This window comes from Dipodomys spectabilis, unplaced genomic scaffold (assembly GCF_019054845.1).
Source record: "Dipodomys spectabilis isolate Male_0828 unplaced genomic scaffold, ASM1905484v1 ptg000323l, whole genome shotgun sequence".
Classification (NCBI taxonomy): domain Eukaryota; kingdom Metazoa; phylum Chordata; class Mammalia; order Rodentia; family Heteromyidae; genus Dipodomys; species Dipodomys spectabilis.
In genome coordinates, this window is record NW_024871000.1 from 29831 (window position 1) to 101919 (window position 72089).

At 43.0% G+C, this 72089-nt stretch overlaps 1 non-coding gene and 2 pseudogenes across 1 annotated transcript; 2 read left to right on the plus strand and 1 right to left on the minus strand.

Moving 5' to 3' along the window:
- Positions 1-8008: 8008 nt before the first annotated feature.
- On the minus strand, positions 8009-8172 carry LOC122128126. The gene has a single exon (XR_006151373.1). It is a non-coding gene; the product is annotated as a U1 spliceosomal RNA (small nuclear RNA).
- A 15771-nt stretch (positions 8173-23943) lies between these two features.
- On the plus strand, positions 23944-31283 carry LOC122128108 (annotated as a pseudogene).
- A 1740-nt stretch (positions 31284-33023) lies between these two features.
- On the plus strand, positions 33024-46706 carry LOC122128103 (annotated as a pseudogene).
- Positions 46707-72089: the final 25383 nt, after the last annotated feature.

A 72089-nucleotide genomic window follows, 5' to 3' on the forward strand; every position in this document is an offset into this window, starting at 1 on the left:
CCTTTCTTTTCATTTATTTACTTTATTCTTGTTTGTACTGGTCCCAAAGCTTGATCTCAAGATGTAGGTGCTGTCCCAGAAATCAGTCTCATTTCTGCCATTGGTGCCACAGCTCAACCTCCAGCTGTTTTTTTTTTTTTTTCTTTTCTTTATTTTTTTGGTGGTTCATTGGAGATAAGAGTCTCATGCAAAGCACTGAATACCTCAGGAAGCTGAAATCTGAGGATCACAGTTTGGAAGCCAGCCTGCAAAGGAAATTCCATGATTCTCTTTATCTCCAGTTAGCTGGTAGTGATCCCACCAAAAAGCTGAGATTGATAGAACTCCAGCCTTGAATAAAGTAGAACAAATTCAACTCCCATGACCTGCACACACAGAAAAATGACCAATGGATTTCCCTGCTTGGGCTTGCCTTTTAAATGGTATTTTCTGATTTAGTCTCCTATGTAGTTAATATAACAGTGTAAGCCACCAGTGATTGATTAATTTAAAACTCTGTCACTGGCTATTACTTTTCTTCTACACTTCTTTATTTCTTTTGTGGTGGTCCTTAGGCTTTAACTTGGGGCTTTGGTGTTTGTCTTTTTATGTCTTCTATATAACTTGTTTCAGTTTTGTTCTAATGTTTCATTTGTTTATGTTGCTTTTTATACCTTACATAAGTAATTTTTTTTTCTCACAAAAGTAACTTTTAGCTAGGTCCTGGTGGCTCATGCCTGTTATCTTACTCAGGAGGCTGACATCGAGGATCACAGTTTGAAGCCAGCACAAACAGAAAAATCTTGGAAATTCTTATCTCAACTACACTACCAAATGTACTAGAAGTGAAGATATGACTGAAGTAGTAAATTGCTAGACTTGAGCAAAAAACTCAGAGCCCAGGTCTCAAGTTCAAACCCTTGGACTGGCACAAAAAGAAAACTTTCATTAGCTTATATTATACTAGGATTACTGGTGTGAGACACCAGTTGGTTTTAAGAACCAACTTTTGTAGCAGCTGCCACTTTTGATGTTTTCCCTAGGAACTTTTATGTTGTTTTTTTTCCATGCCTTATATTTACATTCCATTAAATGTGGGAGCCTGCCATTTTGGGTGCTTTGGTGGTGGGGTCTTCCTGCAGCTTCACAATAAACTTCTATGATGTCACAACCTCTTTTTCCATCACAACCGATAGGTGTCAGCCACTGATCTCACCCTTATGTGGACTTAGATACACAAGGAGGAAAAAAATTATTAGAAGAAATGACTATTAACAAGACCACAGCTTGATGAGTTTTCCTGACTGAATTCTGAGATTACATGAGCAGAGCAGGCTCACCTCTACACAAGGCTACTGAGCACTAAGGCTCATCTCTACACAAGGCTACTAAGCACTAAGGACCAGGCACTGTTGTAGGCAACTGGAGAAACATGTGAATACAGTTATGAGTGGCCTTCTCCATGCAAATTTCATGCTGAAGGAGAAAACCAGAAATCCCAATGATAATATCAATGAATCAGAAGGATGGTGATCTGGGGAGACAGCTTCACATTGAGGATGGGAGGAAGAGACATATGATCTAACAGCAGGGGACTTCATCCATGCAATTACTGCTTTTCCAGACTGGCACCAATCTCAATCCCAGATCTCATCCTTCTGAGTAGCCAATTATAGGTATGAAGCTCCTGCAGTGGGCTCTTTGATATCAATATCTACAACCAATGTGTGCTAAGTTTCTTGGAAGTTTCTTGAGAGGAAGGTTCAAAATTAAGCATATTATGTATCCTAAACATTCATTTCATTATCTTCTAATTATTTGAATATGAGCTGTATTCCTCACTTTTGGAAAAATCAAGACAATTTTTTTCATTGTTCAAATCCTGGGGAGGGAAGGAAAATCACAGCTTCTTTGCCAAACTAGCAAGTAATAGTCATTTCAACTTACCAGTTTTTCCAAATAGTATGTCTTGTCCTTGATGGATTTTTCATCTTCAACAATGTTAGATGGATGAAATTATAAATGGGAGAAAAGCAACCACATAGTAGCAAGTTTATCACAATGACATATAATCTGTCCACTTTCTACCCAATGAAAACATTTGCCACAAGAATTAAAAAACTTGAATAAAAACTTGGAGATTCTTACTCTTTATACAAAGTTGTTTTTTTTTTGTTTTTTTTTGTTTTTTTTGTCAGTCGTGGGGCTTGAACTCTGGGCCGAGGGGCAGTCCCTTAGCTATTCAGCTCAAGGAAAGCACTCTAGCACTCAAGCCACAGCACTACTTCTAGTTTTCTGGTGGTTATTTGTAGATAAGCTTCATGGTGTTTCCTGCCCAGGCTGGCTTTGAACTGCAATCTTCAGGTCCCAGCCTCCTGAGTAGATAGGAATACAGACATGATCCACCAGCACCTAGCCAAACTTGTATTTTCTTCAGTTTTGCTGGCTTGAATGATTACCAAGGAAAAAATAGAACCTAAAATTGTTAGTTTGTGCTAAAATTTGCAATAGTTTTACCACGAAGAATAGTGAAATATTTAGAATTACATATTTTGAGAAAATGTAGCTTATTAGCTTTTATTGTTCTAAAATAATAGAATCTATCTCCTTTTTTGTAGACACTGTACTCTGAGTTCAGAACTTGTACTTGTTGACAGACACTCTATTCTGTGAGCCACATCTTTCTCATTTTTAAATCAATCATCATTTAAATAATTTGAAGCTCACAAGGCATCTTTTGTTAAGATTAAATAAAATAAGCCTAAACTCCTGCCTTTTGAGTAACAGAAGAAATCTTAATATCTAGAATATATAGACAAAAAATGAAACACCCTAAGAACAAATTATTTAATCAATAAATAGGCAAGTGAATTGACTAGATAGTTCCCCAAAACTGATGTAGGTGTCTAAGGAATAAATGAAAATATTCAACACCTTTAGTAATCAAGGAAATGCAAATCAAATCTATGTTGAAGTTCATGTCTGCCTAATCAGAATGCCTATTAAAAAAGAAAACAGAAATACTTGCAAGGAGGTGGGGAACGATATCCTACACAATGATGGCAATTAAGTGAATCATTGCAGCCCCAACAGAAATCAGTGTGGAAGTTCCACACAAGAAATCATACATATACACCTGAAGAAATGTAAGTCAGCCTTATCTGCACACACATTTTTTACAGCATGATTCAAAATAATCACATTCCAGAATTGGCCACCACAGGCAGAAAAGTGTGTAAAACTGTTATCTCCAATTAACAATTAAAAAATCTGGGAGTAGAACTGTGTACCAAGTTGCAGAGTACCAGCCTTGATGGAAGGAAGCCAATCAAGAGATTAATGTCCTAGGTTCAAGCCTCAGGACAGGCAAACACACACACACACACGCAAACACACACACACACACACACACACACACACACACACACACACACACAATGATTCCTATATTTTTTAGCCAAGTTTCTTATTCCCCTAAGATTCATACATCTATGACAGATCTAAATATAATGGGAAAGATATATTTATAATGATAAACTTCTACTGAAGAACCCAATTTTTTTCTTGTTTTGTTTTGTTTTTGTGGCCTTTGGACTTGAACTCATGGCCTGAGTGCTGTCCGTGTGCATTTTCCCTCAAGGTTGGTGCTCTACCACTTAGATACAGTGCCACTTCCGGGTTTGTGGTAGTTTGTTGGAGATAAAGAGTCTCAAGACTCTGTCCTCCACACACTGATTTCTAACTGCAATTCTCAGATTTCACATTCCTGAATTGGTAGAATTAGAGGCCTGATCCACCAATGCTGGGCTAGAACCTGAGTATTTTCACCATTTCTCATTGGAAGATTTCAATTCTTTTTCCTCCAGAACACTTGCCAAGCACAGTTCTCTCTGGATGGTAATCAAGCAAATACAGAGGCACTAGTAGCTCACACCTGTAAATCCTAGCTACTGAAAAGTCTGAGATATGAGGATAGTGGTTCAAGGCCAGCCCAGACAGGAAAATCTGTGAGACTTTTAGTCCCAATTAACCACAAAAATAATGCCATATGTTGAGTTGTGGCTCAAGAAGTAGAGCTCTACCTTGATCAAATACCTCAGGGATAGACCTCAGGCCCTGAGTTCAAGGCCCAAGACCAGTGCACATTCAAACACACACAATTTAATAACATGGTTCTCAAACCTAGCAAGGTGCCATCCTAATCCATTAATGTCATGCTTTGTTATGAGAACTGGAAAAGTCTAACGTCTGGCGTGGGCTGGTAAACAGCATCTGAATATAGTAACTAGCTCACAGCCAGTCAGACCAACCCAGACCAGAAACAGGATTGAGGTGGTGCAGGCACATGGCCCCTACTCCCCTATTTACCCAGACTAATCAGGAGTGAGGTGACACAGGCAAGCAGCCCCCACTCACCCAGACTGGAAGACAGAGTGAGGTGACAAGGGCACCAAGCCCAGACTTATCCAGCAGTAGTGAGGTGATGCAAGGACATGGCCCCTACCCACCCAGACCAGATGAGGTGACACAGGCACCATGGCCCTTACTCCCCCACTCTTGCAGACCAGAAGCAGGAGTGAGGTGACACAGGCACGTGGCCCCCACTCACCTAGAGTGGAAGCAGGAGTGAGGTGAAACAGGCATGCAGCCCACACTCACCCAGACCAGAAGTAGGAGCGAGCTGGTGCAGGCACACGGCTCCTACCCACCCAGACCAGAAGCAGGAGTGAGGTGACACAGACATGCGGCCCCTACTTATCTAGCCAGGAAGCAGAAGTGAGGTGATGGTCGCATGCCACACCAGAGGCATGATCCTAGCATTCCATGGCAGCTCTCTTCTCTCCCAGCCTTTGTGAAGGGCTGCTAGGTTCCATGATGCACTCCGGAGGTCAAGGGGCTGGAGCCAAGGTTGCTGCTGCCCTCCCCCAACTGTTACTGCACCTGCTGCAGCTATGGAGCAAATTTAATAAGTTCTAATTCACAGACCATATACTATGAACTATTAGTATCTTCAGGTACCATATTCCACTTGCTAGTCACTTAATTTTATAGTTGCCAATGTCTTAAGTGTTCACTGACTTGTAAATATGCTGGAATGGAAATCCTAATATCACTGATGTCTTTTAATTTCTAAGAATGATGATTTTGAAATGACCCTTTCTGAAGAGAAGAGGAGGGGACATAGACCCAACTGTTCGAGAGTGCCTTTGGGTGACACTCTATTGGCCCAAGAATGAGTCGACACAGCTGGTGTCCAGTTGTTTTGTGTTAGTCTTTGGGTCATGTTTTCTGTTTGGCCTTGGAGTCTTAGGCTTCTCTTCGTAGACACAGAAGATGGGAAAGTAATTGCCAAGGCTTATATAGTCAGGAGCCATTTACTTCCTGCCCTTCTGAAATGGCATCTCACTACATAGCCAAGATGGCCTTGAACTTATTTTGCTTCTGCTTCAGCCTCCCAAGTGATGGAATTACAGGCTTACCATACCATGCCCAGCTATCTCTCATGGACCATTTGAAATAGAAAAATCATGACATGTGCGCTATATCTACTAAGAGACTTGTGCAAAGACCAAATAATTTACAACCCAGTTGTTAAGAATATAGACTCATATTCAACTGAATTACAAATTCAATTTTGGTTTCTTACCTGCTTTTGGTTAAATAGGTAGACACTATATCACTGAGCTTTATTCACTTGTACAGAAATGTGGATGGTGCCAGGGACAGGTAGCTCATGCCTATAATCTTACTCAAGAGGCTGAGATGTAAGGATTGTGTTTTGAATCCAGCCCAGGCAGAAAAGTCACCATTAGAATAGGAGGACAAGAGCCAAACTGATGAGCCAGATACTCTTCTGAAAAATGGTTTAATATGGAAGATTGTTTCCCACGTGTCAGTTTGTCCTTCTGCTTGTAGATAGAAAATTTATAAGGCTCAGAAAAGGATTCAAGCTCTCTGTTAAACCATACTGTAGCCATTTTCATTTTTATTAAAGGAATAATCAATTTAGACATTGGTAGCTCATGCCTATAATCCTTGCTGTTTAGGAGGCTGAGATCTGAGGAACATGATTTCAGGCCAGCCCAAGCAGAAAGTCCATGAGACTTGTCTCCAATTAAGCAGTGATAAACCCAGAAGAAGAGGTATGCCTTAATAGAGTACTATTCCTAAGGAAAAAGCTTTATTTAAGCTGCCCTAAAACTTCTGGTGATATGTTGGGACATTGCCATGTACAATGCTGCTGGACCCTGCCTTCCTTTGGTGTGTTTGCCTAGAGCCTGGCTTTCACTCCTGTGGATATAGGCTGTTTAGCCCACAACCTTGGGGGTGGCATGATCCGTGTATGGAATATACTGCCCAGACAAACAACTATGATGTAAGCAATGATTGACAAGGTGTTAGTCCAAAGTTACAATGGTAAGGATGTATTCTGTTTAGCTTTTTTCTTTAGTTAATTGATTTATAAAGTTTATCTGCTTATTTAATGTACTCTAGGAAATCAAAAGTTAATATTTGGGATTTTTGGTACAATTTGCAACTAGGCAAGTAAGAGCACCCATTGCCCCCAAATTCAACATTTAAAATTATTAAAACTTTGTTCAGATATTTTAGTCATCAGAAATTTGAGCCAGGGATGGGAGCTCACACTTGTAATGCTAGCTGCTGGGTCTTGACAGATACAGAGAGGATTATGATTTGATGCTAGCCCAGGAAAAACATTCAAAATATTGGATCTCAATTAATATTGAACCCAATGCATTGTGCTTCTTATTTCATCTACTCAGAAAGGGTAAAAAGAAGGATTATGGTCCATGCTGGCCTGGTCATAGACATAAAACCCTACCACAAAAATAGCTAAAGCCGAGCCGGGCGCAGGTGGCTCATGCCTGTAATCTTAGCTACGCAGGAGGCTGAAATCTGAAGATCACAGATCAAAGCCAGCCCAGGCAGCCCAGTGAGACTCATATCTCCAATAAACCACTAGAAAACCAGAAGTGGCACTGTGGCTCAAACAGTAGAGCCCTCACCTTGAGCTGAAGAACTCAGGGACAACACCCAGGCACAGAGTTCAAGTAACATAACCAACAAAAGAAAAATGAGGGCTGGGAAGGTGGTCAGTGGTAAAGCGTTTGCCTTGCATGCATGAGGCCCTGAGTTTAAGTTCTAGGATAGAAAGGGGGAAAGGATGTGAAGGAATAGAAGGAAGAAAAGAAGGAAGGGAGGAGTTATTCTGTATCTTGTACTTGCCTAGCTATTTCATTAAGGTGGCTTCTCATTCCTTTTTTTTTTTTTTTTTTTTTGGTCGGTTGTGGGGCTTGAACTCAGGTCCTGGATCCTGTCCCTGATCTTTTGTGCTCAAGGGTAGTGCTCTACCGCGTTGAGTTACATTGTCACTTACGGTTTTCAGTGATTAATTGGAAGTAAGAATCTCATAGAGTTTCCTTCCTAGGCTGGTGTTGAACCTTGATCCTCAGATCTCAGCCTTCTAACTATCTAGAATTACAGGTATGAGCCATTGGCTCTGGTCACTCATTTGTTTTCTTTCTTTTTATTTGTAAATCATGGGACTTGAACTCTGGGTGCTGTCCCTGAGCTCTTCAGCCTAAGTGAAGTGCTCTACCACTTGAGCCAGAGCCCACTTCTGGTCTTCTGGTGGTTAATTGAGGATAAGAATCTCATGAGCTTTCCTACATGGGTTGGCTTTGAACTGCAATCCTCAGATCTCAGCCTCTTGAGTAGTTAGGATTACATGTGTAAGCCACCTGCACCCAACTTCCTCATTTATTTTCTCATGGTGAGTTCAAGCTGATTTCTCTACTCCTTGTAGTTCCTAGCGACTACAAAGTAGGCCTAGAGGTACCTCATCCTTTACAGTACTCCTTAGGACCAAGTGACTGCTGAGTGCAGGAAAGCAGATGAGGCCAATATAAAATACAATACTATCTATCTATCTATCTATCTATCTATCTATCTATCTATCTATCTATCTATCTATCTATCTATCTATCTATCTATCTATCTATCCATCCAGTGGAGAGAACTAACACAGTCCCCCACTACCACAAATTATGCAGTCGAATTTCCCACATTTGGGGAAATCTCAGGGGTCAGCAAATCTGGAGTGCAATAGATAAGCCTGGCCCTGGGAAAACCACCTTCGTGATCATAGTATCTCCCCTGCCAGGTAAGTAACAAGGCTGACTTGGTATTTAAAAAACTAACAAACATGTGAGAGTAGTTCACATTTGTAATCCTAGCTACTCAGAATGCTGAAATCTGAGGATTAAGCTTTAAATACTAGATAAATTTTGCTGAATTTTTATTAAAGCTCCTTTGGTGTTTTTAATTGAAGGTTTTATTTATTTTCTTATTTTACTGTTTCTTACTGTGACTACCAAAAAGCTGAGTGACTTCCATGGCTTGTATTCCTGGATTACTTTGGAGGTGCTCTAAGACTTCATCAGAGGCCAGACTTGTTCTACTCAGTTGAGTAGCTAGCCACAACGCTGTAAGTGACAATACTTACAGTAAGCAAAATTACATAAAATTAAAAATTCAGACACACAGTTACACTAGCCATATTTCAAATAAAAATAGAATTCAAGTTTCAGTGAATGTTAGTAAAGTTTTAATGCATTCATTTTATCTGTGTCCCCTGTCACACTGCCACAGAAGAATGGAATAGTTACGGCATATCATGTGACTCCCAAGGCCTGGATGTACTTACTCTGTTCCTTTACAGAAAATGTTTGCCTGACCATGTACCCTAGTGAATATCATTATGCAGAGCTACCCTCTTTTCTATATGCTGTTATTTCTCCCTATCCTTTTCTCCCTCCCTCTCTCTTCCCTCACCCAATCCCTCCCTCTCCTTGTTTTAGGGATCAAAACTCATGCATGGTAAGCTGCTAAGCTGAATCCCAGCCCTGTGTATGATTTTGTGTTTGGTGAGGGGGTACTTTTTCAGGGCTTGAACTTTGGCCCTGGACACTATCTCAACTTTCTTCCTCCCTTCCTTCCTTCTTTCCTTCCTTCCTTCCTTCCTTCCTTCCTTCCTTCCTTCCTTCCTTCCTTCCTTCCTTCCTTCCTTCCTTCCTACCCTCCTTCCTTCCTTCCTACTCTCCTTCCTTCCTTCCTTCCTTCCTTCCTTCCTTCCTTCCTTCCTTCCTTCCTTCCTTCCTTCCTTCCTTCCTTCCTTTCTCTCTTTCATTTTGTCAGTCATGGGGCCTGAACTCTGAAATCTGAGCCTGGTCACTGTCCCTCAGCTCTTTAGATGAAGGATACTGCTTTACCATTTGAGCCACAGCACCACTTCTGGCTTTTTCCGACTTATGTGGTGATGAGTAATGGAACTCAGGGCCTTATGCATGCAAGACAATCACTCTACCCCTAAGCAACCTTCCCAGCCCTCATTTTATTTTAAAAATAAAATTCAAAACATGCCTTTTATGAATCCTCATTCAATTTATTGAAACATAGTATATATTCTTTAAGCTGTTTTTAAAATATTTTTAGTGTAAAAATATTGTACAGAAGGTTTACAGTTACATGAGTAAAGTAGTTGGCACATTTCCTAGCGAGCATTGTCACCTCCTCCTTTCTTTTTCCCCAAACATCCCTTCCCTCCCCACCTTCCCAACACCTCCCATCCCCGACAAATGTTGTAAAGTTTGTTTTCAACATAGTGTTTTGTACATCTCATTGTTACAATGGGTTAAACTGTATCCTTATTTAAGCATCTTGTTATGTACATATAAGATGCAGGTCACCAGAAACAAATACAGTGAAAACAGAGTAATACCCTGGAGGAAGAACATACCAGAGAAACAAAAAAATTCACATAGTACATTATAAATATATTAAAAACAATAGCAAGGAAGGAAAAAGCACTTGAGTTACTGTCTTGAGGTTTATTTCACTTAACATCATCTTATATGGTCATATGTACATAGCTTTTGATTTTTTCTTCTTGTCCTAGACATATACTAGTTATTGAAAAAAAGGGAAAGTATAAGACCTACGTTTTGGGGGGGCCTGGCCTACTTCACTTAAGATAATTTTTTCCAAGTCTTTCTATTTCCTAACAAGTGGGGTGATGTAATTCTAATGGAGGCATAGAATTCCATTGTGTATGTGTGTGTGTGTGTGTGTGTGTGTGTGTGTGTGTGTGTGTATACATGTATATGTATATATACATATATATGTCACATTTTCTTGATCCATTTATCTACTGAGGGACATTTGGGTTGGTTCCATATCCTAGCTATGGTAAATAATGCTGCAATAAACAGTTGTGCTGGTAGCTTTAATATAGCCTTGTTTGTGATCATTTGGGTAAATGCTCAAAAGTGGGATTGCTGGGTCATAGGGAAGCTCTATGTGGAGTCTTTTGAAGAATATCCATACTGCTTTCCAAAGTGGATGAACTCCCACCAACAATGCAGTAAGGTTCCTTTTTGACCACATCCCCTCCATCATCTGTTATTATTAGAGTTCTTGATTATAGCCATTCTAACTGGGGTGAGGTGGAATCTCAACATTGTCTTGATTTTCATTTCTTTTATGGCTAGAGAAGTTGAGGGTTTCTTCATGTGTCTATTGGTCATTCCTATTTCCTCTTCAGAGACCTTTCTCTTTAAGTCTTTAGCCTACTTATTTATGGGGCAGTTGTTTCTTTGAGGATTTGTTTTTGAGGAATTTAATTTTTTGAGTTCTGAATATATTTTAGATATGAGACCCTTGTCCATTGTATGGCTAGTGAAGATCTTCTCCCAATACTTGGGCTTTCTATTGATCTTGCTAGCTATGTCCTTTGCCATGTAGAAGCTCTGCAGTTTCATGCAATCCCATTTGTCCAACCTTTCTATGATTTGATGTGTTTCTGGGTCTTTCTTAAGAAACTTTCAGCATGTGCCAAGGAGACCTAGAGGTTCTCCTCTTCCTTCCTGTAATGTTTTCAGGGTATCTGCTTTGACTCCAAGGTCTTTGATCCATTTGGAGTTGATTCTGTTGCAGGGTGCTATATAAGGATCTAGTTTTAGTTTTCTACTGGTGTGAAACATAGTATATGTTTTATAAGTCTTTGTCCATCTCTCTAGAGCCCTCCACAAGTTTATATGTATTTGTAGCTTGAGAAGGGAAATAAGATTTAAATCAGGACAGTAGGAGGCTATGGTTTATAAGGCTCATTTGAGACCCTTTTGGAAGGAATGTTGACTTTTTCCATCTGATGTCCTACAGATGACAACCTTGGTACAGGTATTGAGTAGACTGTCATAGGATAGGAAGCTTGTATTGATTTCTCCTGACTTTCCCCTGGGGACAAAGAAGGTGAAGTAGCCATGAGCATGAATCTGTAGAGGGATTGCAATTTATTTGTATTGACTGTGTATTTCTAGTTACTGTTCCCACAAGCCAGTGGGTAAAAGTTTTTTTTTCCTTTCCTACTTTAGCTGTAACTAGTTAATTTTCATTTTTTAAATTTTATTTTATTGTAAAGAGTCTATAGAGGGGTTAGAGTTACGTAAATAAGGCAATGAGTACATTTCTGGTCAAGCATTGTTACCCCTTCCCTTGTTTTTCTTCCACTATCCCTTACCTCCCTCACCTCCTGCACTCCTCCTCTCCCCACCCGAAACTGTAAAGTTCATTTCCAACATACGGTCTTATGGATATCATTGTTGCAACGGGTCATCCTGTGTCCTTGTTTTAGCATTTTGTTATTTCCCTTCCCCTCCCCAAATTAGAAAAATGTATATACAAGATGCAGGGTATCAAAATCAAGTACAGTGACAAAAGGGGATATACCACAGGGGGAAGAATATACAAATGAAACCAAACACTTACATAATAAACCTAAAACAACAACAACAAATGAACCCCAAGATATAGTGATTTGTTTTTATAAGACATTTAGTCTAAAACTCCCTAGACATCTTAAGTTTGGACTATTTCTTTTTTTTTTCTGGCAGTCCTGTGGTTTGAACTTAGGGCACTCTACGGCTTAAGCCCCAAAGCACCACTTCGAGTAGTATATCTTATATAAAGTGTCATAACTTTCCAGCCTAGGCAGGTTTCAAATAATGATCCTTAGTTCTCAGCTTCCTGAGTATCTAGGAGTACAAGTATGAGCCACCAGCACCTGGCTTGAATAATCCCATAGTTTTAACTACAGTTGTTTTCATATCCCCTACCAACAATGCTTTCTCATACTTTTTGAAGTTATCTCTAAATAGCTTAGGAAGGAGTTTAAGCATTGCTTAATCATTTTTTCACTTTCATTAGTATATACTAGTTGCACACACTGAGAGGTTTGATGGAGTTACTTCCACACACGCATATGATATACTTGCTCACATTCATCCTGACTTCCCAGTGCCCAGCCCTTGAATTCAAGGCCCAGAACTACTGTGCACATGCAAACATTCACGGAGACATACAAACACACACACACACACACACACACACACACACACACACACACACACACACACACACACACAGCAGAACAATTAGCAAAGGTTATACTGTGGATCAGGAACTGCAAGGAAACATGGGAAGGTAGATTGTCTTTTCCCAGTTTCTCTGTCTTCCTCCATTCTCTGCTTTTCCTCAGAACAACTCAAGCCCTCCACACCTCACTTCTGTCTGTTTTGAACACCCTGAGCTTGGCTTCCAGAATGCCATTCATAGGGAGCTGCCCTTGCCTGGATAGATGATCCTCAAAGTAAGCAGAGGGTCTCAGGTTATATGTTATTTTTCCATTTGGAGTGTGAATGAAGGCCCTGAGACCATAAGCAGCCTCTTGAAGTATATGAACAGCTGTATTGAACTACAAGACTCACATCAGAAAACAAGCAGAGGAAATGGGATGCAGAATACACAATCTGAACCAATAGATCTATAGGTGACTGAGAGTCAATTTCCACATTAATGGCATGAATACAAGGGTGAGTCCATTTGAAGAGAGGTCTCCAACAATTTCATGGGACCCCATGGACAAGCCTGGCAGGAAGACACGTGTGTGTGTGTGTGTGTGTGTGTGTGTGTGTGTGTGTGTGTGTGTGTGTGCCTGAAGGCTGGGCTGGGGCTCAGGCTGAGGCTGAGTGCAGCCTGCCCTTATGCCTTTTTTTGCTGCTCTACCACTTCATCCACAGCTCCACTTCTGACTTTTTTGGTAATTGATTGGAGATGAAATTCTGATGGACTTCCTTACCATGGCAGGCTTCAACTGTGATCTTCAAATCCCAGCCTCATGAATAGCTAGTATTAAAGAAGTGAGGCACTGGAACCTGTCAGGAAGCCTCTTAAATAACAGAGCTATTTTTAGGGAGACAAGAAACACCTCAGTCCAAAAGATGGTGTTGAGTTTTCATGTTTTAAAAGAAAAAAATGCACTCAAGAGTAAAGTGTGAAGTAATATTGAAGGAAAGAAGACAGGAAACTTTCATAAATCTGGCATTGTGAAAGCCCATCGGACATGAGTCTTTCATATAGGAATCAAAATAATATCTATGTGGCAACATTGAGACTCACCCATGTGGTCACGTGAACTGGTTGAAGACCTATTCTCACACTGACATACCTTCAAAAGTCTGGGATTCTGCTCTGTGGAAGATGTTTCCCAGTCACACTTGTAAGTCTCTTAGTTCTGTTTTTCACACTTCTCATCCCTCATTTTTAGTATTCACCAAGTATCTTTTCCATTGCTGCTCCAGAAGATGCTTTCAATGTCACTGTAAAGATTCATCTAATAAGAGAAACATGTTCGAAGAACTTTAATACTTATATTAATAATATCATTACTAATAAAGAGTATTATTCAAGAACTACTTTAAGATAAATAAAACATGATTTGGAGCAGTTATGTATATTCCTAGGCCATTACAAATCTGTAGTTACTGCAATCTTACAATACAAATGTTCTTAAGAAAGAAAAAGTGTTGATAATATAAGCAACCCAGTAGTTGTTGAATGAGATAAATACAGTGAGGACTTCTGTTGAGCTAGTACACACTGGTTCTTGCTCTGAAAGCATCACCTATCTGTTCTGAGAACCAGTCAGGCTTAAGTAGGACACATGCTTCCGGATGACAGACCTGCCTGGCATTCACTGCCTAAGTCCATTCAGGCCCACAGCCCATAGGCAATATAGAACAACCTTCAGAACAGTCATCCTGACTTTAAAGCTCAAGCCTCTAATCCTAGCTCATCAGCAGACTGATGTCTGAGGATTGTGGTTCAAAGTCACCCTGGGCAGCAAAGCCACAGTGGGAGGGATAAACTGAGAGCAAGGGAAGGGGTGTAATTGTCCCCAAAAAATGTATTCATTACCTGACAACTGTTTAATTTAATTGACTTAACTGTTACCCCTCTGAACATCATATTCCTAATAATATTTTTTTAAGAAAAGGAAAGATGAGGCTGGGAAGGTGGCTCAATGGTAGAGTGCTTGCCTTGCATTCATGAGGCCCTGAATTCAATTCCTTAGTACCATATAAGTAGAAAGAAAGCTGGAAGGCACACTGTGGCTCAAGTGGTAGAGCACTAGCCTTGATCTGAAGAGATGAGGGACAGTTCCCAAGCCCAGAATTCAGGCCCATAACTGACAAAAAAATAAAGAAAAGGAAATAAAAAAGGAAGAGTATTGCTTCCAGGCTCAGTGCCAAGCCTGTAATCCTAGCTATTCATGAGGCTGAGGATCAGTGATTGAAGCCAACTTGGGTAGGAAAGCCTATACGACTTTTATCTCCAATTATGTACAAAAAAAATCTCGAAGTAGAGTTGTGGCTCCAGTGGTAAAGCAGTAGTCTTGAGGGAAAAAACATAAACTACAGGGATAGTATCCATTTCCTGATTGCAAGCCCCAGAAAGGCACAGAATAAAAGAAGGAAAGACACTATGAACTTGGTTTATCTGTACCTGAGATGTCTTTGTTAGAAACGATTATGGACTGAAACTCTGAACAGGGCATACTGGGTCTGGCATTTTTTCTGCACAAACTATGTGCACAACCATCTTAACTCCTTCGCTTTTCTATAGTTGCAGGTTGCATTATCTTCTCACCATGGAAGAGGTCCAGTATTTACTTTCCCTAGGGTACCTGCTTCCTTGTCTTCTGCTCTTTACTCATGGACAGCAGTATTTTAACTGAGAATGCAAGGAGGAGGATTGGCAATGCCTTGAAAAAGGGAATTTGCTAGAAGTGGGTGAGACAGTGGTGATAATGCCCAGGACCAGGTGAGCATTTTGGTGATGATTGGGCATGGTGTGTCATTCTTTATCAATATGCTGAGGGGCCATGGACATGAAGAGGAGGCCTCAATGCCTCCTGGGGTCATTCAGACTACACAGATATAAGCCAGCTAATCTTCCTCTCACTTTCCCAGCATGGACTTATGGGCCTTGCCTGGAAGGGGACTCATGCCCAAGTATGGACAGCTACCACACAACATCCAGTTGTGTCCTCTACATTGTTACTACATTGAGAGCAGTGCAGCACAAATCACATGGAACATGTCTAAATCATTAAAGGGATGGGAAAGTGGTTCTATGTTATATGGACCAAGACAGACAGAGAACACCATATAAGTTCCCTTTCAGAGTCCCCACTTCTGTTCAATGGCCAAGAGAACATACAGGAAAACCTCCAGAAGGAGGAGCTATGTTCCTAACCTGGACCCTTCACTGCATGATTTCCCAAAGCTTATGGATACAATGAAACTAAATCTCTCCAAGATGAGACACAAAGTCTCTCAGAGACCATTGCCCACATCTGTGAGGAGAGCATAGGAGGTAAAATGGACTGTCAGGGGAGGGGAATAGCCACAGAGCGTCTCCGTGACATCTCTGGCATCCAGTATTCAGATAATTAGGGAAAGTTTATGAAAGCTTATTTGGTGTGGATAGTGAATCATTGCAGCAGGTGGCACAGAGGATGGGAAAGCAAGTTGAAGAGTACATGGGTCCCATCAAGAGAGCTGGACATTATGTTGGATATGTTACATGATAGCCTTTGCTAATGCCAGGTCTTAGACAAGTGTTATACTACAGCGACTCTGCTGTCTACTACCACAAATGCATGGAAGAGAGATAGAAACTTGCAGGGAGCCGGGACAAACGCCATTACAAGATGGCGCCCGCTTCCTTTCAGCCTAGAAGTAAACAACTCCATATTAGGCAAGTGCTTGGCGGGGCTGCGAGTCCCCAGCTGTGCGCATGCGTCATCATTATGAATCCTGAGCCAATCCCGTGGCACCTGGTGACGGTGGAAGGCGGACAGCCAATCCTGAAGCGACCCGTGTTCCAAACCCTATATAAGCAGCTGCATTTCCTTGCTCGCGCTCAAGCTCTCCCTTCAACTAAAAGGCTCTCCAATAAAGTGTGATCTGAGAAGACTCCTGGTGTGGTGGTCGTTCTTCCTCACTGGCCGAGAAGGCGTTCGCCGCAGAAACTTGATACAGTTGCTGACATCACCAAGATCATCCTAAGGAAGAACTTCATAGACATTATCATCTGATTGTGTGTGGAGTCTGGGGTGGGGGGAGGTGTATGTGTGGACACTAGGGATTCAACTTCTGAGCCTTTTTTGCTCAAGGCTTGTACTATAGCTCTTAAGCCACAGCTCCACTTTCAGCTTTTTTGATATTTTATTGGAGTCTCACAAGTATTTACTTACAAGATAAACTTTAATTATGAGGTGATATGATTTTAAGGATGATATACTACTATGCAAATGCAATAAATAAAAATGGGAGGTAAAAAGACACTCTAAGGACTATATAGGAAGTTTTATGAAAGCCATGAAAGTATATCTAAAAAAAAGTGTTATTAGTGACTTAAACAGCAGTGCTAAATTTTTTGTCCTGGATAAATGAATGCAGTCAGTTATTTCTGTTTAAATGTATAAGGTTATTTTTCTCTTTTTACTGTTTGTAATCCATACTATTAATATTAATAGGTGTAGGAGACTCAAGCTGAGCTGTTGAACCTGGAAAAGGTTTGAGAGGTTGGAACACCACCTCAATAGTACTCAGAAAGCTGAGAGCTGACCATGGAAAGTTTAAAACACAGCTCTGTGAAGTAAGCCATGCCCAAAGAAATATAGGTCCCATGGTTTCCCTTATTTGAAACAACTAGTATATGTCTGAGACAAACAGAAACTGTCAGACAAGTTGATGTTAGGTGAAATGAATCCCAAGATAAGGATTCAAATGTTGTTTTTTTTTCTTTCTTGAGATTGTTTCCAACATATTTATTTATTTATTTATTTATTTATGGATCTGGTCGTGGGGCCTGAACTCTGGGCCTGGGCGCTTTCCCTCAGCTCTTCAGCTCAAGGCTAGCGCTCTACCACTTGAGCCACAGCACCACTTCCGGCTTTTTTTCTTTTTGCTTACGTGCTGCTGAGGAATCGAACCCAGGGCCTCATGCATGCAAGGCAAGCGCTCTACCACTGAGCCACCTTCCCAGCCCCTCCAACATATTTATAAAATGATTTCTTTGTTGCTTTGTATGTACCTCCCCCATGGTATTAGCCCTGCTTTCACTGTATTTGATGTTGGTATAATTTGTGGAAAGGAAGGGAAGAAAAACAAATTGTTTAAATAGGGATACTGGTGGATCCATTGCAACAATGAGATGTACAACACGTTATGTCGAAAAGCGAACTTTACAACTTTGGAGGGGGGGTAGGAAGAGCGGGAGGGAGGGGTGGGGGGAGGAATGGAGGGAGGGATGGGAGATGGGAAGGGATAGGAAGGGAAAACAAAGGAGGAGGCAACAATGCTTGATAAGAAATGTACTCATTATCTTGCCCATGCAATTGTAACTCCTCTGTATGGTATTTTCACAATAAAAAAATCAAAAAATAAATAAATATATAAATAGGGTTACAGGTGACCCCATTACAACAATGAAATGTATAAGATGTTATGTTGAAAAACAAACTTTACAACTTCGGTGGGGGGTAGGGGAAGGGAAGGGGGGTTGAGAGGGGAAGGGATGGTAAGGGGAAACAAAGGAGGAGGCAAGAATGCTTGATAAGAAATGTACTCACTATCTTGCCAATGTAATTGTAACTCCTCTGTATGGTATTTTCACAATTAAAAAAAAAAAAAGCATACCTCTGGAGAGGGTTAAGCTATTGCCCCCTTCCATAGTGCTTTAAAGGCCTTGAAGCCTGGGAGGTAAAAGAATTGACAATTTAACCTAGGAAGCTAGATAAAATAGACCAAATGTCTGGATTTTCTCTAGGTTGCATTCTCCTTTCTCAAAACAAAAAGGGAACCAGTGTTTCTCACTCATTGTGGTGGCTCTGATTGCAATATAGAAGCTTCATTTTTGCATGTATCCATGGTAACCTTCCCAGTGTGAATTCAAATAAATATGATTGCTTGTGTGACCTGGGGCCCAGGAGCCAGTAAGCCTTGGGACCCTGGGTCCTCATTGATTTTTTTTTCTTTTTCTCTATACCTGTCTATTTTCTAATTTTCTTCAGCTTGGTATCCTATTGCACTGCCTTGGGTTGCAATTAGCAACAAATATGAATATTCTTGAGTTGTAAAACATAAAAGACTTACAAACTTTCTTATCCCAGATGGCTTCAAACCACAATCCTCAGATTTAAGCCTTCTGAGTAGGATTACAGGCATAAGCCACTGGCAACCAGCATGCATCTGAAGACTTGATGTCAGTGAGATCTTTCTTGGGGAATGTCTGCACATCTCAGTCCTCCTCAGCTCTGTTCCTTCCTGTTGCCCAAACAGAGTCAAACACTTTCACTCCTTTATGTTCAAAATCCTTGAGGTTAGTGAACTGACTTGCCTGCCATGTACCTCCTTTGTATAAATACAATAATGGATTTTACTCTTTACCATCGATTAACTAAATTAATTGGGATCCACACAGAGGTGACATGTCCTTTTCTGGATTGCACACCGTACACCTATGTTTTACTTTATCTAATAAAGTTAACATAACTTGTTTGAGGTTTCTTAGTTCCCATATTTCTTCCTTCTCATCCCTCTTTCCCTTGCACAGAGGGAAGAACCATTTGGAATTGTGAAGAATGAGTTTTTAGTCATTTTCTGAAAAGCTTTGCCATTGGATCCTGATTTCCAAGTCCTGAGTAACTGGCCTGTAAAGCCTTGTTCTTTAATCTCTCCTCAGCTGACACAAATGACCATATATGTCTAAAAAAGGCTTTGGGAAATGAGTTCAGGTTATCAGTTAGGAATCCTTATTACCTGGTCACTGCACATAAGTTGTTTTTGTTTTTTTTCGTTTTGTTTTGTTTGAATAGTGTACAATTAGTACCAGAATTAGACTTCCAAGTATTTTTTTTTTAATTCAAAGCTAGCAGGCTCTCTTATTTGAACCACAGATCAACTTCAGCCCCACTCTCTTTATCTTTTGGTAGTAAATAGGACAGAATTGTCTCACAGGAAGCCAAGGGCACTACACAGTATCCTCAAATCTGAGGACTGTGGTTCACAGCCAGCCTGGGCAGGAAAGTCAATGAGCCTCCTATTCCCAACTAATCAGCAAAAAGAAGTGGAACTGTGGCTGAAGTGGTAGAGCAGCAACCTTGAACATAAAAAAAGCTAAGAAAAAGCTAAGAAAAAAAAGTTTTAAAAAATGTAAGTGAAAAATAGATCTAGCACTAAGACAACCACAAAATAAATTTTTTTAAAAAGTGCAAGAGAGCAGAAAGAGTCTTAAAAATGATAAAAATTAACAAGAAACTGGTGGCTCACATTTGAAATTCTAGCTACTCAAAACACTGAAATCGAGCGTTACTATTCCAAGGCAGCCAGGACAGGAAAGCCCATTTTGTGTGTGTGTGTGTGTGTGTGTGTGTAAAAAGCCCATTGTGTGTGTGTGTGTGTGTGTGTGTGTGTGTGACTGTGTGTGTGTTCCTTTCTGGGATATGATCTACAAGTTTTTACTTGACCATTTCCAATGTTTTGGAGGTTAATTTGAGATAAGAGTCTCATGAACTTTCCTTGTGCCCTGACAATGAATCGCAATCAGTATAAGTCAGGACCTTGTGGGAGTGTCTATATTTACCTCCTACTAACCACCAAAACCAAAAAATGAACCAAATTGCAAATGTTACTAAAGTTTTAGAGCATTCTATCTTTCAGCAAGATTGGTGAGGCCCTAAAAACAAGACAGAGAACCAACAAATAAATAAATGTATGTGAAAAAGAAAAGAGCCAATTAGTTTTTTATAATATAGACTCATATCTTTAATCCAAGCTGAAATGTAAAGATCACAGTTCGAATCCAGCCTGGGCAGGAAAGTCCAACTAACTTCTTTTTGAGTGTTCTAGACATGGGCTTGAACTTGAGGGTTTTTACTCAAGTTTAAAAATACTACTTCCTGTATCATGTGCTTAATTGGAGATGAGACTGATGGACTTTCTAGCCCAGGCTGGCTTTAAACTGTAATCCTTAGATTTTAGGATACTGTGTAGTGCCTTGGTTCCCATGGGACTCTTATCTACTATTAACCACTAAAAGAAAAATAGAGGCGGAAGTTGAGCTGAGGCTCAAGTAGTAGATAGAGCCTGCTAGCTTTGAAATGAAAAACAAAATACCCAAAACAAAACAAAACAACCCTCAGCGACAGTCACTAGGCCTTGAATTCAAGCCTCCCCCCCCCAAAAAAAAGACCTCAAGAGTTGAGTTTTTGTTCCTGCTAGCTTTGAGCAAAAAACAAAAGGCCAAAAATCTCATGGACAGTGAAGTAGTGTGGCCTAAATGTAGAGCCTGCTAGTTTTGATCTAAAAAAAACAAGCCAGGTGCCTCTGGCTCATGCCTGTAATCCTTGCTACTCAGGAAGCTTAGATCTGAGAATCACATTTGGAAGCCAGCCTCGGCTAAAAAGTCCCCTGGTAACCAATATACAAGGACACGTGCACCTCCATGTTTATTGCAGCACTGTTCAAATAGCTAGGATATGGAAACAACCCAGATGCCCCACCACAGATGAATGGATCCAAAAATTGTGGTATCTATACACAATGGAATATTATGCAGCCATTAGAAATGACAAAATAATGGCATTTGCAGGGAAATGGATGGAGCTAGAAGGAATCATGTTGAGCGAGGTAAGCCAAGAGCAAAGAGACAAACGGTACATGGTCTCCCTGATAAGTGGATGCTAAATCCAAAATGTTAGGTGATACGACAAAACTAACAGGACTTAAGAAACAAAGAACTCCCACTCATCTGGTTGAACCACTACTAAATATCCCCATGCTGCTGATCACATGTATGGTGTATAACATGTGAACACCGTTATATGTTATAGACTGTGATAGACAATTTGCTCCAGGAAAGTTAGAATGAACTTGTGACTTTAAATGAGCATCATTATTCCACAATACTGTGAAATTCCGGAAATTATGTAATCACTTAATCACAATAAAAAAAAAAAAGAACCTCGGGGAAGGTAGGGAACGAAGGGATGGTAGGGGGAAAACAATGGAGGGGGTAACATGTTCAAGAGGAAGTGTACTCATTACCTCACTCATGTAACTGTAACCCTCTGTATAGTATCTTTACAATAAAAAAAAGTCCCCTGGTGACTGTTTTTTTCCAACTAAGTAGAAGTGGCACTGTGTCTGAAAATAGTAGTGTGCCTGTTGTGTCCCTGACGGACAGTTCCTAGGCATTGAGTTCAAGCCCCACAACTGACAATATCAATAAATTAATTAATTAAATACTGAGCATAAATGAGTAGGCCCTAATAATAAAGGACATGAACTTTGAAAAAGGGGGAAGGGACAATCAAATAAATGAAAAGGTAGAAAAGGAGCATATTAAGGTTTTCTAAATCAAAACTGTAATTCTACCTGCTCAGATTACTGAAAACTGAGGACTGTGGTTCAAAGCCAGCCCAGGCAGGAAAGTACAGGAGACATATTTTACTGTGTTCAGTATGGGGGCTTGAACTTGCTATGTTTTGCTCATGGCTACAGGTCTACTTCTTCCAACCTCTTGGTGTTTATTAGAGATAATTGTCTCATTGACTTTCTTGCACAAGACTGGCATTGAAACATGATTCTCAGATTTCAGTCCTTTCTGTAATGCTCTTGACTTTCTATTGATATTCTAATCTCTTATTAACCACAAAAAATGCAAAAGTTGAGCTATGGCTCAAGTAGTGAAACCAGCTACTATTAAGGTAAAAATAAATAAACCTCAAGGAAAGTCATCATGACTTAATTTCAAGACATAAGAACCACCACTCAATTAAAAAAAAATAGAACCTCAGTCACTGTGACCTGAGTTTAAGCCCTAGAAAAAGAGCTGCAAAAAAGAAAAACAGCCTGTAGTTTACCTGTGGTCAAAGTTGTAGGGCATGGTAGTTTCAAGGGAAACAAAAAAAACAGCATAAGAGCTAGCGCCTAATAACAAATGCCAAAAAGAAAGAAAGAAATAATAAATAACTGAAAAGGTGAAAGAAGAGGTAATTAAAGATTTGTAAATGTTGACTCACACTTATAATTCTGAATCTTAAGGAATCGGAAATCTGTAGATCATGGTTCAAAGCCATACTGGACAGGAAAGTCCATGAAACTTGCTTCAGTGTGTTCAGTCGAGGGACTTAAAATTGAAGTGTTTTGCTCAAGGCTACAGCTCTACTATCTTCCACCTATTAGGTTGACTGGAGATAAGAGTCTCATTGACTTTCCTGCCCAGGCTGACTTTGAACTCTGATCCTCAGATTTCAAGCCTCTCTGTACTGCCCTGGACTACCCATGGGATTCTTGCCTCATATTAATCACTTAAAAAAGGCAGAAGTTTAGCTGTGGCTCAAGTAGTAGAGCCATCTACCCTTCAGTTAACTAAGTAAATCAATAAAACCTCAGAAAGAGAGGAGAGGAATGAGAGTGAAAGACAGAATGTCTTACAATAAGCAAAAGGAAAGAAATGTATATATCACCTGGAAGAAATAATTGTATTGTCAAAGCTTATAGAATTGTATTGTCAAAGCTTATAGAATTCACAAACTTTATCGACCATAATAATGACAATTTGCATTGTGAAGGTTAAAATATGTTTGTGACTTCAACTAAATATCACTATTCCACAATATTCTGAAATAAGAGAAATTTAGGTAATCACCTAATCTCAATAATAGTAAAAATCTCAGAAAGAGTCACCAGGCCTTAATTTCAAGCTCCGGCCAAACACACACACACACACACACACACACACACACACACACACACACACACACACACACACACACACACACACACACACACAGAGCAGGAGCCAAGTTCTCACACTCGGAGCAGAAGCCAAATGAAACAAAAAGTAGACTGTAGTAGACCTATGGCTTAAGTAATAAAGCAAGCTGCTTTTAAGAGAAAAGAAAAGAAAACCTGAGTATGAAGGCAAGGCCCTAAGCCCCTGACTCTTCCCAGAATGGAAATCAGTCATGGAATCCAACAGTTTGTGCTTGTTCTTGGGATCACAGCTGAACGTGCCCCTTCAGTTCTAGGCCCTCCTATCAAAAATAGAAGGTAGGCTTGTTCTTGGCTTCTGGCACAAGTACCTTGTGTAGAGGAAGCCCCTCCTCTTGCTTCCTGTATCCCAGGGTTCAGCCTCTCTTGTGAGTCAAGGTGGGAGGTGGATGGCAGTGTGACAAGAGGTTCCAAATAGAGTGGCAGCTGTGCTAATTGACTTGAGGCTGACAGCTGGATGCCAGGGCTAAGTGATAACAGGTAGCTATCTCTGATTACCCAGCAGTAGGGAGACTGAGTTGGAGCACCTACTGGCTCTGCCTATCAAGTCCACCCCATCTCCTCTGCCCCTGTAACAACCAGAGGTTTAAATGGGGATCTGAGTTGGCTGTGTCAGATTCCTGCTCCCCAGCCCTACCTGTTTGCCTCTGTGTACACCACTGCTGAGGACATGCATCCAACTGCTCTGCAGCCTTACACCATGAGGGAGATCGTGTACATAGAGGCAAGCCACAGTGGCAACCAGATTGGCCCAAAGGGGAGCATGACACTGGCCTAGGATCCTAGTCTCAAATTTAGGGGGATGAGGAGGAAGAGGATAGGGTTGGAGGGTGCAGGTGGTAGTGGTCATGTCTAGGCTGAGGTAGGTGGGGCTCCATAGTAGTCCCTAACCTCCTGGAAATCAAGTCCCCCAGATAGTTTCCCCAATTTCCCTAATTTGTGTGGCCCAGGTGGGTGTGGTTTTTTAAGCAAGGCTGGGGTGGTTTCAACTCTCTTGCATGTCTTAGTCTTACCTGAGACTCAAGTCATTGTACTTAGTTTCCTGGGAATAGACTAATGCATTTTTGGTCTGATTTGAATGAAAGGAGTGCAGTGTCTTTGAGCTGACAGATACAGAGGATTCCCTTTTTGTCAGCTGATGAGTATCAGATAATTGAGAACAGTTCGTCCACCTTAATGCAAATTTCTCTGAGTTTTCATGCCCTATCTCAGTTCCCTTAAGTTGGGTGTTTTCTAAATCAGTGGTTGTCGGTGTATGCTCTGAGGACCCTTGGGGTTCTGGAAAGCCTTCTAGCTGAGTCTTCAAGTTACTGCTTTGGCAACTTCATGTCCATATAAGGCCAGGTTCTCGTCATAGAATCCAAACAGAATATGGTATCCCATAAGATGGAATACTCATAGGAGAACACAGATGTCTTCTATTCAGCCAGATAGCAAAGAGATTAACAAAACTAAAATACCATCAATTTTTGTGCTTTTTTTAATTTAAAAAATCTAATTTTTTTACAAAAATATTTGTGTCAACAGGACTTGGGTTTCTTATAGTTATTTTAAAGTCCATTGTTTGGACAGTTAACATTCTAGGCCATAATACACTTCTATTTCCATCTCAGTTTTGGGAAATGCTAAGCCATGAGCACAACATTGACTGCACTGGCAACTACTATGTAGACAGCAGCTTACAGCTGCAGAGAATCGAGGTGTATTACAATGAGGCAGCTAGTGAGTATCTCCCATCTGGCTTCCAATACCGTGGCAGAATAGGTCCCCGAGGAATACTAATGACAAGGAAGGAGTTCCTGCCTTTCTTAGGGTGGTATTGTAGTTCGAATTTGGGGCCTCGATCTTGTAAGTCAAGTGCTGTATCCACCTGAGCCACTCCACCATATATTTTGAGTATACACTTGTGAATTTCCTCAGGAAAGCCTTTTACTGAATTCCCCCTACCTGTACTTGCTGAGTAGCCACACCTGGATTTTTTTTTTTTTTTGTCATGGGGCTTCTACTCTGGGCATAGGCATTGTCCTTCATCTCTTCAGTCTTTCTTTTCCTTTTATTATCAGGGGATCCTTTTTTTAGAACTCTCTGGGCTTCTGGGATAAGTCCTTCTAGCTTAGTTTAATTCATTAATTCTGCTTGTTGTAACATATTTGGAAATTTTAAGTTTTTATGTTTACTATGCATGAGCTGCAAAACCGCTTGTGAAGTTGTAGGAGTTTTTGGAGGCAGCGTCACATCAGATGATAGATTGATTGGGGCATCACCCACATTTAATCTTTGGTCCTAGTCTTTATTATTTAAAGAAGCCCTCTCTATTGGACTGGAAAGAAACAACATGCTCTGTTCACAGATTAATAGAAAAATAGCCAAAATGAGAATAAAAGCAATGTACAGCCAAGAAGAATATAGTAAGAATAAAGTTAGAGGCTATAAAGGTGCAGCCAAGTGTATGGGAAGCCTTGAACCAACACCCCCGTCCTGCAGGCATGCTTCCTTAAAGCTCTTTGTCTAAGGGGATCTCATGCAGACTCCGCAGGAGGTGGCATGGCACCAACTATTTCAGGTAGTTTCTTGGAGATGAGAGTCTCCCATAATTTCCTGCCCCAGCTGGCTTCAATCTGCGATCCTAAGATCTCAGACTTTTGAGTAGCTAGAATTTCACCCTTCGGCAACCAGAGCCCAGTTGCATTGCCCTCTTTAAAATACAGATTAAATTTCTAAAAAAAATTTTTTAATTGAAAATTTTAAAATTGTAAAGAGGGATGTTCAGTCACTAATATATATGTGAATAGTCCAAATCACAAAGCATAAATAAAGTGTCTCACCCTGAAATCTATAACACTTCTGGACTTCAGCATTTTGAATATGAATACTTAGCCAACAATAAATTCTTTTTAAGGTTTTTAAAGTAAAAAACATTGTTGTGATGTAGAAAAACCCAATAATAATGTGTAAACACTGCTTTTAAATGATTCATATTGTCTTTCCTAATACAAACAGCCTTTCTGAAGTCTACAGAGTAGATTTTCAGTTTTTGTAACTGTCAATGTGAAATTCATTTAATTTTATATAAAGAGTTTCCATTCTACATTATTGTATACAAACAGAATCATAGATAATTGGTTTTCCTCTGTAATAAACAAATGAAAAAGTGCAAACAAAAGGACAGAGCTATTTAATGTATTTGAGTTCTATGGATCTACATTTGGGGATGTCCCCACCTTGGTATTTTGTGTTAATATTGCTTAAGTAAGATATAAGACTTTAATCTTGTGGTTCCTTGGTTGAGAGTTGTTGTGTGGGATTGTGTCACTCCTATGAACAGTATTTTATGTTGTGTCTTTATTAGATTCTATATATCAGGCAGGATGGCCAGTTTTCTTCATGTGATTGTTTAAGAAGGGGGCAGTCTCAAACTCATGTTTATATCATTTTAACTGATATCCCTTTTGAAAAATCAGGTTAAATGGCAAATTGCAAGTAATTGCCCAAAGTTGCTCTGAGTATTTGAATACAGGGAAATGTGCTATTGAGATAACAATTATTGAAACATTATAACACAAGAAATATGTATTTTATGTATTTTCCCTAGGAAAGCATTATACTTGAATTCCCCCTACATCTACTTGCTGAAGAGCCACACCTGGCTCTTTTGTTTTGCTTGTTTGTTTTTTTTGTCGGCAGTGGCGCTTAAACTCTGGGCCTATGCACTGTGCCCCAACTCTTCTGTTCAAGACAAGCAGCCCTACCACTTAAGCCACAGTGCCATTTCTGGTTTTCTATTAGTTTATTGGAGATAAGAGTCTCACAGACTTTCCTGCCCAGGCTGGCTTTGAACAGTGATCCTCTGATCTCCAACTCCACAGTTGCTAAGATTATAGGCATGAGCCACTGGTGCTCTGCACCTAGCTACTTTTAATTAGGGAAGGGAAGGGATAGGGAGAACAACAAAGGAGTGGGTAACAATGTTCGACAATAAATGTTCTCATTTCCTTACTCATGTAACTGTAACTCCTCTATACAGCACCTTTACAATAAAAATAAAATTAACAAAAAAGAGAAAGGTTCTTACTGATAGGCAATGATGACTCACACCAGTAATCCTAGCTACTCAGGAGGCTGAGAAATGAGAATCATGGTTCAAATCCAGCCTGGGCAGGGAAGTCCCTGAGACCCTTACCTACAATAAACAACTCAGAAAACTGAAAGTGAGACTGTGGCTCAAGTGATAGAGTGCTAGCCTTGAGCTGAAGAGCTGAGGGACAGCACCCAGGCCCAGAGTTCAAGCCCCACAACAACAACAAAAAAATGTGTTGTCATCTTTCTTTTGCCCCATTAGACTCAAAGCCTGATGCTCATCTTTGCCCCCTGAGTAGCTGAGATTTCAGCCACCATGCCCAAAGCAAAGGAATGAAATGCATGGAAATCGACAACTGCAAACGTCCTTAAAGTTGCTGAAGCCTCTTGCATGGTGATTCATTCTCAAGATATCTTTTCTGTTTCCATGTCTGAAATGCTGTAATTTCTGTAATGAATGCTGAGAGCCACTTAGAATCATAAGCTCTGCCCCTAAGCTCCTTGTCAAGTATAGGCCTAAGTCAAATCTTGTTCCCACAGGCAACAAATATGTTCCTCGGGCCATCATGGTGGACGTAGAGCCTGGCACCTTAGACTCAGTAGGATTGGAACCATAGAGTTTCAGACCAGACACTTCATATTTAGTATGTCAGCATGGTCCATGGAAGATGACTAACAGGCACCCCTCCTTCCTAACATCCAGGCACTCCAGTTCCCAGTGCTGAGCTGAGCCTTTATCCATCTAGATATCATCCTCACCTAACCCACCTATTTCAGTCCACGGGAGTCATGACCCTGGCCACTCAATCAGCACAGATAAGTGCCAGTCTGCAAACAGCCTCTGAAGGGAATGAACAGCGAGCAGGGAATGCCTCCAACAAGGTTTCAGCACTGCTGGCCATTTCAAATACCTGGCAATAACAGGGAACCACTTCAGGACACCAGAAATCAAAGCACAGCTATGTATGAGCAAGGTGCAGACAAATGCTTGCAGCTTAGCTTCCCTCTGACCATTCTGTTCTCCTTTTCCTCCTGTGAAAGTAAGTACTTTTCCAGTATTGAGGCAGGCTCTGTTCATTTTTTTTTTGGTCGGTTGTGGGGCTTGAACTCTGGGCCTGAGCACTGTACCTCAGCTCTTCAGCTCAAGGCAAGCACTCTACCGCTTGAACCACAGCATCCCTTCTGGCTTTTTCTGTTTATGTGGTGTTGAGGAATCGATCCCAGGGCCTTGTGCATGTGAGGCAAGCACTCTACCACTGAGAGCCCTTCCCATCCCCAGGCTCTGTTCATTTTTAGAAGTACGTGGTTTGGGTTAAAATGTATCTTCCTCCACATTGTCTTTACTTTCTTTAGAACCTGGGTGATTTGTAGGGTCCCAGATACATTGAAAACATTTCCTGGGGGCTAGGAAGGTGGCTCAGCAGTACAGTGCTTGCCTTGCATGCATGAGGCCCTGAGTTTGATTCCTCAGCACCATATAAGCAGGAAAAAAAGCCAGAAGTGGTGCTGTGGCTTAAGTGGTAGAGCACTAGCCTTGAGCTGAAGAGCTGAGGGACAGTGCCCAGGCCCAGAGTTCAGGCCCACGACTGGACCCCAAAAAAGAAAACATTTCCTTTATTTCACCGAAGTGTATCTAAACTAATAGCCAAAGTTGCTCAGAGGAGCCTATAGTCTTCACAATGCATATAGCACAGTCATTATTCCTGGAGTATGTGTCTCATCATGTCTTTGTGTCTGATAGGCCAGAACAGGGCAGGCAATAACTGGGCCAAGGGCCACTACACAGAGGGAGCCGAGCTGGTGGAGTCAGTGCTGGAAGTGGTGAGCAGAAAGGTGTGGCTGTCTCCAGGGTTTCTAGCTGGCCTACTTCCTGGGAGGTGGCACCAGGTCAGGCATGGGCACCCTGATTCTCAACAAGATCCGAGAGGAGTTCCCAGACAGCATCATGAACACCTTCAGTGTCATGCCCTTGCCCAAGATGTTGGACACTGGCACCTTAGACTCAGTGAGATCAGAACCATTTGGCCAGAGTTTCAGACCAGACAACTTCATATTTGATATGTCATCATAGTCCATGGGAGATGGCTAATAGGCACCCCTCCTCCCTAACATCCAGACACTCTAGTTCCCAGTGCTGGGCTGAGCCTTTATCCACCTAACCCTATCATCCTCACCTAACCCTACAACACCATCTTGTCTGTCCACCAGTTGGTGGAAAATGCAGATGAAACATTCTGCATTGACAACGAGGCCCTGTATGACATCTGCTTTTGCACCCTGAAGCTGCCCATGCCCACCTATGGAGACCTGAACCACCTGGTGTTGGCTACCATGAGCAAGGTCACCACCTGCCTGTGCTTCCCTGCCCAGCTGAATGCAGACCTGCGCAAGCTGGCCGTGAACACGGTGTCCTTCCCCTGCCTGCACTTCTTCATGCCTGGCCTTGCATCCCTGACTAGCCGTGTCAGCCAGCAGTACAATGCTCTTCCAGTGCCCAAGCTCACCCAGCAGATGTGTGACACCAAGAACACGATGGTCACCTGTGATCCCCGCCATGGCTGCTACCTGATAGCGGCTGCCATCTTCCGAGGCCTCATGTCCATGAAGGAGGTGGATGAGCAGATGCTCAACTTGCAGAACAAGAACAGCAGCTACTTTGCAGACTGGATCCCCAACAACGTGAAGACACTTGTGTGTGACATCCCCCCACATGGCCTCACGATGTTGGCCTCAGTCATTGGCAACAACACGGCCATCCAGGAACCCTTCAAGCACACCTCAGAGCAGTTCAGTGCCATGTTGCAGCACAAGACATTCTTGCACTGGTATACAGGCGAGGGCATCGATGAGACGGAGTTCACTGAGGCTGAGATCAACATCAACGACCCAGTGTCCAAATACCAGCAATGCAAAGATGCCACTGCTGATGAACAGGGGGAATTTGAAGAAGTCTTGTGGAAGAAGAGGTTTAAGACTTCCCATTGCTAGCAGTGCTACAGGAATGCCAGAGCCTGCCTACTGCTTCTCAAATAAATGGTGCTTTCCTGAGCTACTTTGTCTGCAGTGGGACCTTGCTATGTATCATCATGCTCAGCCTTCTCTGTCAGGAACTCACTGATGGTGAATGTAAAAATGCAAATTTCTTTTAAATATGATTGTTTTAAAACCCTATTTGTATAAATAAAGAAGTATACATTTTATACCCTGAGCCCTTATTCTTCTTTAGAATCCTTTTTATTCTTTCAGTGTATTTGAAATATAAATTTGGCCAGAAGGATTTAATCTTAGCAATATAGGACTGGTGCTCAAGAGGAGTATTAAATTCATGGTTTTTCTGCTATTATGAAGAGGAGGATGACAAGTGCCAATGTTGTTGTTTTTCCCCCTGGGCCAGTTTTATAGTTTTCAATCTCTCAAAAACATGCAAGTAGCAAAAAAGCAGTCTGAAGAGAAAGAAAACTAGATCCAGATGCTACTTCTCCTTCAGACAACCACAGGTTCTTGTCTCATGTCCCATCAGAGGGATTTCAGTCACATTCCCCAGAAACAGTATCAGGAACACTGATCCCTGTGTTTAGAGTTCAATTGGCAATGAAGCAGCGCTCACAGGATGAGTGCAAGTTCCTGGTTGCCAGGGTAGTTTCTCAAGGTATCTGGCAGCTTTAAGTACAGAAGTGACTCTAGCTGTTTGAGGGAGTGAGAGGCTGAGAAGCTGACCAGTCCCATAGTGTATCAAGAACTGCTTGACACAGTACTTCCAAGTCAAGGAGAGGAGGGGAGACATCGCCTGTCCCAATGACCCATTCTCATGTTCATTTTTCCAGCAGTCAAAGCTGTCTGAGGCCCACAAGGTGTTGTAAGGATATAAGGGATGGATGGATCTAGCCTGTTGGGTATGTTTACTTTACATGAGTGAAACAGAAATCTCAATTGCTTAGAACCTACAATGGCCAGGAAGAGGGTGAACACTTCTGTTTTCACTGGAGGCCAAATCAGTCACTGGTTCTTTTTGCCAGAATCTTTCACTCTTCTTTCAGTGAGGCTCCAGGCAGGTTGTCTGTGCCAAGCATTCCTCCATGGCCACCAATAACCTGTAAGAGTACCTTTTTCTTCAGAAACAGGGCTATGGGAATACTGCAACTTATAGAAAGCTCTAAGGAAAAGGTACTTCTGGGTGAGGTGCAAGTCCCTTGTTGCTAGTAAAGTTGGGAGATGGTAAGTTCCATAAGTTTTCCTCTACCAGGCCTGAGGTTGGGGTAGGGTGGGGAGACCATCCAAGCTGGTCTCACTCATTAGAAAGTAAACTGTCCCAGCGAGTGATCTGTGACTAGAAGCAGGTTGTTTTGTGTCCTTGCCCCAGGGAGATCAAAGTGCAAATAGCTTCCATTGTGGGAGTCCTAGGGAGTAAGTGTTGACACCCCTGGGTCTCTAGTCCTAGAACTGACCAGGTTGGATGACCCCAAATCTTCTAAGGTCGCTGGGTCAGAACTGAAGGCAGGCCTGGCCAAGGCACTCTCATTCCTCAGTGGGTTAAGGATTGAGGCCAAGCTGTGATGGAGGCACCACCCATCCTATCTACCAGTGTTTGACTAAGAACGTTTTTGTTTTCTCTTAAGTACCCATTTATGAGTCTTTTCATGAGTCTTTTCTGGTGGCTTTGGCTTATTTCTTTACACTTTTGAAGAAGTAGTTCGTGGTTCATAATTAATGACTCATGCCTCACTCCTTAGAAAACTCCTGTTGATAATTTTACCAGTAGACCACCATGTATTTCTCAGGCATGACTTTTGTTTTCTCCTAGCCAGAGCTCTGCATTCATTGCCACACAAGCTAATGTGGAGGTGATTCCTATAGATAGGTGATTTTTTGTCCAATTGCTAAGTGCAGCATCTCCCTTATTCTCATGTACCTTAGTAATTGTATCAAATACTTAATAGAGTTCTTGACAAGTATGATAAACAAAGTTCAGAGGTGAAGATGCAGCTCAGTGGTAAAGTACATCCCTGGCAAACACATGACTCTCAGTTCAGTCCCCAGCACCAAAAGGAGGAAAGGCAACAAATGTTAGGCTCAGGAGAGGATACATTAGGACTCATAGAAAAGCAGCACCCAGATTGGCAATGAGGAGTTGTGAAATGAGGGAACATTGGTAGAATATTTGTAGGGGGAAAGAAGAGAGCCCCTTGATGTGTGTACCCTTTTAGAAAGCAGAGGTAGAAACAGGGAATGAACCTCTGGTAGTCAGCCTAGGCCATGGAAGGAAGAAGCCATGACATGTATGTTACTCTAATGGGACCAAAGTGTAAAGTGGCACCACCATACCAGGCCATGGCCCGACAAGAACAGACATTCTTGCATTGGAGAGATGTCTTTTGACCACTTTGGCCATGTTAATGATATTTCCTTATGCTGTTTCCTTTTTCCTTCCAACTTGTCATACCTATAGCAGATCCTGTCCAGGAGACCCATTCTCTCTAATCTTATTCTCTAAAAGTCTCCCAGTTTATAGCTGCACATATCCTAGACGAAAAAAGTAGGGGGTAGATACTCTGTCAGACATAGATTGAAACTGAAAGGTATCTTTAAAGTAGACTTTGACAAGGTTCTGGTATTGACAGTCTTGTGTTGATATGTGCTGTGATTGCAACCAGCTTCTGGTCTAATTCTGAAATGACAATGGGAGAGAAATGGTGATAGGACATCATGGACCACTATGGTTTCAAACCCTTCGCAGGTACATCTCCATTCATGGATGTGCTATCAGCCAACATACAGATGTCTGTTAAAGGGGTGATAGCCGGGAAAAGGAAATTTATTGGCCACAGATGAGACCAGCCTTTGGACAAGTGGTTGCCTTTCAGTGTGAGGCAAAGAGTGCCTACCTATACAGAGATATTTTTCAGGAAGCAAGATGATTCACTCACATCTTCTTATCCACAAAATAATCTGAGAATAACTCTGGAATCCCAGAGGTGAGAGTCATGTGCTTTGCATTTCTACACGACTGCTTTGCTTCATGGCTCTTTATGCTCTTCTGAAACCTCCTTCTGAGCTGGCCCACAATGTGCCCAGGAGGCAGGAATCAAAGGGAACTTGGAAGCTTGGCTGCTAATCACTCTGGCCACACTGACTTGGGGCTGTAGGCATGTGCTGGGCATCTGCTCCATTCTAATGGTATGGGCTCCAGTGGGAGCTTTGGTTCTTACCAGGAGAAGGTAACAGTGCCTCTGTTTTTGAGCCATCTCCCAGGTCAGGATGTCTTTATCTGCAGAGGCTTGAGCTTTGCCATATCTCTCATCATGACAGGTTTTTTTCTTCCTTCCTTCCTTCCTTCCTTCCTTCCTTCCTTCCTTCCTTCCTTCCTTCCTTCCTTCCTTCCTTCCTTTCTTTTCTTCCTTCCTTTCTTTCTTTCTTTCTTTCTTTCTTTCTTTCTTTCTTTCTTTCTTTCTTTCTTTCTTTCTTTCTTTCTTTCTTTCTTTCTTTCTTTCTTCCTTCTTTCTTTTTCTTTATTTTGTTGGTCATGGGACTAGGACTCTAGGCCTAGGGGCTGTCTCTCTGTTCTTCAGCTCAAGTCTAGCTCTCTATCACTTGAGCCACAGTGCCACTTCCAGTTTTCTGGTGGTTTCTTGGAGATAAGTGTCTCAAGGCCTTTCCTGCCCAAGCTGGTTTTTTACTGGCATACTCAGATCTCTGCCTCCTGAGTAGCTAGGTTTACAGTCAAGGGCCACTGGTGCCCAGTTTGACAGGTTAATTATTTGCTAAACATAACAATGGCCGCATTCTATCCTGGAAGAAGTTTCCCTATCATCCTATACAACACTGATGGTCTTAGTGTTGTGGCAGAGCACAGAGCAAGGGGGCTTTCTATGCATGCATATTGACTAATACCTGAAAAGGCAGCTTGCAAAGGCCAGGGAGATTGTTGTTGAAGAGATTGTTGTTTAAAAGCCCCTAGTGCTAGGAAGGCTCTGGAAATGCATACATCTCAACTTGCACTGGGCATTTCCAAATTTTAAGTTCTAGTGTTGTTTCTTTTCCTTTGTACACAGCTTGAGTAGGTTGTTCCAGACAAGGAAAGCTACCTACAGAAGGTCTGTGTGCTAGCTACACTCATACAGAACAAGCAGTTCAGGGCTTGATTTTTCGTACATTTTTAGACTGCAATCTGTTCACTGGTGAGGTTTTTAATGTTTCCAAGATCATTTTAAATGATTTTGTGCCCTCTCACCATATCACTTAGGTTTCTATCCTAAGCTAAATCAGCAACAACAATAACAAAAACAACAGACTGGACTCACTTGTACAGTAGTTAAAAGTGCCACCTGCTGTTCAAACTGCAGAAATACCCATTTCTTGTAACCTTCAGAGAAACAAAGGCTTTCTTTTTATTATTATGATTATTATTGTGAAAATACCGTACAGAGGGGTCTTTAAAATGCTTATAGTAGTCTGTACCCAAAGTGGTCCTTATCATTGGAATTTATGGTGACTTCCCAGTGATAAAAGAAGTCCTGAGTGCCCTGAAAACAGCCACTGCCAATGACAGCAGATCTATCTCAGTGCACCGGGCAGCATCTTCTATTGTGGCCTGGACTTAACTTACTTCATAGACCATCTCACAGATGATAGAAAGAGAAAAGGCACCAAGATGGCAGATGCAATCAGGTTTGCAGAGCCAATGTGTTTGCATCAGGGTTGGGGTTAGTTTTAAGTCAATTGACTCAATGAACTCATCTGCTCTTTCTATGAGTCTGACATTAATGACTGCTTATCAGAGGCCAACAACTGAAACACAGCAAGTGCTCAGCATGTTGGCTAAGAGTGCTGTATAGATAATGTACAGCTGCATGGTACTTGTGCTGTACACTTCTCCTATGCTTCCCCGAATTCTAAATATTTCTGGTAGAGAGGAAAAAAGCTGAATCAGCTAATGAACACATCTTACATCTGTTGGGTTGTTTTAATAGTACTATTGTTTGATTGGACTCAAAGCCTCATACATGCTAGGCATGCATTCTACCACACATCCTGCCCCCTTCTTGCTTTAAGTATTTTAAGTAATTTTTGGGCTTTGCTCTTCCCTCACATACACCTCCCACAGAGCTGGGATTTCAGGAATGAACCACCTAGCCAGAAGAATTTGTTGAGATAAGGTCTGCTTGCTAACACTTTGCCTAGACTAGCCTTGGATCTCAGTCCCCTCCCATCTCTGTTATTCCCCAGAATAACATACCTATGGTTTGAAATATTATAATCCCATTATTATTCTGAGTTCTCAGATGTGGTGCTAGAAGGCATTGCCTTCTTACTTGACTTGAAATTATAAACCTTCATCAGGGGACATAATTCTGCTCTAGACTATCAGAACCTCATATCAATGTGTAGACACTGCTCATTGTTAAATCATAGTTCAGGATATGTTGCATGTCTTTAAGCCTCACTTTTTACACACACACACACACACACACACACACACACATGCACACACATAAACACAAACACACACACATACCGTTGTTTTCAGTGGTGACTTTGTACATCTTCTGTGAGACCACCTGAGTCCTCTCTTATGCATCTTAGAGCTTTTCTTACCAATTTTGCTGTTTTCCAGTCTTCTCCCTCCTCAGGTGTCCAGTCTCTGCCCTTGACAGTGGCTGAGGCTTGTAGTACTGGGATTAGAGAAAGAGAAAAGATAGATACAGATATTTAAGTAGAAACCTCATCTCTTGCACTTTTAGGTGATTTTAGATGCTTGTTTTCATCAGATCCTCACTCCTATTACTTCTCCCAGCCTCCCAATGCCATGTCCTTCTCCTAGATCCCACAGAAGACTCAGCTGATATTATAGGAAACCGAAACATTGTGCTTCTGTGAAACCTGCATTGCTGCTGCTTTGAGTAAATGTATTTTTATCAGCGATAATTTTTCTTAATGGAATATGGGAGAAACAAAAAAACTACTTATTTAAAGCAGTTTCACTTAACCTTTCTCTTACTCAGTTTATTTAAATTAACTTCATATGCCTATGAGGGACATTACACAAAACAATCTTTCTATGTATATATTTTTTGCTTGTTTCTGTGGTATCATGACTCAAATTCCTTAAACTTTTTGAGGCAAAGATCTTCATTGTGGCAAATATTCAGAATGGAAGGAAAGGGAAGTGAGAATGGAGATCAATTAACATCTTACATCATCCACTGTCCAGGGCTGCTATTTCCACTATTGGAATTGATGATACCCAGTTTGCAGATTCATTGTCATGAAATGGCCCTTACATCATTGATAAAACTGAGTATCTTGGGTTCCCTTTATAGCATTGGACTTTTGATGTCTGCACACTATGTGTCTGAAGGACCCAAGAGCAAGCTTATCTCCACAGAAGTGAGGTCTCCTCTCATGATAGAGTGAGACAATGTGAGGACTTTCCAAAGGAAGAGGCTATTACTCAGCACTCCCATATTACAGGATTTGGAGAGAGAACAAAACAAACCCGTAAACTGGCCCTAGAACTTGACCTCTTCCCACTCATTCCTTTCTTCTTCAGATAATAAAGCTGAGTAAGCTGAGGAAGGAAGCACACCACCTCCTAATTCAAATTTTGTTGCCTGGTTTCCCCAGACAATTCCTACACCCTTCCATGAGGGTTTGACCTAACATCTGATCTTGTCAAGTGTCTTCTCAGAAGGAATTCTATTGAATAATAATGTCTTCAAAAACTAACTTTGTGGAAAATCTTTACTTCCCTTCCATATCTAAGACAGCCTTTAACTCAGTAAACAGATGATCCAGTGGGAACAAATACAAATTGAGTATGCTGCATTGTACAACTCTTAATGTTTATGGGCTTTAATTTTAAGTTTTAAAAGATACGTATAAAAACCAGGAGCCTGCTGGTTCATGCCTGTAATCCTAGCTAATCAGGGGGCTGAAATCTGAGGATTGCAATTTGAAGCCAGCTGAGACAAGAAAACCCATGAGACTCTTATCTCCAATAAACTATTAAGAGAAAGCTGGAAGTGGTGTTGGGATTTAGTGGGTAGAACACTAGCCTTGAGCACAAAGAGGCTCAGAGACAGTGCACAGGCCCTATGTTCAAGCCCCATGGCTAGCAAACAAAACAGCATTTATACTTAACAAAACTGTACACATTTCCTCTTTAGGTCCATCATGATCTCCTACCACTAGCCACACTGCCACTGGATTTTTGTAGTTCATGATCGTACAGCTTTGTGGACTGGGGAGGTCTCTCCTGACAGGTCATTTCTACAAAGATTTGGTGTGTGGCTGTGTTTTAACAAACTGAGTTTCTGTTCAACTCATGTTTACAAATGAGTTTACACATCATCATAGCACCCTTCCTCTGAGCAGGGCTGCTGGTGAATTTAGCATGGACCTCTGAAATAGAGACATAATTTCATTTGACATTATTATCATTCCAGGCAAAAATTGAAATTCCAGTTATAAAACAATGTATCAATCCTATTGAAATCCTGGTATTGATTTTCCTCAAAGACTTTGAAACCAGATTTTTTTTTAATCTTGAAAATGCAGTACAGAGGGGTTACAATTACACAAGCAAGGTAATGAGTACATTTCCTTTTTGGGGGGAGGGAGTCTGGTCGTGGGCCTGAACTCTGGGCCTGGTCCCTGTCCCGCAGCTCTTCACCTCAAGGCTAGCGCTCAACCACTTGAGCCATAGCACCACTTCCAGCTTTTTATTTCTGCTTCTGTGGTGCTGAGGAATCAAACCCAGGGCCTCATGCATGCAAGGCAAGCACTGTACCACTGAGCCACCTTCCCAGCCCACATGAGTACATTTCTTATCAAGCATTGCAGCCCACATGAGTACATTTCTTATCAAGCATTGTTCCCTCCTCCTTTGTTTCCCCTTACCTTCCCTTCCCCATCTCCCTCCCCATACCACACCAATGTTGTAAAGTTTGTTTTTCGACATAATGTCTTGTACATCTCATTGTTGCAATGGGTCCACCTGTATCCCTGTTTAAACAATTTGTTTTTCCCTTCCCCTCCACAAATTATAGCAACATCAAATACAGTGAAAACAGGGGTTATACCGAGGAGGAGGGACATAAAAAAACACAAAGAAATCATCTTATAAATATGTTTAAAACAATAGAAAGAAAGAAAAAAATGTGAGTCCTTATCTTGGGGTTCATTTCACCTAACATCAACTCCTCTGAACATTTCTGCTTGTCTCAGACATATACTAGTCATTGCAAATAAGGGAAACCATGGGACCTGTGTTTCTTTGGGCTTGAGACGAGAATGTTTTATATATGTACAAATATATCATGGGAGAAGCATGGAATCGTGGACAGTTTTTGATTCTTATGTGTTCATGTACCACAGCTTTATCGTTAAACTCCATTGTGAGCTTTCGAACAGTGCCTTGGGCCATCTCATTTAGAAACTTTAGATATTAGTGCAGCTTGTTCTTTTAAAGGATCAATTCTTGCATAATGCAAAACATTACTTACCTTGGGGGCAATTGGCAAGGCTGAGATGAAGTCGGCCTCACCTAACGGACTACACCTCACACCAATTGCTGGAATCTGCATCTGCAAGCCCTGTTCTCCTGTGTTCCTTACAAACTTCCCAACTTCCCTCCTTACAATATAATCTAGCTGGAAGCAGTGACTCACATCTGTAATTCTAGCTACTCAAAATCTGAGATACATCCAGAGGATTTGTGTTAAGACCAGATCAATTAGAAAAGTCTGTTAAAATTGAGCCTCTAATGATTAATACAAACAGGACTGAAAGTGTGATTCAAGTAGTCAAGTGCCAGCCAACTAAGCAGAAGACCCTGAGTTCAACTGCAGGACTTGCAAAGGGGTGGGGGGGAAGGGGGGAGGGGAGATGCAGCACTATATTCCATCTTGATAGTATTCAGAGGATGAGGAACTAGTAGGAAGTGCTTCAATAGCTGTTGTGAGTCAAGTCCTGGCTTAGAACTCTGTATATGAAAAGTTGTAGTTATTCTTCAATGGTCAAGCTCAAACTACCTATAAAGAATCACTTTATATGTATGTGGGTATAAGTTTATGCCTTGATCTACTGTGTGAAATCAGAACAAGAAACTACCTCTGAAAACAGAATCAGCTGTATGGTGGGGAGGAAGAAGCAGATTCCCTATATAGTATAGCATCAACCTCCCTGGAACTACAAAGCCAATAAAACAAACTCCAGCACAGCATTGGCTGTGTTTTATGGTAAGTTCTTGTCCCCTGCAAAGGCCACCCTCTCCCATGTCTGCTTTGCTCTCCAATTTCCTGTGGCAGTAGCATCCACCAACACATAATGGGATACAGGCATTGAGATGCTTGCTGATCTTTCTTTCCAACCTTATGTCTTAAATTAGCTTATCTCCATGTCTGTAAGTTAATTTAGTCCAGTTTATAAGACCTTAGAAAATACGTGTTTCCAGGGGGAGGGGGGAGGCTGGGAAGGGATGTGAAGGGTAAACAAAAGAGGAGGCTGCAATGCTTGGTAAGAAATGTACGCATTATCCTGCCCATGTAACTGTAACTCCTCTGTACAGTATGTTCACAAATAAAATTAAATTAAATTTAAAAAAAAAGTAAAAAAAAAAAAAGAAAAGAAAAAAAAAAAAAAAAGAAAATACGTGTTTCCAATTCAATGTGTAAAGTCTCCTTGCAGGGGCAGGTTATATTCCTTAGTCAATAACCCTTCAGTCAGTACCAGACAATCTTAGTGCCAAGTTCACTCTGAATTTTCCCTTTTCTTGGATACAAGAACTCCCTAAAGTCAGTATGATCCTTGGGTCTTCAAAGAGAGAAAATTGGAAATGCTATATGCAATAGTCAGAGTGGCCAAGAGCCACTGTAAATACGAAAGCCGTTCTGGCTATGTCACCTACAACCGGTGGCAGCAGCCACACCTGTGTAATATCCAGGCTGTAGGTAAGCCTTTACAACCTGCAGCAGGTAGATCCACAGTCTACCTTTTCTGGGAGGAGGCTTTTTAAGAAATATTAGTTTTTATGATTTGCACAGTTTCTGCTTGGCAACTTCCAATCTAGAATAGATTTTTGTCATCTGCTCACATATGCAATGTTTTTACTTGTTCCCTGTGTATTTTTTTAACTTTAGAAACTTAGTGAATACTTTCATCCAGGTTAAGAAGCCGAATTTTGTAGCAGTAAAGGGCCCAGCCATTGGACTAGGAGCATCCATATTGCCTCTTTGTAATGTGGTTTGGACCAAGGAAAAGACTTGGTTCCAAACACCCTGTACCCCCGTAGGACAGGATCCAGATGGCTGCTCTACTGGTATCTTTCCCAAGGATATGGGAGGCACATCTGTGAGTGGCTTGGTTAAAAACTTATTTTAGACAATGTCCTAAGAACCTGTGCTTTGGGTGTTGTTCCACTCAGGGTATCTTGTGTGTTCTCTGGGGACATTTCATCAAACCTACTTGGTTCATGCAGTGCTGTAATACTTCCCAGGAGGCCTTTCCTCCCATGAGGAGCCTCCAGATTTACTGAAATCACACTGATACCCAGTTTTCAATCAAGAATTTTCTTTTGCTTCACTTTAAAAGCTGCCCTTTTAAAGTAACAGTGGGAAGCCATGCACTAGATGCTCACACACACCTGTAATACTAGCCTTTTGGGAGGCTGATACCAGATTTGCAGTTTGAAGCCAGTGTAGGCAGAGAAACCCAAGAGATTCTTATTGCAATTAGCCTGGAAAAAGCCACTAGAGATCAGTGGCTGGAATGGTAGAGTGCCAGCTTTGAACAAAAAGAGCCAGGTTAAGAGCTAAAGGCCCTGAGTTCAAGTCCTATTATACACAATGTCCCCCACACCTGTACCCACACACCTTCCCCAACAAACACACAAAAGCAATTAGGGAGCAAACTTGACCAAATAAAAGAAGCGGGGAGAGGGGTTCAGTATAATTTTGTGGTTCATTTTTTTCACTATTTAAATTGGTCCATTCATGATGAGAGATTGTGTTTGTGTTTTCTCAATTACATATACCTTGTTCCTTAGTTCTGGAGACAGACTGAGAGTGTTGGCAGAGAGGAGAATGCACAGAGATTGAATTCTGTTGAAGGGAGGGACTGGATGTCAGATTGGATAGGGGACAAGTGCAACTCCTCCAGCTCCACCACTGAGTGTCCCATAGTTTGACCTGGCCAATTGGCATGATGCTGTCTTTGTACCCATCAGTGTGGGAAGTGCAGGAAGACCATTGTGTCATGGAAAATGACTGTAGCTGAGGGAGTTGCGGAAGGAACTGACAACCCACAGCTGAAATAACAGGATCTCCCTTTGGGGTTCACAGCTAAGTTTACCTCCTCATGTAGAAATATCCAGTATCCAAGGGTATCACTTCCTTGGGGAGCCTACAATGAGGGGAGATAGTACAATTTCAGGCAATCTTGGGAGCAATTAGAGTACAATGAAGAAGAAAATGTGTGTCTCCTCTCTGAAATTCCAGAGGGTAAGAGTAACTGAGGAGAGGAAGCTGTCAGTCACTGCTGAGTTGGTAGGGTTGAGAAGGAAGGCACATTGGAGCTGGGAGTCATATGTGTAATCCTAACTATTTAAGATGCTGAGATTTGGATGATCATTATTCAGGGCCAGCCCAGGCCAAAAACTGGGTGACATCTCCTCTTAAGCTAGCAATGAATATCAACTTCACTACAACAGGAAGCTTAAAATAGGTGAGTCCAGGCCCAGGCATGTACCTGGATAGGAAGCAAGACCATAACTAAAAAATGACCAGCACAAAATAGGCATATAGCTCACCTACTTAGCAAGTACAGTACTCTGAGTTCTAACACGAGTACCATGAACAAGGGTAAGCATGGTGACCTCGGTGCCCCAGTGTGATTCACTGAGATGGCTGCAGCATCTGTTGCTCTGTAGGCTCCTGCCAAAGAGGAACAGTCCGTCGACATCCCTCAATCTATGCCTACCAAGACAGCAAATGCTGAGCAGAACCCCTCACAATGGCCAAGGATGGAGGTTTGGTTGGAACTTTGGCCCCTCAAAGGGGAGGAGAGCAATGATCTGCAGGACCAGTTGGACTCCTGAGTGAGAGAAGGGCAGAAGGAGGCAATGTTGAGGTTGGTACGGGGTTTGTGTTTAATGACTAATATGGCTTCAGTGGAAATGTTCTGACTTTGATTAATATATTTTATGATATGTGAATCAAGGGAGAGCTAGGGCAGTGAGGGAAACACACTTGTGTAAATTTTACATAGGTTGAAACTTACTCTAAAGTCTAAGTTGTTTTTGAAAACTGAAATGTGGAGAAGTTGATAAAAGAGCACAGCTCCCCAGTACTGGCACTGTTCTCTGTAGATTTATCTGCCCTATCCATCCCTCTACTGGTGGGTACTTGTCCCCAGGGTGCCTCATACCCCATCCCAGTGTGCTGCTCAATCCAGAACAGCTGCTGTTGGGCAGGGAGGATCAGGAAGCCCTGATGTACTCATGTGCCAACAGTGCCTCCTTCCCTTGGAGGCACAACACAATCCAGAGCTCTGCAGCACACTATCATGCTATGAATTGGAGCCTCCAAAATTTGGGCTTTGCCTGCATTATTCCCCCACACCTCCAGACCAGCCTTTTGGGGACTTCTGAGACCTGGAGAATACGAAAGGGAGGCCTGGAGGCAGCAGCTGTTCCCATTGGAGCACTGAGTTTGCCACAAGGACCTAACAGGCTGAGAATCTTGGGAATGAACAGTGCAGGGTGGCTAAACCTTGATACTCTCTGCTAACATGTCAGGCATTTACTGACATTTATATTCTAGCCCTCTGTGTCCACCAAACCATGGCCATTTGGGGTGTGTGTGTATGTCTGATAAGTCAGAAAGTGATTGGCTAGCAAACAAGAATGACCAGTGCTAATGGGTTCACATGGTTGACTGTATTGGCCCTTTATGAGAGATCTCTGGTAGATCTGAATGTGATGTTGCAGTTGACAATTCTTTCCATCAACTCATCCCTCTATTTATCATTCAATTCACATCCTACTCCCTACTTTTCCAGCTCTCTGACCAGCAGTCCAGGTTAACACTCAGTACTGTTCAGCCCCAATACTTTGACATCAAGTAGATGACCAGTGCAGTCCCATTTGGGGTTATTTTCCTCTTCTTGTCACTATAGGATGATACTGTAAGGAAGTGGCCATTCCCCTCCTTGGCTTGCATACCCACACTGTCTGACCACAACCAATCCATTTCTATAAGCTCATAAGTTCTTAGTAAGTATGAAGGTGTCTTCTCAGAAATTGCATGCCACGTTTTAGGCTCTTGTCTTTCTTCACCTGTAGCCTAGCATACCTTCCTTGGGCAGATTACTGAGTTTTTCTGAAACTTCGCCAGCAATTTGAGAAGAGTAAGGGTTGGACTCAGGTCTCAGCCTCCTACTTTCCTGATATCCAGGAGTCCCATAAGTACAAGAGAGTATTCTGCCCTCACCTGGGAGGTCCATGTTTAGCACATGATGATATCGGGTCAGGTCCCATAGTGCTCCACCTGGCATTGAAATGCTGTTTTGTACATTTTACTATGCTGTGTCCACCTATCCCTACCTGATTAAGATCTTTAAGCTCATTGTGAGTTATTACTGAAGAAGGTGACTTGCTAACAATTAAATGCTAATTCTACCACTAAAGAATCCTTATTTCCAGGAAAATGTTAAGATCATTGTAAACAATAATCTGGGGGAATGTGTGGAGGTGCAATGGTATGGGAGGATGAGGGTCAACTAGAGGAAAGACTAAGTAAATATGAATAGGTAAACACCATCTAACCAAATGGCATTTTGGAAGTGGAATCTTTGTACTGAATGTTTCAGTGGTAGAATTCTTGAGGGTTCATTGTGTTTGGAAAGATTCAAATTGGTTTGAAGTCTCTGCAACATAAGCACATGCAACTTAATATTATCAGTGTACACAACAAGTGCATGAGTATGTGAAGTTGTACACATACACACACATACACAAAGTTGGAATTGAAGAGATGTTATTAGTACAGACCTGGGACTAAAGGGCCTGTGTTACCAGCAGCACAAGGTGACCTACACTATGATAGCTCTTGCTCAGATTGTATGCTCACCATAAGCCATACTTCCAGCCCCTCTTTTGCGATTATTTTGAAGGTGGGATCTCAAGACTTTTCTGCTTAGGTTGGTCTCGGAGCCACCATCCTCCAGATTTAAGCCTACTGATTAGCTAAGATCACAGGTGTGAGCCACCAATCCTGGCCCACTGCTTGTGTGTTTAAGTGGAAAATGGTTAACAGCCTTGAATCAGCCATGTCATTCACACTCTTGGCAAAATTCAGGAACTCCTTTTGTTGTCTTGCACATCCAGTCATTTGGAAAAGTGAAAAGCACAAGTCAGGAAAGACTCCCTAGTAACAAAGAGATGTGTATGGAGCTAGCTGGGAAGAAGGAAGATGGACCACCATGACAGTGTGCTGGCTAGAGACAGATGGCTCCAGTTAGACCAGATGGAGAGAACCAGATAAGGGCATGAATAGAATGTAAATGGAAGAGAGCGATTTTAGAGCTATTGGCTGACTTTCAAAGGGAAGAAAACAAAAAGAAGTAATGAGGCTAGGCATGGTGGTACATGCCTATGTTCTGCATACAAAGGTAGCTTAGCCCAAAGTCCTACTTAGATTAAACCCTATCTCAAAAAAGAGAAGAGAAGTTACTGAGAGAACAGAGTGGAACCACTATCACTGAGTTCTCTGGACCTGAACATGTTGGCATATACTATTGAGAATATACTTCTATTGGCTAGCAGGACTAGGCTGTGGCTTCCCTACTGTATGTTGAGAAAGAAAATGATGCTCTAAGATGGGAAAATTCAGTGGTCCTAGGGCCCTTCTCCTTTATCCATTCTCACTTGTCTGCCTTGAAGAACTGACTTAATATAAAGAACAAGGTTTAGTGAGATTTCTGATAAGTGTTTACTTATAGTAGATCCTTTTCCCCCAAGGAGAGGCTGCTTAGTCAACCTGTGGATTAGCAGAACATTCCACACTCTTCAGATGCTCATGACCTGTCCAAGACTGTGCTCAAATGCCAGCCTCACTTAGGGTGATGTTCAGAACCTTGCAAGGCTTTCTGCTGAGGAACAGGTCCCCTGCCACTGTGTTCATCTTTTTTGACTCTCTTGAAGGGTGGTGAGTCAGCCATACCTGTGCCCTCCAGCATTTGCTCCTGTGCTCTGTGCACTGCGTGGAAGTAAAAAAGCAGTGGAAACTGTAGTGTCCTCTGAGAAATTTTCATGAAGATTTCATCTCTTGAGAAGGGAGACTCTATCCACTGCTTGTTTACCTGAAGCCCAGAAGCTCTGGGTCTGGTTTTCAGCACTGCCAGGGAAACACAGAAGGAAGTCATCATTTCAACCCATTCTCCCCTCCTCACCCTGCATGAGCATCTGGGAGCCTGTTGCTGGAATGGTAAATCCAGACACTTTCCTCTGAAACCAAAATGAAAACCTGGGACAAAATTAAAGTCAGTGTAAAGTGAATAAGCATGTATCGATGTATACACTACTACATATTGTAAAAACAAAAGAATGTCCACTTCCTTCATGCAGTCATTCGAAGTCATGTGTCAGACTCACTCAGCATGGCAATAATTTTGGGAACATGAAAGTCCTGGCTGCTTTGTCTCTTATAGTTATATCCACATGGTGAAATGTGATATCCAGCAGTAATAGCTCAGCCATTAGAACATGGGCTCTGTGTCTCAGGAACAAGTCACTTTTTGTAACTCAGAGAGGAAAAGAAACCCCAGACAGCCACTCTAGGCCTGGCTGACTTCCATAAGATTAACAATTACTTGGCCTTATTTATGGCTCATTTTCTTGCATATGAAGAGTTCACACATGGGAGCTGGCTTTAGAGGACAGAGTGCAGATAAAGGAAGTTAAAACAATAACCTCAAACACAAAGTAGACCTTTTCTAGTTCACATTTTTGGAGTCCATATGATTCTGAAGGAGGTTATGCCTTTCTCATAATAGCCCAGCCCATCTGCCCATTGGATCATGACTCCCCACAATTCATAATTAGCGTCTACTAGCACGTGTGCCACAGGATCTGGGGTTTGTGAGCACCCATCCTCATTGTTGACATTGGGGGATGAGGCTCCCTCTGTCTGCTTGCATCATGTTTCACATCTCAACACTCTGCTTCCTTTCAGGCCAATGAAATGATGCTCAGTGGTTGGAAGCTGACCTCACAGGAGACTTGTGGCAAAGGCCTGGTATCCCAGGTTTCTGGTCAGGGAAGTCATGGTTCTAGTCATGGAGCTCGCCTCCTGTAATACAGTTGTTCATGTAGTTGGTTCTTTTACATGTTAGTTTTTAAAAAATAAAATCTTGGGCTGTGAAGGTGGCCTGGTGGTAGAGTGCTTGCCTAGCATGCATGAAGCCCTGAGTTTGATTCTTCAGAATATCCAGAAAAAGCTGGAAGTGTTGCTGTGGCTCAAGTGTTAGTATGCTAGCTTTAAGCAAAAAATGCTTAGGGACAGTGCACAGGCACTGAGTTCAGGCCCCAGGAATTGCAAAAATGAACAAATTGTTGATCAGCTTTTACTACTTCAGGTCATAAAAAGGGTAACAAGGCTCAGGACTGTTGCTACAAGAGCTCATGTCTTCCCACAAACAGAGGGATAAGGATCCTGTCTCTCACTTTCCAGTACCCAGTAAACCCTCAAATGGTGAATGGATCAATAAAATGTGGTATACATGTATGAGGTTACATATATATATATATATATATATATATATATATATATATGTATGTATGAGGTTACATACATGTATATCACATTTTATATACATATATGTATATATAGATATAAATATATGTGTGTGTATGTACATATATACATATATAAATGTATGTATAAACTCACACACACACACACACACGCACATGCACACAAACAGAGAAATCCCACTCATCCATCAGAGAGCATGATAGACTATCATTTGTAATAATGTGGGAAGACTGGGAAAGCATTATATTATGGGAAGTAATCCAGACCCAGAGAACACAAGCTGCATGGTTTCCCTTATTTGTGGCTGCTAGAATGTTCCAATAAACCCAAATGCAAATACACTCAGTTGTATGCTAATAGTTACAGATGAATTAACTGAAGTATAGTAGACTCTATGAAGAGCAGAAATAGTGTGGTATTTTTTCCTCTAAAGAAATGTTTAATGGTCTGCCAAGAAAACAAAAACTCTCAAAGTTTATCTGACAATCCATTCACTTGTTAATAACTTAGTAATTAAGGATGCTCTCACCAGAGTGGGCAAGAGTAAACATAGTAGTCTATTTTAGTGACTAAAATTCCAAAGCCTACTGACATCACAAATAAATGTATCATGTTTAAAATTTTAATCTATTTCTATTTCCTGACTTGCCACACCAAGAATTATTGTCTTACAAGGGAATATGAAAATAAAAACATCCATTTGTGGAAATGAGCATGAGATTAGTTGTTCTTTCTCAGAAGTTTGTCTCAATGAAAACAAAGAATTAAACTTAAATGCTGAGGAAAATAAATGTTATTACCTCATTATACCATAAAAGAATGTAAACTGTGAGCAAGGTAAATATGGCAGGCAAAAATAAGGCAAATAACAGAGTTTCAGTGAAGTCAATTTCTTTTTTCTCATTGCTATCTAAAACCCTCCATCTCTGTGTTCTTCTGGTACACAGCTGAGAATCTGGCAGACCTCTTAAGGACCAGAGCAGAATAGACAATCTCCACACAGGCCAGATGAACACAGTGAGTTGACAAGTACCCAAGGAGTGGGTGTTTCAATATGGGAAACTGTTGGAATAATTATTGTTTCCTCATAATCCAGATGTTCGAACCAAGGTCCAAAAATGTCGAAGTCAGGCTGATAAAGGCCACAGGTGATAAAGAAATAATGTACATGAAAGTTAAATGTTTCAAACAGGAATGTGGTAATGCATGACTGTAATCCTAGAACTCTGGAATGTGAGACAGGAGGATCTTCACTTTTAGTCCAGCTAGGCAATAAAGTCAGGTCCTGCCTTAGGAAGCTCAGGTTTCCTACTATCACTTGCCAAAGAATAACTACTTGCACTAGAAGCACCATCTGAGATTTCCATGGCACCCTCTCCATCTTCACATTCATTGCCTTTACTGGTTTCTTCTCTGTCACTGTCCATTTTCTAGTCAATCAACTGCAGTTCATCTCCCTTGGCCCTATCTTCTGCACACAAATTGTTCCTGCCAATAGTGCCAATCCCATTGTTTCTCTGTATTTTAAACAGTGTCTTATCTTCATCTGACTGATCATTTTCACTGGATCTCTATGGTATACTTATGAGCTCAATTACTAGATGTGGTTGTTTCTTTGGTCTTGGAGATAATTCAATATTTCAATAATTCAATATTTTAGATGTTCTGAAATCCCTCTCCAAACTTGAGCCATGCTTCAGAGAGGGAAGCAGCAGCTGTGCCCACTCTCCTAAGACTTGTTCTTCTGACCTGTGGTGGACTCTTGTGAAAAGGATGGGTACTCTGTGTCCCACTTCCTTTTCCACTTGGATCTGCTGGTGCCATCACCAGAGACATGGTATCAGCCCATGGTAATAGACTTACTTTGAGAGAATAAGACAAAAACCAATAAAGGAAGCACAAGGAAAGTATATGGTGTTCAGTGTGAAAATAGAAAATTTATAGTGAAGCAAAACTTATGCAGGTCAAACCTCCATTTTCAGAGGCCATGAAGGTCAAGTCATCATACTAGTTCTTCATGTCTGTGTGTAACATATATCCTCATGCTCTTCTGTGGTCATGTAGATCATACTGACTACCAGGAGTCACTGGAAGTACAGGACACATTGGTGCAGGGGTGGAGGGGTTCTCCTGGAGGCCTTTTTTGGGACTGACAGGCCAGCGATGAGGGCAAGAAGGAGGCAGCAGTAGTTGCAGGGATTACTGCCAATTATTAGATATTAAATTATGTCTCCATTTAATGATGTGTCCCAGTTGAACAATTAATAAAGCATTAATTAATAATTACTCAATATCCCGTTATTGTTTATCATATATGTATATATACACATATATATTTACATATTTTATAGAATGAGACAGATGTCTATGTATAATTAAATTATGCATCATGTGTCATTACCTATTATTAGGTATTTAATTATGTCTCCATGTAATTTTTATTCTGGTAATGCTTAATAAAATATTAATAAAATTTAATACACTTCCTATAATGGTTGCATCTAATTTAATCTAGAATGATTCACTAATTCAACCCTTTATCATTTATTGTAGTGACAATTATTCCACCTATGACATTTATTACATTTATGACATCCTATTACATAGCATATAGATTTGCATCCAAATTATACATCCTACCTGACACTGAGCACTTTCAAAGCAGAAGAAAACATGTCATGCTCAGCTTCTCACTCCAAGATTATACTTTTGGCAGTGCTGGGATCTAAATTCAGGGCCTAGAAGTTCATGAATGGATGATTGTAAGCACAGCAGCCAATTCAGCTCCTAGGCAGTTACCAGGCCCTGAAATCGAGCCCCATATATTGACTCCATATTGTAGTTAGTGTAGCTATTCATTAAATTTTTTGTTTTATTCATCTATTTGCCATTTATTTTATTGATTGTTATTACACATGGAATATTTATTATATTTATTACAGAGGATATAGATTTGCCTATGTATGAAACTTCACACCTGACATCCAGGACTTTCACAGAAAAGGAAAACATGTATCACCATGGGCTTCTTACTCCACGATTCAATTTTTGTGAGTGCTGGCATCTGAACTCACAGTCTACAAGGCCCAATGCATGAATGGGTGAATGTCAGCATGCCAGCCTGGTGCATATTGAGCCCACAAGTAGTTCCCAGCACCTGAGATCGAGCCCCAGGGTTTGAAAAATAAGAACACATTGACATGCAGATGGTAGTACACAAATAAATATAGATCTTTATAGAGTGCCAGAGATGTCTATATAATATTCAGTTATATATGCTACATTCCTACCAATTCTTGGGTCCTTATTATGCCTCCATGTAATTAATATTGTTTTCATCCTTAATGAATTATTAATTAAATCAACCACTGTCCCAAAATAATTGCATCCATGTATTTGATAGTATTCTTTTAGTGTGCCAAAAATATTCATTAAACTCCATCGGCCTCCTAAAGTCACTCTAACCTTGACATTCATAACCTTCCATCAGTATTCCTATGAATAGGAACGAGACTTTTAGGACCTCCTGCCATTGGTAAGGGTCAGGACCAGGCTTCCCACCCAGGGCCTATGTTGCCATGTTGGCCTATGGCTTCCCTGATAGCCCGCCAGCCTTCAGCAATGCTAGGTTACCAACACTTTTCAACTGTGTCATTCAGACCCAGGAAGGTCACCTTGCAAAGAAAACAAATGTAAAACTTGCAGCCATATGCAAGTTGCCGAGTTTATTTTTTTTTCTAGTGTTATTTTTTTTTCCTGTCAGCCTTTGGGGCCCAGGAACCCAGGTTTGGCTGTGGGTCCAGTGGCTGCACCCTAGCCTAGAGTGATTGAAGCTGAGGCAGAGTTGCTGCGACCTGAGTTCAAGCCCTGTGCTTGACAAAATAAAAATGCATACATACATACATACATATATACATATATACATACATACACATATACATACATATATGCATACATACATACATTAAAAATATCTAAAATATTTTTTGAGGCTCCTTGGCTTGGAATTCATGCCATTTTTTTTCTGCCAGGCCTGGGATTTGAACTCAGGGTCTGGGTAAATCTGAAGCATTGTGGGGGAAGGGGAAGCTCATCATGCTGGAAGACAAGAAAGTCAGGCCTGTCTCCAGGGCCTGAATTCAAGGCCTAGCACTCATATACATTTTAAATACATGATTTATATTTACATACACATGTTTACTGCATATTGCAGTTAGTGTAGATATTCATTTTATTTTGTTTTATTTATTTATTATATATTTTAGTGAGTATGATTACACATATAACATTTTTTACATCCTAATACATAGAACATAGATTTGCCTGTGTATTAGACATCATTCCTGAGACCCCATATTTTCATCAATTAGGAAAACAAGTGGGACAATTGGCTTCTTCCATCAGGATTAAGTTTTTGGCAGTTCTGTGATTTGAACTCCGGGCCTAGAAGGCCCACTTCATGAATGGGTCAATGTTAGCACATCAGTCTGATGCAAGTGAAGTTGTCGGGCAACTTTGAGAACCTGAGATCAAGCCCTAGGAGTGGCCACTATATAAACACATAGATGTGTAGATTTCAGTGTGTGTGTGTATTTACGTATGTATATGCATCCATAAATGTATACAGAGACAGATAAACATTTATATAGATTCTGTGTATAACTCTATATAAAGTGATGTCTATATCTTACTTTTATATATTCTAATACTACCAATTATTTGGTCTAAAATTATGCCTCCATTAATTAATCACAGTACAAGACTTAATAAATATTAAATTAATCAATGGCCTGTATTTATTGCATACAAACTTATAGAATGACTAGCTAATCAGTAATTCAATTAGTACATTTCAAACATCCTATTAGTGTTCCTATACATAGGAACAAGTTTCCTAGGATCTTCAGCAGTGTGTAGGTGCCAGTCCCAGAATCCAACTCAGGGCCTAGGTGTGTGAGTTGAGCTTCACTAACAGCCCACCTTCCTTCAGCCATGCAAGGTCACGTTCAATTTTCAAGCCGAGTCATTGAGACCCAGGATGGTCAGAGTGCAAAGGAAACAAAAGTAAAACAGTTAGGTAAAACTTCCTGGTTTTTTCCTCCTCCATTTGTGTTGGTTTGATTTTTTTTTTTTTTTGCCAGTGCTGGGAGTTGTACTCGGGTCCTAGGATCCCTGGATCATATGTGGGGGTAAAAGCTGCACCCCAGCCTAGAGTAATCATGGTTTAAGGCACAATAAAATGCTTCCTTGAGCAAAAAGAGCTCAGGGAAAATGTCTAGGTTCACAGTTCAAGCCTCAGGACCTGCCACACAAAAAAAGAGCCAGTAACTCCATGTGTCTGTGTATGAATGCATGTATTTCTATTGGTGAACATCCAGATTCTCTATGAAGAAAAGCACCCAGCTAGGAAATTTGCTTTGAATAGAATGATTTCATAGCACAGAGAGTGCTTTCCAAACAATGCATGTGCCGGGGCTGCCCTCACTGTTCACAGTGTAGCCTGAGTGTTTCTGTGCACCCCAGGCTGCTGGAGGAAGTCTGCCTCATTGCTGGAACAGACAGACAAAAAGCCTCACTCCTGTACAGCTTTGTAACAATTCATCTGGGGGCAATTGGTAAGGATGAATGTGGGTGGGCTCTGAAGTCCAGGAGAAAAAGGTCTCTGTACCCCAAGGTCTTTCTCTCCCCAGTGCTGTGTTTTGACAGGAAGCCTTCATTTGTGCCACCTCCCATGGCAGGCCTGGGTGATGTCTCTGAGCTCTTCAGCTCAAGCTCTACCACTTGAGCTACAGCACTCTTTCAGCCTTTCTGATGGTTCACTGGAGATAACCATCTCAAGGAAATTTCCTGCCCAGGCTGGTTTGGAATGTGATCCTCAGCTCTCTGCCTCCTGAGTAGCTAGGATGACAGGCACAAGTCAGCAGCACTGGCTTCCACTTCAAGTTGCTAAGTGGTGAGTAGGAGATAATAGTCTCATGGGACCTTTTGTGTCCGGGATAGTTTTGAACCCAGATCCTCAGATCTCAGCTTCCTGAGCAGGCAGGATGACAGACCTCAGCTACAGATACCTAGGGTCCTTGACTCTACGTGATAGGGCACTAGCCATGAGCCCAACAGGGAAGGGTCAGTGCCTAGGCCCTGAGTTCAACATTCACAACCGAGAAAAATAATCCAGGAGACAACTCATTAGAGTTCAATACATACATAATTTTGGCCCTGACATGGAGACATATTTGAGCCTCAATTTTCTCATGTGCACAATCATCTTACTTGTGGAGGTCTTATAAGGACCAGATGAAAGAATGTACCCCGTGAAGGACTCAGCACAAAACACCTCATAAAGGTCTCATCACATAGCTGTATCCCACAAGCTGTCTAGAATCAGGGTGTTTTCATCAGTATCACCATTCTTTCAGAAACATGTCACAAACTGCACAAAGTTCACATCTAATGGTTTAAAGGGGTGGGAGTTTTTGTGGGGGGGGGAGAGTTAGCCATGGGGATTGCACTCAAAGTTGGGGCTACTGTCCTAAGACCTTTAGCTCAAGGCTAGAGCTCTAACACTTTGAGCCACAGCTCAGAGTTTCTCAGACTTCCTGCCAGGGCTGGGTTTTAATCCCACCAGTGTCAGATCTCAGCCCCCGGGTATCTTAGATGACAGGGGTGAATGAGCCAGCAGCATCTGGTTCCATGGAGCTGGGTTGCAGTGGTTTACCTCTGACTAAGTCAGGTTAGATGGCAGCTGTCAGCACCAGACTCCCAGCTTGCTCTGTGATGAGGTATTTGCAGTCCTATCCTTATATCATTGTGCTCAGAACATTCTTTTTTTGGGTGCCAGTCTTGGGTCTTGAGTAAGTGTCTAGACACAGTCCCTAAGCTTTTATGCTCAAAGCTAGTGCTCGACTGCTTGAGTGACAGCACGACTTCCAAATTTTTCTGTGCATGTGGTAGTGAGGAATAGAAACCAGGGCTTTGTATGTACTAGGGGAGCACTCTACCACTGAGCCCCAGGAGTGACAAGTGTATAAACAAATAAATGTGTAGATTGGTAGATAGATAGATAGATAGATAGATAGATAGATAGATAGATAGATAGATAGATAGATAGATGTATATGTATAAAACAAGAGAGATGTCTGGATATTATGAAATTGCATATACGATATTACTTCTATTGGCAACTAAATTATTCCTTCCTTTTTTAAGTATCATGAATGAATACATAATAAAGTAGTAATTGAAAATTAGTTAATGTAGTATAATTGTGTATAATCTTATAATATGAAAATCATACACTAACTTCTAATTTAATTGTTACTTTTATAACATTCCATTTGTACGGATGTATCATCGGAATGTATTTCTTTCATTAGTGGCAGTCCTGGGATTTGACCTCCAGGCCTAGGTTGCCAGTTTTAGCTATGGCTTCCCTAGTAGCCTGCCAAACATCAGCAATGCAAGGTCATGTGCACTTTCTGGTCCTTGTCATTTAGACCCAGGATGGTCACAACACAAAGGAAAAAAATTAGTAAAACTACTTCCTTGAACTTCTCAGTTTTATCCTTCTCCTTATTTTTTTTTTTGCCAGCCCCAAGATTTGAACTCGGGTCCTAGGATCCCAGGGTCAGCTGTGGCAGAGGTGCCAAGACATAAGTGCTTGGCCAAAATAAAATAAAATAAAATAAAATAAATAATAAGGCTCTGGCTTGGAATTTGCACCATTTTTCTGGCAGGCCTGGGATTTGAACTCAGGGTCTGGGTAACTCTGTGACATTGTCCTTGAAGATAAGAAATTCAGATCAGGTCCCAGGGCTTGAATTCAAGCCTCAGCACTGGAAAAAATAATATTCATATATGAGATCTATTTACATACATGGGTTTACTGCATATGGCGTTTACTACCCTTATTTATTTAGTATTGTTACACATATAACACTTCATTTATTACATCATATTACCTAGATTATATTTGCATATGGATTATACATTATACTGAGACCCAGGACTTTCACACAGAAGGAAAAAAAAATGTGTCAAAGTTGGCTTCTTACTCCACGAATAAATTTTTGGCCTTGCTGGGATTTCAACTCATGGCCTACAATGCCCAATCCATAAATAGGGTCACAGTCTTGGCACACCAGCCTCCAGAAAGCAGAGCTGCCAGGAAGTTCTGAAGACCTTTGATCAAGCCACAGTAGTGCCCAATATATACACTAATAGATATGTATATGTATATATGTGTGTGTATATGTATATATATATATATATGTATATATAGAGATATATACTGAGAGAGGGAATGTGATGATATTAAATTATATATATATATATAATTAGCAATTATTAGTTATTACATTATGCCACCATTTAATTAAGTATCATGGTTGAATACTTATACAAGCATTAATTAAAAATTAGTCAAAATCCTTCAGTTAGGGGAATCATACTATGGTGCTAGAATGGAAGATATAAATCCAATAATATTCTAAAATAGAATCATGAATTAACTGCAAATTTAATTATTACTTTTATAATATTTCATTAGCATTCACATGAATAGGAATGAGTTTGTCAGGATCTCCTTCCATTTCTGGGTGGCAATCCTAGCAATTGAACTCCAGGATAGTTTACTTTGAATGCAAACCATTGGAATGACACGGTGAAGATTTCAAATTGTCATGGTTTAAAAAAGAACAAGAAAGGTAGGTGTCACCAGCTCCTGACTGTAATCCTAGCTCCTCAGGAGGCTGAGATGTAGAGAATGCCAACTTGAATTCAGCCTGGGCAGGAAAGTAGGCGACACTTATTTCTAAGAGATCACAGGAAAACAAACAAACAAAAAAAACCATGAGTGGGATCGTGACTCAAGTTGCAGAGTACTGCCCTTGAGCAAATGGAACTCAGGGACAGGGCCTAGGTTCATAGTTCAACCCCAGATCTGCCCCCCCTCCAAAAAAAAGGCAGCAGTAACTCCATGTCTCTGTGTATGGATGGATGATATATGAATGATGGGCATTCAGCAGGTTGTCCATACTCAGCCCACCCAACTTGGGCAAGCTGGGACAAGTCCTCAGAGTTCCTAGGCTGTAGGAGTGGTCGAAGGTTCTGGATCCATATTCTCTATCCCTCTGTAGTATGTGAGCCTAGACCTCTGGAGCCTGGTGGCTCTCATTCATTCATCATTCCTCATTGCCGAGTCACAGACTGGTCCCAAATCTCGGCAAAGATATGAAATAGTCAGCGATTTCTATGCCAAATGGGGTAAGCCAATAAATCCCACCCTCATAACTCCTGTTACAATTCAGCCTTGGGCTGCGAATGTGGCTTAGCGGTAGAGTGCTTACCTAGCACGCACAAAGCTCTGGGTTTGATTTCTCAGTACCACAGAAACAGAGAAAGCCAAAAGTGGCACTGTGGCTAGACTTGAGCAAAAGAAGCTCAGGAGCATGCCCAGACCCTGAGTTCAAGCCCGATGACCCGCAAAAAAAAAAAAAAAGTGAGCCTGGTGAGCCTGGTGAGACATAGTCTTCTGGGACTCAAGTGGTAGAGTGCTAGCCTTGAATGAAAAAAACTGAGGGACAGAGCCCAGGACCTGAGTTCAAGCCCTAGTACCAAGATGCACCCACACACACAGGAAGGTGGTAATGATGAGCTGAGCCAGAACTCTCAAGCCAGATCATGTGGTTTCTCCCTAAGTCCTTCTTGGGCTGAAGGGTCTGGGCCAAGGCAGTAAGTTCCAGAGAACCCGCCCCTCCATCCATGCATGGGGCCACAGGACCAAGGGAAAGAACACTACAGATGCTCCTTTGTAGTTGGCCCATGATTGCAGACCTTCATTTGCCCCCAAGCACTGGTGAGAAAAGAAGGGCTCTGAGCCCTGGGACTCCAGGCTGCTGCTAGAAGTAGCAGCCAGCTGGCTGTGGATTTATGAGCACACAAGTCTTTCATGAGCCCAACTCAACACCCCCTCCCCCAAGGTGTGCCTGACAGATTTGCACTCTTGTGATCCCTGCATGAGCGAGAATTACCTGCAGTGCCATCTTGCAGCTTCTGCCCCTCCTAGCCCAGATCTCAGCCTCCTGAGTAGCTAGGAAAATGAGAGCTTGAGCTATCACTATCCTTCTTGGCTAAAGACAGAGTACCTCTCTACCAGCCTAGCACCCATCTACAGTTACCCTTCGTACTCCACCCCTACTCCTCCAGACTGCAGAGGAATCATACCCTTCCCTGAGGTCAAAGAAATATGATCAGGTTTGAGCTTTATGTTCTCCACATAGTCAGGGGCTTCTGGGAGCTGAAATGTACTGTAGTTCAAGTGGTAGAGCACCAATCTTATGTAAAAAAGCTAAAGGATACCACCTAGGCTCTGAGTTCAAGCCCCGGTAAATTCACAAACACACACACACATACACACACACACACACACACACACAAAGCACACACAAAAACATCCTTAGTAGGTCCCAATGTCTTATACCAGCAATCCTAGCTAAGTAAGAAGCTGAACTCTTAGGATGGCAGCTGAAGCCAGCCCAGGCGGGAAAGTCCATGAGACTCTTCCCTCCATTAAACTACTAAAAAAGATAAAAGGTGAGCTGTGGTTCAAGTAGTACAGTGTTAGCTTTGAGCAATGGAAGCTCAGGGACAGTGCCTAGGCCCTGAGTTCCAGCTCTAAGACTTTTTTAAGACACCCTTTGCCCCCACCTCACCCCCAATCAGGCCATAAATCCAGATTTTGGTCACTCTGGATCTCACTTCCACTCCTGCCACTTTCACAGCACTGCCACAAATGGCCAGTGTGGGGCCAGCACTGGATTAAGAAGTGAACGTACAACAAGGGGGACATAGCCAGGTCAAGGCTAATGCCCCAGAACATTGAGGTATTGGCCATACTAGTCTCTCATGCCCCAGTTCCCTGGACCTAGAATCTAAAGTGTGTGCATCTGTATTCTGGGTATCCAGAATTGTCTAGAAGGACCTGAGCGGCCAAGCTGGGGGGGGGGGGGGGGGAATAGACTTTCCTGTGACAAGGTATGTTGACATTTCCTAGACACTGACGGATACTTCCAAGCCACCTTGGCCTCACCTCACATGTAGCCCCAGATCCTCCTTGCTTGTGTGGCCTTCAGTCAGCTATCAAGCTCGAGTTGGCCAGAGCCACCGGAAAACTTCCATTCCCCGCTCCACTGCCAGCGTGAAGGGAGGGACATGCAGCCAGAGACCCAGCTGAGGAAAAGGCAGGACATCGCATGACTGAGGCCTCCCAGAGGCAGGGGAGACCCTATGCTAGCTGGCCATGCTGACCCAGAATCCAGAATCCCCTGGAGGTGCCCAAAGATTTGGACAGGCCAGAATTAGGCCCCAAAGAAAAACTGGAATGCAGGCCTCTGGCAATTTAGGACTCATTGTAGACCCTGATAGGGGGCTAAAGGGCAAGGTCAGTGTGGAGGAGGGGCACCATCCAAGGTCAGAAAGAGGCAGACAGGCACCCAGGAAGGAGACAGAGAGAGACAAAGGAAAAATCCACACACACACACACACACACAGAGTTAGCCCAAGGCCTCAGCAGTCCCTGAGCACCCTGAACATCCCACATCCAAGAAGATGGCACTACCATCCTCAGACCAAGTGTAGACAAAACTCAGGACATCTCACACATCTGGAATGGCTCATAACACATCTTGGCATTTCCTAAATGTACATACCACTATGCAGGAAACTCATCTACTTTATTTTTGGTTGTCAGTCATGGGGTTTGAACTCTGGGCCTGCACACAATCCCTTAGCTCTTGAGCTGAAGGTGGGCGCTCTACCACTGAAGCCACAGTACCAATTCTGGCTTTCTAGTGGTTCACTGGAGATAAAGTCTCACACATTTTCCTGCCCAAGCTGGCTTTGAACCACAATCCTCAGATCTCAGCCTCCTGAGTAGCTAGGATGACAGTTGTGAGCCACCGGCAACGACCAGCTTCAGCCACCTTCTAATACCAAGGGAAAACCCAGCTCATCAAGACACAAACCACATGTAACCCTACACTTCAGACTTTGTCACCAGCATCCAAAACCATTCTTCCATGAATGGAGAGCATATAATTGACACTGCCATCCCACCCTTGCTCCCATTCACCCACTCCCTGCCTACCACAGGCCAGAACCTCTGGAGTTCTTGGCACCACCCACCCTGTTACGGCTTCATACTGGGGCAAACCCAGGGAGGCCAGCATCTGGTCTCCCAACCATAGCAACCCCACTGCTTCAACATCTCTTGCAAGCAAGGAAGGGATGCCTTTCTTTTTTTCCTGTTTATTTTTTCCTTTTTTCTTTTATTTTTCTTCTTCTTTGGTTGAGGGGCTTGAACTCAGCGCTTGGGTACTGTCCCTGATGTCGATTTTTCTTCAAGGTCAGTGCTCTACCACTTGAGCCACAGTGCCACTTCCAGTTGGATTGGAGATGAGCCTCTCATGACACTTTCCTGCCTGGGCTGGGAAATGAGATGCTCTGGATCTCAGCCTCCCGAGTGGCCAGGATGACAGGTGTGGGATGAGAGGGGTGACTGGCTTAAGGTGTCTAGTCCTTCAGAATTTCCACCTACTCCTCCTCTATAAGCTACCACCTAGACACCCCTCAGGGACAGCAAAGGGAGGCTCAGAATTTGGGTGGGGCCATGAGGATTAAAGGGCCCGCTCCACATCACTAGCCCTCTCTAAGCTCCCATCTGCCTCCTCCTGATTGCCTGGTCTTCCAGGGCAGATCAGACCCACAAGGAGTTCTGGGACCTTCCCTATATCCTCCTGCCCACCCAACTGGTACCTGAGGATTTCTGGGGCCAGCTGCTCCATGTCCCGGTGGAAGACGTTGGGAGGGTTGCTGATAACTGGATCCAGGGGTGCCCAGGGCAAAAGGAGTATCCAGCTCCCCTCTGTCAAAGGAGACACAAAGCACGGATGGATCTACTGAGAGCTTCAGGGCATAGCCATCAACCTGTCACAAAGGTCCCTGGGAGAACTGTTTTATGGTGACAGCCCTGGGGCCTGACATCGGGACCCTGGTGCTGTCCCGACTTTATTTGTCTCCAGAAGAGGGCTCTTTCACCTGAGCCACAGTGCCATTTTCAGCTTTTTCTGTGTATGCAGGACCTAGGAATCCAACCTGTGCTTTCCTGCGAGCTTGATGAGCCCTTTACCTCTAAGACACAATTCCAGCCCTGGATAGCTGTTCTTCTATGATCCCTCAGACCTGTATAGGGACAGTCTCGCACATCTATACCAAGTCGCACATCTATACCGAGTCTCTCACCAGCAGCCCTGGCTGGAAATGAACATGCTCTGCTGTGTTGTCCATCATATTCAGCACCTTTGCTCTCTGGGCTTCCTGTCAGATCCTCCTACTTAAGCAAGACCCCCTTTTCAAGTGCTGCCTCCAAGAAGATCATTCCAATCACCTTGGCAGAGCTGGAGCCTCTCCACTCTGCAGGCTGCCAGCCTTGTAAGGTTCTGCCTTCCAGCCAATGTGGGTTGACAGTGCACAAAGGGAAAGGCCTGGATTCCACCACTGGAATCCTGATACACTACCCAGGGAAAGGTTTTGTATCACACTCCATGAGAGGGGACTCGAGGCCCAGGCACCAAGGACAGGTTTTTGTATCACACTCCATGAGAGGGGACTCGAGGCCCAGGCAATCTGTGGGCAACAAGATGGGGCCATTTCTTTGTGTGGGTTTGAACTGAGGATCTGGGAGCTGTCTCTCTGAGTTTTATTGTTCAAGGCTGGTGCTCTACCACTTTAGCCACAGCTCCACTTCTAGCTTTTTGGTGGTTCCATGGAGAGTAGAGTCTCAGGGGCTTTCCAGCTTATGGCTGGCTTCAAGCTGTGATTCTCAGATCTCAACCTCCAGAGTAGCCAGGATAACAGGCATGATCCTCAGCCTCGGGTGATGGGCACCAATGGCTTTTTTTTTTTTTTTTTTGGCTCCTGTTTATCTCCTGTCAAATAGCAAGTCCAATTTAAAATAATCAGTTACAAGGGATCAAAATTCTCTCCTAGGTCAGTTAATCCAAGGAGACAAAGTGTCTTTGGAAAAGGCTAATCTGAGTTGGCTTAGGGGTGTTTGTGTGTTCGTATGTGTGTGTGTGTGTGTGTGTGTGTGTGTGTGTGTGTGTGTGTGTGTGTGTAAAAGTGTCTGGGATACCTACCCTCATCTCTGCGGTGCCTCATCCTCCCAGCAGGGAGTGCATCCAGGATCCTGACCCCAAGGAAGGTGGGGGGGGGTAATTAAGGTCACATCCAGGGGGATGATCTGAATTCTGTCCTGCAGCCTAAGCCTGGACAGATAAAGGAGAGAAGGAGGGGTTTAGGGGAACATCAAGGGGAGCCCCTTACCTTTGGCTACAAGTACCAGCAGAAGACTGTATCCATCTTTCTTGGTAGTCAGATAAAAGGTGCACACTGTTCATTTATTTTATGATGGTGTTAGTCCTAGGACTTGGATTCAAGGTCTGGGTGTTATCCCTGAGCTTCTTTTGTTCAAGGCTGAGGCTCTACCACTTGAGCCACAACACATCTGGCTTATGTGTGGGTTTGGAGAGGGAGGTGGTTTATGGGAGATAAGAATCTCACGGACTTTCCTGCCCAGGCTGCTCTGAGTTACAACCATCAGACCTCAGCCTCCCAAAGAGCCAGGATGATAGGTGGGAGCCATGAGCTCCTGACCACCACCATCCATTTATAATCCCTTAGGCCCAGGGCCGGGTCACCCACACTACACTTCCTTGTTGGGAGTAGGAAGCAGACATGAGTGGGTTTGATACTTCAACAGCCTACCTATCTTTGAGCATTGTTCTGGGTCAGTCTGATGAAGGCTTCTTCCTTATCCACAGCAATGACTTGGCTCTGTCACAAGAACAATTGTCCCCTGGAAGGTGTCAGGTCTGGGGTCTTTCCTCTGAACCCCGCCCCCCTAACTAAAATGACACTCTCCAGCAAAGGGTAGTACACAGAGTGTTTTTATAGTCTTATAGCCAGGGTCTTGTCAGATAGGTGGGGGTATAGGTCAGAGGCACGAGATTGTGCTGGGCAAGGGGAAAAGGCGACACCTTCTCTTGCACTTTCCTTCAACGGTGAAGCAGAGGTATGTGGGGAAGGACTCATGGGTTGGACAATGAATAACCATCATGGTCTAGCCGGGGCATGGAGGGGATTACCTCATGAAGCTGGTTCAACAGGCTGAGCAAAACAGCTCCTAAATCACAGCCCAACTCCAGAATGAGAGGGTCCCTGTGGGTTCCAGCCACATGAGGATGCTGGGCTACTTCCTCCAGCACCCATTCAACCAGTTCCTGAGAGAGAGAAAGAGAAAGGGAGAGAGAGAGAGAGAAGGAGAGGGAGAGAGAGGGGGGAGGGGAAGAGAGATGGAGAGAGAGAGAGGACCAGAATTACACTTAAGCCAGGTGCCAGTGGCTCAGGCCTATAATCCTACCTACACAGGAGGCTGAGATGTGAAGATCATGGCTCATAGCTGGCCCTGGCAGGAAGATCTGTGAGACTCTTATCCTCAAAGAACCAACAGAAAACCGGAAGTGATGCCGTGGCTCATGTGGTAAAGCGCTAGCCTTGATCTGAGGAGCTCAGGGACAGCATCCAGATCCAGAATTCAATCCCCACAAATGACAAGAAGTGGACTGAATAACACCCACTGTCCTAGGAAGCATGGCAGAGAAATCAGGCCTAGCTTCCTGTCAGCTGGGGGTCATGAGTAGTTCACCTGGCTTCACCATGACTCTTTTTCCCCAGCTGCAAGACTGAATACAGTGAAGCATCCCTTCCTCATGGGAATAGGGTAATGATGAAAGACAGACAGGTTTTGTTTCATATTCCCACACCTGTTGCACTATTAAAAACAGACCCCATCTGAGCCCTTTCTGGTAACTTCCTGTCATATAATCACAGAATTGTTGAGAACCATATCTGACACCTGCTCCCTTTGTGCCTGGCACTGCTCCAGAGATCCCTCTGTATTAGTCCCTTATTTCCTCACAACTGTCCCATGAGGAGACTGAAGTCCGATGGTCGACATCCAACCCAGAGCTTCACCTGTGGTCAAGAATCGGCTGCCGTGAACTAAGAGTTTGGGACAATCCATCTAAAACGATGACTGAGTGGGGCGCTAAAAGTCTACCACCACCACCACCACCCCCACACACACATACACACAAACACACCTTCACCGTCCTTTGCAGGCAAAGATGTTTTACTTTCTTTCTTTTTGTTGGTTGTGGGGCTTGAATTCTGGGCCTGGGTTCTATCCCTGAGCTCTTCAGCTCAAGTTCAGCACTCTACTACTTGAGCCACAGCACCACTTCCGGTTTTCTGGTGCTTTATTGGAGAGAAGAGTCTGAGGGTCTTTCCTGCCCAAGCTGGCTTTGAACCGTGATCCTAAGATTCAGCTCCGGAGTACTTAGGATGACAGCCATGAGCCACTGGCACCCGGCCAAAGATGCTTTTCCATGCCTGTCATCCTATCCCCTCAGGAGACTGAGATCTGATGACTGCAATTGAATGTCACTCTTGGCAGCAAAGTCATTGAGAACTCTTATCTCCAATTAAACACCCAAAAACATTGCAAGTGGAGCTATGGTTCAAATGGTAGAGTGCTAGCTTTGAGTATGAAAAAGAGATGGAACCCAGACCTTATTTTTAAGCTTTTTCTAGCATAGACCCGCCCAAAAAAGGGAAGCAGGTGAGCACAGGGGAGCTCAAAGCTCACACATAATATTCAAGACTCACAGAATAGACCCCATCCTGCTCTGAGTCTCTAGATTCTATGTCCTAGATCATGGCAGTCTTAGATGGGACTGACCATGCACCAAGTCAGGACATTCAAGTACAATCTCATACTGAGGATCCCATGACCTCATCAAGGACTCAAGATCTCTCACTGTCCTGCCTAGACACTGGGCAGTCAGGTGAGATCTAGTTATCCAACCAAGGATATGGGAATGAATGAATTTCTCAGCCAAGGGATGCAGACTGGAGGGATCTAGGTCCCTCTCTCTTGGGAAGGAGAAAAGGGCTGATCCATCTCAGTAATATTCCTAGGTTTAAGTATCCTCAAAGAAACAACACTACTCTGAGCCCAGTGCCTCTGGTTTTCTCACCAGCCTCGACCTTCAGTCCACCCTCTCTAAAGTCCACATCTGCCATCTAGACTAAAGGCTGAGCCAGCAAGGAGATCCACCTCTACCTCTGAGAAAGGCAGTCACGGGGCCCAAAGTCCCCTAGAGGAAGTCTCAGAGCAACACTGGTCTGACTCCTGCCCTCATTCACTGGCTGTCATGTGCCGGTGGCCTGGTTACCTCTGTCTCTGGTCCAGGAATGAACACTGGGGGTGTCATCTTCAGATTGAGCCAGCAAAAGTTCCAGTCCCCAAGGATGTACTGCACAGGCATCCTGCAGTGGACGACAGCAAGGTCGTCAACGGTGAACCCAGAGTGCCAGGACTTTTAATAGCCATGTGGCTGGGTCCAAGGCTCTATCACTGATGGTCTAGGTTGTCAGGTGAGGTCATGGCTTCAATGGCCTGACACACCTGATCTGGGATCATCCTCCCTCTTCATCTTCCTGCTTATCCCTTGCCACCCCTCTCTGGACACTCCCTCACCCTATCCTCCCTAGCCTTTGGACTCTTTCTTCTTATCTGACCAGAAAATAAACTCGGTGAGCCAGCGGAGATTGAAACTCGGTGACACACCCGGAGCCCTAGAGTCTACCCCAGGCTGTTTCCCTCTGCAGTAAGCAAACCACGCAGATCCTGGATGTCATGAAATTGCTGAGGGGACAGTTGCTTGGCCCTACATACTGGCTTTAGGCTCTGAAATTATCCCCACAGAGATTGTGAATGGTTGGCTCCCTTGATCCAGGAACTCCAAACCAAGGCCTGCATGATCCCTTCTTCCTTACTTTCCTCCTTTTCTCCCTCCATCCTTTCCTCCTCTCTTTCTCTGTCCTCTCTTTGTGTCACTCCTGGGCCTTAAAATCAGAGCCTGGGTGGTGTCTCTGAGCCTTTTTACTCAAGGCCAACAGTCTATGGCTTGAGCCACTCATCCACTTCTGGCATTTTCTTTTTGATAGTTTGCTGGAGATAAGAGTCTTATAGGCTTTCCTGCATGGGCCTTAAGCCTCAATCCTCCCATCTCAGCCTCCTAAGTATCTAGGATGACAGGAAGGAGGCAATGGTATCCAGCTCAAACCAAGATTTCTTCATGTGCTGTGGAACCAGTACTGGAACCTTTCATCGTGTATAACCCGCCCCACTCCCCCCCCCCCCACCCCGGGCTTGGCACACACTGTAACGGTTTGTTGGATAAATAAATGAGCATCTGTCTATGACAATACTACAGAAAAGTCCCATCTAATTCAGGTAAACATCCTGGGTTGGGGCAAAGCCTGATGTAGCTCTCCCACAGTTCTCCCTCCTCCCTCTTCCCACCCTCCTGGTGCCACCGCACTTAACTGTTTTGGTTCCAAGGATGTGAGCCATGATGTCCTCACTGGATTCCAGGTCCTCTGGGATGCCTATCTTCTCAAAGATCTCTGTCCAGCCACTGACCAGCTCTGTGGCACTCCATTCCCCACTCAAGTGTGAACAAGGTTGCTGTGAGGTGAACGCCAGGCTCAAGGGACCTCCACTCCCTGGGACAGACAGGATGGTCCACTATATCCAGCTCCCAAGTTTCATGTTGCAGAGAAGGGATCCTTCAGACATCCCAGGTCTCTGAATCTCCCAGATTCCAGTGCAGGTGCTGGAAATTGTCTCTGCTTACAGCTGGCAGGATGCGGATGGCGAGGTCACAATCTCTGCTCCCCAAGACATCCTCAACTGTGGTGGTCACCCTAGAGAGAGCCGGAGGAGAATCAGCAGCTGCCAGAGAAAGGCAGTCAAGGCACGACATTCGTAGCAGGAAACCATCTGGCTTGGGAACTCTGCCTGTGCCGCTTTGAACGTCATTGTTTGGTGGCTGAAAGGTCCATCTAATTTGACCCAGAATCTCAGGCGTTAGTAGAAATTGCCAGCTTCAAGAAAAAAACCTGGAAAAGCTGGCATTTCACCTGTCCCAATCATACTTAATGGGTTCCAAAATCAGTAGTCCCCTTTTCCTTCCAGACAGCCTACAGCAGATTACAGAAAATGGCATTCAGAGAGCCTTAGCTAACTGCCATGTCCTGATCCCAAGCAGGCTCCAGCAGGGGGAACACACTTGCCTACCATTGCCCAGCTCAGGAGGGACACAGATTGGAGTCTGCAGGACTCCAGGGAGGACTGCCCACCAGTGCACTGCCCTGGGAGAAAATCCATGCCACCATTGGCGTCCCGGAGCCCCCTGCTCAGACGCCCATGGACACCGTCTATGCCCTGGGTAAGATTCCCCTCTCATGGTGAACCATCTGCCATGTCACACCGTTCATCAATTCCCAGACCCTCCTAGCTTCACAGCCCCTGCCCTACACCCCCTATGTCGTTCCCTAATTATGTTTGGCAGACACATTCCCAACTTTGAATTAGCTCCAACTATACACATGAGAGCAGACTGTCTGGCTGGAAGAGTGCGGCTGTGGTCACAGTAGCCTCATGAGCCTTTTGGCTAAAAACAGAAGGGCAGATATCCACGCTGGGCGGCGGTTCACACAGGCCTCCTAGGGGAGACCCACACAGACCCAGCAGTTACTGTGGGCTGCAGGAAAGGGGAAGAAAGTGGTGGGAAGGAACATCTAATGAAATCTTCTCTAAAGGAGCCATGACACTGTGAAAGAGAAAACAAAAATTGTGGCTGGGCTCATACGGGGCATTAATGAAAAAAGAACAAAAAATACACACATGTACACAAATAAAATGCTTTTGCTCGGGCTAGGAAGGTGGCTCAGTGGTAGAGTGCTTTACTTGCATGCACAAGGCCCTGGGTTCCATTCCTCAGCACTATGTAAGCAAAAAGAAAAAAGTCAGAAGTGGCGCTGTGGCTCAAGTGGTAGAGTGCTAGCTTGAGCTCAAGAGCTGAGGGAAAGTGCACAGGCCCAGAATTCAGACCTCACAACCGGACCACCCCCCCAAAAAAAATGCTTTTGCTCTTTTTAGACATGCTGACTGTACAATGAGAAAGATGATCTCTCTCTCTCTCTCTCTCTCTCTCTCTCTCTCTCTCTCTCTCTCTCTCTCTCTCTCCCTCTCTCTTTCTCTCTCTCTCATACACACCTAAACACACAGACTCAGAGCAATGCCTCTCCTGAATTTGTTGGTTTCTCATCTAGGCAATGTACCAGCTCAAGCACTGGAGTTCCCTTGTCAGAACCAGGGGCAACCACCCAAGGGGAACAATGCTCTAATAATGCAGAACCACCCTGCCTCCCCCTTTCTCCAAGGCCAGACCCTTCCCCTTGAGAACAACCAGCCTTGACTCCCCATTCACCAAAACCCTAGGCCAGGACGCGGGGTGAAGGAGTCCAGAGACAAGTGGCTCCTCAGAGCCTGGACAGAAAACAAAGCAGGGGGTCATGGTGCCTCCAGCGAGGTGTCTGACCTGGGGTGGGGGCGTTGTTGGGGACTTTGATGAGGTCCTAAAGGCTCTATACATGGATGAACTCCCTACTTCCAGCCCACATACTTCTGGGCGACTTGGCAGATTCTTGGGGAGGACAAGAAGACCAGATGGACTGGGAGCACTAGCAGAAGTTGACAGAACTGGGAAATGTGATCACCCAGTCAGAACTGTTGAATGCTGGGGTTGGGGGTATAGGCCGGTTGTATGTGTGTCAGAAGGGGTGTGTTTTTCTCCCAAATACCCACCTTCTACCCTCACCTCTCTAGTGGGCTCTTCTGGGAATGTCCTCAGGTGAAAGGGTGACTGAGCAAAGAAGACAAGGGCTCACACAGCAAGGGGGGCCTATCTTCTGTATCCTACACCTCCCTCCCCAGCAAAAAGAAAAGACCTAAGAAGGCAGGTGTGGGGTGCTGCTCCCCACCTCTGACTAAAGGCAACAGGTTACCACCAGCGAGAGAAAGGATGCAGATGCAAGGATGTGTGGCTCCCACTGCTCCAGGCCAGGGGCTCTGTGGTGCCCCCTTCTTCCCATCCCTGCAGCTACCCTTTTCCTGGGACACTGGCCACTAGGGATGAGGGTGGGATCCCCGGGTGGACACCCACCTCCAAACCCCAAACCTGGGGTGCATTTGTGGCAGAGCCAGGACAGACTGTGGGGCCTGGGGGAGGCGGAGGCAGGACTGGACTGGGAGGGGAGAGGCAAGGGTCTGGTCCGCGAGGGTGGGGAGGAAGAGTAGAGTGGAGGACGGGGTTTAAGGGAGAAGGGGTCTTGGAGTGCGGGAGGGCAGGTCGGCCACTCACATGAGCTGCTGGGAGAAGCTGTAGGCTGGGTGCGGGCCAGGAGTCTGAGGACTGAGGGCCGGAACCAAATCAAGGCCACAAGCAGGCCAGGGGTGCACCAGCTCTTCCAGGTGACTGCTAGAGGCTCCGAGGGTCCGACCCAGCAGCGCCATGTTTGAAATGCAGCTCAGGCTCATGATGGGACTGTGTGCAGCCTCTGCTCCTCCTCAGCCAGCACCGCAGCCTCAGCAGCCTCCTAACCTGTGGCCGCCACTGCCTCAGCAGCCACTGCCTCTGCCGTGCTTCCCGGACCGGGACCTCAGACTCAGGGCCACCATGGCTGGGCGCCTCCAAGGGGCTGCATGTGGCAATGTGCCTGCCCTGCAGGCTCCGCATGCTCTGCCCTCCCGGCCAGGACCCATGCTATAATTGTAGCAGCCTCCAGCCACTGAAGCCATTTCCACTGGTACTTGTGCTCATGCTTGCTCTTCTCCCAGCTCTCTCTGGGCCCCACACTCCTCTTCTGGGCCACCCCGCCCCTGCTGCCCACACACCCCTGCCCCATTAGGCTCCTGGCCATTGCTGCCACCAAAGTGCACTCCTGGGCCCTGCCCCCTCCTTCCTGGGCCCCGCCCCGCACCCCTGGCCACAATTGCAGCACTGACTGGGCCCTGAGGCTTCTAGACCTTGGCAATTGCAGCCTTACCTCAGCTCCGTACTACCCACCACCAGCAGTACCAGCCTAGGGGATCGAATCTACCCTCAGCCCCACCCCTGGAGGAGACTCTCCTCCATCCTCCTCCAATCCACACACCAAACAGGTGCATGGTGACACTTGTGTGTGTGTGTGTGTGTGTGTGTGTGTGTGTGTGTGTGTGTGTGTGTGTTGGGGATAACTACCTCTCAAGGACTCAGAACATAGCACCCTTTGGGATGACAGCACACAGCACTCTTCCAAAATCAGCACAAAGCACCTTGTATAAATGATTCAGCACACAGCTCCCTTTGAAGGACGCAGAATGTAGTACGCTGGGTAGAGTACTCAGCACACAACACCCTTTGAAGGAAGGAGTCCATAGTCCCCAGTTTAAAGGACTCAGTGCATGGCATGTTTTGAAAAACTCAGCACATAGCACTCTTTCCCAGGGACTCATCACACCCTGTGTTGAAGCAGGCTGTGTAAAACACCAAGTACACAGCATCCTTCAAAAAACTCAGCACACACAAAACAAAGAGTTGGTTCTTCGAAAAACTTAACAAAATTGACAGACCCTTAGCAAATCTTATCAGAAAAAGAAGAGAACACACCCAAATTAATAAACTCAGAGATGAGAATGGAAACATCACCACGGAAACAAGCAAGATTCAGAACATTATAAGGGAATACTTCTCAAAACTTTATGCTAATAAGTTTGAGAACTTGACAGAAATGGACCTCTTCCTAGCAAATATTGACATGCCAAAACTAAACCAAGATGAGGTAAACTATCTTAACAGGCCCATATCAAGCATTGAAATAGAAACAGCAATAAGAGACCTCCCAGCTAAGAAAAGTCCAGGACCAGATGGTTTTACAGCGGAATTTTACAAGGCCTTCAAAGCAGAGCTCACACCAATTCTCCTCCAACTCTTCAATGAAATTGAAAGAGAAAGCTCACTACCGAACACATTCTATGAAGCCATCATAACCCTCATCCCAAAACCAGGCAGGGACTCATCAAAGAAAGAGAACTATAGACCCATTTCTTTGATGAACATTGATGCGAAACTTCTCAACAAAATTTTGGCCAATCGACTTCAACAATTCATCCAAAAAATCATACACCACGATCAAACAGGATTCATTTCAGGGATGCAAAGCTGGTTCAATATACGCAAATCAATTAATATTATTCATCACATCAACAGGAGCAAGAATAAGAACCACATGGTTATCTCAATAGACGCAGAAAAAGCATTTGACAAGATCCAACACCCCTTTATGATGAAGGTTTTGGAAAAATTAGGAATCCATGGAACATTCCCCAATACAATAAAGGCTGTATATGACAAACCTACAGCCAGCATTATACTCAATGGTGAAAAACTAAAGCCATTTCCTCTTAACTCAGGAACAAGACAAGGATGCCCGCTCTCTCCACTTCTCTTCAATCTAGTATTAGAATGCCTAGCTACAGCAATAAGACAAGATGCAGACATAAAGGGGATCCAAATAGGGAAAGAAGAAATAAAACTCTCCCTCTTTGCAGATGACATGATCTTGTATTTAAAGAATCCCATAAACTCCACTCCCAAATTACTCAAGCTGATTCAAAACTTTGGCAAAGTAGCAGGTTATAAAATTAACCCCCAAAAATCAATGGCTTTTCTGTATGCCAACAATGAGAAAAGTGTGGCCGAAATTAGGAAAGCAACTCCATTTGTAATAGCCTCACAAAAAATAAAATACCTAGGAATTAACTTAACTAAAGAAGTGAAGGACCTCTATGATGAAAACTTTAAAATCTTGAAAAAGGAAATCAACACAGAACTTAAAAAATGGCAAAACCTCCCATGCTCTTGGATTGGAAAGATTAACATCGTGAAAATGGCAATACTGCCCAAGGCTATCTACAAATTCAACGCAATACCTATCAAAATTCCACCCTCATTCTTCAAGGAAATAGAAGAGGCAATCCAAAAATTCATATGGAACAATAAAAGACCCCGAATAGCAAAAACGCTCCTCAACGGAAAGAATACTGCTGGAGGAATATCAATACCAAATTTCAAACTCTACTATAAAGCCATAGTAATCAAAACAGCTTGGTATTGGCATAAGAACAGACCTCAGGACCAATGGAATAGAATTGAAAACCCAGAAATGAACCTACAGACCTATAGCCATCTAATCTTCGATAAGGGAGCTAAAACAATAGAATGGAAGACAGACAGCCTCTTCAGTAAATGGTGCTGGCAAAACTGGTTAACTACATGTAGAAAACTAAAGCTAGATCCTTATATATCACCCTGCACCAGAATCAACTCCAAATGGATCAAAGACCTTGAACTCAAAGCAGACACTCTGAAAACATTACAGGATGGAATAGGAGAAACCCTGGGTCTCCTTGGCTCAGGCCGAAATTTTCTGAATAGAAACCCGGAAACACAACAAATCAAAGAAAGGCTGGACAAATGGGATTGTATAAGGCTGCAGAGCTTCTACAGGGCAAATGACATAGCTAGCAAGATCAATAGAAAGCCCACGGACTGGGAGAAGATCTTTACTAGCCATACAACGGACAAGGGTCTCATATCTAAAATATACTTGGAACTCAAAAAATTAAACCACCCAACAACAAATCCTCAAAGAAACAACTGCCCAATAAGTAAGTGGGCGAAAGACTTAAAGAGAAGCTTCTCTGAAGAAGAAAGAAGGATGGCCAATAGACACATGAAGAAATGTTCAACATCCCTAGCCATAAAAGAAATGCAAATCAAAACAACATTGAGATATCACCTCACTCCAGTTAGAACAGCGAAAATCAAGAACTCTAACAACAACAGATGCTGGAGGGGATGTGGACAGAAAGGAACCTTACTTCATTGTTGGT